Below are 72,089 nucleotides of genomic sequence, written 5' to 3'. Positions count from 1 at the left end.
ATCTCTCTCTCTCCTCCTCAACTACACCTCATCTGCATCAGCTGCTAAAGCTTTATACTACCATTCCAGAATTCAATCCTCTGTCTCTAACCCAAGGAAACTGTTCTCCACATTTTCCTCACTCCTCAACCCTCCTCCTCCTCTCCCTCCTCTCTGCCGATGACTTTGTCACCTACTTTGAAAAGAAGGTTGATGACATCAGTAGCTCCTTCCCTCTACCTCTCACCAACAATGCTACCTTTCCTCCCAAACCCACTGTGCAACACCCAGTCTCTGGTTTATCAGATTTCTTCCGCCCCTCTCCCCTGATGTTCTAAAAACTGGTCAAATCCAAGCGGGCAACCACCTGCCCCCTCGATCCTATCCCCTCCACCTTTCTCCAATCCATCTCCAAAGACCTCCTTCTGTTCCTTACCACCTTAATCAATTCCTCTCTATCCACAGGATCTGTCCCAGCTGCCTTCAAGACAGCCAGAGTCGAGCCTCTTCTCAAGAAACCAACTTTTGACCCGTCTGCTGTCCATAACTACAGACCGGTATCCCTTCTCTCCTTCTTATCTAAAACCCTTGAACGTGCTGTCTCTAACCAACTGTCTAACTACCTCCTTCAGAACAACTTCCTTGACCCTCACCAATCCGGCTTTAAAGCTGGGCATTCTACTGAAACTGCTCTCCTCGCCCTCCACTCCGCTCGAGCTTCATCCCTCTCCTCTGTTCTCATTCTTCTGGACCTGTCCGCTGCATTTGACACAGTAAACCACCCGATCCTTCTCTCCACCCTCTCAGAATTGAGCATCTCTGGCTCTGCACTCTCCTGGTTTGCATCTTACCTGGCCAGTCGCTCCTACCAGGTGACGTGGAGAGGACAGTGAGCCCTCACCACTGGGGTCCCCCACGGCTCTGTCCTCTGGCCTTTTACTGTTCTCTCTCTCTACCAAATCTCTCGGCTCTGTCATTTCTTCTCCTACCATTGATTACTTTATCTTATGATGACTGTTGGATAGATGATTCACTTACTTAAACAAATGTATTTGTTGTAAGTCGCTTTGGATTAAAGGCGTCTGCTAAATGCCATAAAAGAAATGTAAATGTAACATGAAAAATGGCATGCCTCTAAGTGTGACACATTGGATCATTCCTCTTTGAAAGTTATGTTTCTCAGACAAGTACTTAAAATTACAGTGTGCATATTTAAATGTAGCTGTAAGATTGAATGTCATGAGAGAAGCAGCACAACTCTTGGCCGGGCTCCTCGTCTCCGCCATCAGACCTCTGCAGCTCATCCAGAATGCTGCTGCCTGTTTGGTGAGGTAGACCACCATTGCGATGGCAGTATGAACCTTTTACACACTGGCCTACTGTGTGTGGTTCCTATCCATAAGCTTGGCGGAACTAAATAAGAGAGAAGTATTATTATGTTGGGGATGCCCCTCTATACCTTTATAGTAACTCTGTTATTACTCTAGTCTAGTGACAACATTGTTTTTGCTTTGTGATTGCATTGTCATGGAGATGTATGGTTTGTGTTATTTCAAAGTTAATGTGACGGTCGCAGCTACACTCCGCCCGGGTCTGTGTTTGTTGTTGTGTGTGTTCTATGTTTGTTTCCTTAATGTTGTGCAGCAGGCTCCATATGGTCCATGGTCCGAAGGCTCCGCCCACTTCCTGGTTGATCAATCCATTCCACCAATCAGCCCAAGCCACATGGACTATAAAAAGCCTACTGAGTCACTGTTCTGGAGCTGTGCTAGCTCACCACCTTGCGTGTATTTGTTCGATTTGCATCTTGTGTAGTGTACTTAGTGATTATCCATTTAGGGATATTGGTTGCTGTGTGTGTGATTCTGAGGAGGTTTAGATTGAGGAACAGGTAACAGTATTTCACTTTATTATTATTAGTCACTGATTCACATAACGTCACCTTGTCACGTAGTTTGTTAATGTTAGAAACACTAGGGCTAGGGGCGACTGTGGGTTTATGTACTTTTGTTTGAGATTGTTGTTTAGTTAGTGAGGTTTTGGTTTATTGGTATTTACTTTTATTTTAGCTCAGATAGGAGCAGGGACTCACTCTTTTTGGAGTCCAGTTTTCTTTTGTGATTATTGTTTATTTGTTTCTTTGATTTCCCCTGCGCCCATAGGGAATTTGCCTCCTTTTTGTTGTAGTTTGGGGATCTAAAGACATTTCAATTTCCCTGTTAATAAATAACTTTAATTTTACCCACACCATCGGGTTTATGTTGCTTCTCTTTTCCCTAACGAGCTAGGGTCGTAACAGTTAAATAATGACTCTTTCTGACTCTTTCTTATTCCACTTAGTGTAGTAACACCCACTCCTCAACACCAGGATATAGCTTCGGCCTATGTTTTAATGTTTTGCTTCTGTCAGTGGTTTTGGCATTGTATGTTGGTCTCTGCTCCTCGCATTGTCCACTTGGGCTGCACGATATGGAAGAAAGCGAATACTATCACAATATGATCTCACAATATATAGGAAAATTATCATACACCAAACACTTGGGTGAACACTGAGTACGATAACAAAAATGGGCTTCACTTGTAATTTTGCTCAATGCATGCATAGAATTGCTTCATTTGGTTTTCATTGAGTAGGTGTCAAAGGAAGGCCAATATTACAGCCTCTTGTCGATATGAATATTGTTCATATTGCGATATCGGTAGTTATGCAATATATTGTGCAGCCCTACCGTCTGCTGTTCTGTCCAACAGTGTTGCTCTGCTACTACAGAGCACTCCCTCAGCGCCTACGTACACTATGTACTCTGATCCCCCTAATCATGGCCCTGCTATCAGGGGACTCTGACAGGGGTGGTGATGGCCCTCGAATCACACGCTCTTTATTGGCACATTCTGATACACACCACCACAGAGAGTGATGTTTTCCTCTGCCCCCTCTGTCTCAAAATTGGGCTGCCGGCTAGAATAGGCATGGAGGAGATGGAAGAGCCAAGGCTGATCAGACTTTCATTCACCACTCTCTCCAAGATGGAGGGGCTTCACATCTGTGGAATTTGCTTGATTTGGTTTCTGTTGAGATTTCTCTGAATAGAGATGGTTTAGGACTAGGCTATTTTAATAGAATAGCACATTTAATTTAGCCTTGATACAAGTATTCTACTCCTAGGTGAATAGCCATCAGTTTTAGCACTGTGAGGTTTGGTTAGCCTAATGTACGCCATGCCCAGATAGCTTGATAAGGCACATTGCAGGTGATGGCCAGCTGAGCCAAATGTTCCATGCCTCTTTCATTATCAATTAGTGATGAAGCTTTTCAAATAATTTCTGCAAGACTACCCCGCCCAGAAGTCTTATGTGCAAAAGCTGGTAATTATTTATAGAATAATCAGCTATGAAATGAATTCTGTATAGAGGCTGCATCTGTTGTTACTTCAGGAGGACCATGCGTGTGTTAATGTGTGTTGCATGCATGTGCGAGTGTTGTCACGTGTCTGTTTTCTCTTCCAAGGTAGTCAATGCTGGACTCAGTCTCTCCAGAGACCTATGGTTAACCAGCATGCAAACCAGCCCAGGTTGCCTTAAAATAACACTCACCCATCTCACTGACCTTGTTTGAAATAATCAATAAGCATTTGTGTTTTAAACTGCTGGTCATTGTAAATAGAGACTAATGTTTTCTCGTGTGTAGCCTACAGCATGCAGCCCTAATAAGTTCATGTGACCACAGAAGCTGTAGGCATCCTGACCTCAGTGCTCTGATATGTATGTAGGCTAGATTCCTAGGCCATATGTATTTGAGTTCACACACTTGGGGCCAGTTTCACAGACAAGGCTTAAGCCTAGTCCTCGACTAAAAAGCATCCTCAGTGGCAATTTGCTATTGAAAGTGTGAATTAATCCAGGACTAGACTTAAGCCTTGTCTGTGAAACCGGCTCTTAGTGTCGTTTTGATTTCAGTGACCGTTGTGTTCCAGACAGTTTCCCGGTCATGTTTCATGTTAACCGTTTGCGCCAGTGGGGAATTATTGATCTAATTTTCCTTAGTAGTCAGGAGACTGAGTCAAAGTCAGCGCTAGAAAATAAATGCACTCTATATTCAAAGCTGCTTGAATTGATACCGGAGGTCGATAACATGAGTCAACTGAAGTCACCAGCACAAACGCACATTGTGATTGGGAATTGGCGGGCAGGAATGGCGTGATATTGAGTTGCCAGGTGAAATGATTCTAAATCCATTTGCCATGTATTCTTTGTGACACAGTTGGTTTGAGCTGATGAGTACTAACCTAACCAACTCCAGTTTGGTGTGTGGCTATGTTTTTTTTTTATTCTGCTCTTTGTTTCCATAGCATTTCACTTGACCAGTTACCATTGCTTTATTCTTGGGGCTCTGCAGGACTCAGAGATGCCTTGACTGAAATGCAATACCCCATGCTATTGTCAGGATTCAGATGTTGTTCATCAAAGGTCTCTCTTGACTCTTTTGTTTGGCAAGGTTCTGCTTGCCTGTTGATTTGAGGCTACCTCTCTATGCTTACAGGGATGTGTTTTGATAGGTCACTTTGATATGCAAATATTTAGCTAGTTACTGTCTTTCAGTTGATTCTCTGCTCATTATTAGCGTAGGTATTCAGACTTCAGAGTTGCATTTAAATCAAGTTATTGAATCAGTAGTTTACAGGCAGCAAGAACTTGCCCTTCAACATCTGGGTTATGGCTCTCCCACTCTCTCTCACTAACACTATTCTCTTTGGATATCTGTCATTATGACTCTGGCATGGTCCTCTGTTCAACTGTTTCATAATTATTATTATTATTATTTATTTTTTTGTAACTGAAAATGGTGCCATAACTCACAGTACAGCCTGTATTGAGGTCTGCCCTAAGTGTTCAATCAATCGATCATTGTCTGCATTAGTTAAAATAAGTTATGATGTAATTGATACAATGTTTATAATTATGAGGACACTTCATATTTTCAATTGACAATTGAACTTAAAGATGCACATGGGGAAAAAAAAAAAAGGTCCAGCGACTCTGATGTGTTCCTCAAAGTAAATTTGATCCATGATTCCTGAAACATGATCTAGAGTACAATAAGATATGGTCAGAAGTAACCAAATTGCCTTTCATGTATTTATGTAAGCTTAAAAGAACAGATGACTGCATGTGGATCTTATGCCATCAAAAATATGCAAGGGGCCTGGTCCCTAGTGACATATGGCACCTCAGATGTGCAGTTTGAGGGGATGTTTCGGTCTCGGTTTGGGAGACTGTCTACCCCGCTTATGCCAACATGCCAAGGAGAAGCACTCCAGGGCCACTGTTGACTCATCACTGAAGATTACGTCGTGAAAATATTCCCCAGTTTCAATCCATGTGCGTGCCTGCTCTACTCGAAGGGTCTTGTTCTTGTCACAAATCATAGGGTCCATTCTGCAAGAACATTTTCATTATTGTAAACAAGCTATAAACATGATTTTCATTATCGTTATAAGAGCATTCCCTGCAGTGAAATTTATAATCATAATTTGGACGGAGGGCCTGGGAGTTTGTACTGTACATTATGGTTTGTCATTTAAGAACAATTAATGGGAATTTTTCACCGGTGTGGTTCAGCGATTACCACAATAAAAGCAAATTCAAAGATTTGTAATTTACACAATTATAGTTAAATAAGACAAATTGCAACAATTCAGTAATATATGGATTAGGTGCATTATTCTTACTTCTTTCCAAATGTCCACCCCAGTTTCTGCAGATGTTTTCTGATCGCAGCAGAGATCTTTGTCATGGTTCTGTGATCTGTCTAATGAGGCTGGCGGGGGAGAAGGGGAATTGTACCTATATACAGTTGTGGTCAGAAGTTTACATACACTTGTAAAGAACATGTATGTCATGGCAGTCTTGAGTTTCCAATCATTTCTACAACTCTTATGTTTCTGTGATGGATTGATTGGAGCACATACTTCTTTGTTACAAAAAACATTCATGAAGTTTGGTTCTTTTATGAATTTATTATGGGTCTTCTGAAAATGTGACAAAATCTGCTGGGTCAAAAATATACATACAGCACCTTGAATTATCAATTTTGGTGATGTAGAAAGTTGTGTCCATCAAATTTGCTTTGTGGCATGGCCTCTTAACTTCTTATGAGTGATTATGATTGACTACAGCTGGTGACTTATTTCAGCCCATTTAAATAGGGCTCGTTTAATACACTCATTACACTCAGCCAAAAACGCGACAATGGGAAAGTCTAAGGAGCTCAGCACGGATCTGAAAAAGCGCATCATTGACTTGAACAAGTCAGGAAAGTCACTTGGAGCCATTTCAAAGCAGCTACAGGTCCCAAGATCAACTGTGCAAACAATTGTTTGTAAGTATAAAATGCATGGCACAGTTGTGTCACTGCCACGATCAGGAAGAAAACGCAAGCTGAGAGAAAATTGGTCAGGATGGTCAAGAGTCAACCAAGAACCACCAAAAAGCAGGTCTGCCATGAATTTGAAGCTGCTGGAACACAGGTGTCAGTGTCCACAGTCAAGCGTGTTTTACATCGCCATGGGCTGAGAGGCTGCCGTGCAAGAAGGAAGCCGTTGCTCCAGAAGCGGCACCTTAAGGCTCGACTGAAGTTTGCTGCTGATCACATGGACAAAGAAGGCCTTCTGGAGGAAAGTTCTGTGGTCAGATGAAACAAAAATTGAGCTATTTGGCCACAATGACCAGAAATATGTTTGGAGGAGAGAAGGTGAGGCCTTTCACCCCAAGAACACCATACCTACCGTCAAGCATGGTGGTGGTAGTATTATGCTCTGGGCCTGTTTTGCTGCCAGTGGAACTGGTGCTTTACAGAAAGTAAATGGAATAATGAAGAAGGAGGATTACCTCCAAATTCTTCAGGAAAATCTAAAATTTATCAGCCAGAAGGTTGGGTCTTGGACGTAGTTGGATGTTTCAACAGGACAATGACCCCAAACACACATCAAATGTGGTAACGGAATGGCTAAATCAGGCTAGAATTAAGGTCTTAGAATGGCCTTCACAAAGTCCTGACTTAAACCCCATCGAGAACATGTGGAGTGTGCTGAAGAAACAAGTCCGTGTCAGAAAGCCAACGAATTTAGTTGAACTGCACCGATTCTGTCAAGAGGAGTGGTCAAAGATTCAACCCATTCAGACCCATAATAAATTCATAAAAGAACCAAACTTCATGAATGTTTTTTGTGACAAAGAAGTATGTGCTGCAATCAATCCATCACAGAAAAATAAGAGTTGTAGAAATGATTGGAAACTCAAGACTGCCATGACATACATGTTCTTTACAAGTGTATGTAATCTTCTGACCACAACTGTATGTGAAGCCCACTGTCACAGGCTCATTGACGTTACCGTGTACAGTAGAACTAAGGACACATTTACAACAGTGTAAATATTTATGCGTTAAATGTATTTAATGTGGTAACCCTCTAGCCCCCATAGCAGTTGTCGACGCCCGTTCTACGTTTTACTAGAGTGCCCGTGGCTGGCCTTGATTTTCTAACCCTATTAAATTTATCAAGAACTGAAAATGAACGAGCTTATAATAGTACATCGTACACGCAAGGTTGTCACTGTAAAATCCCAAACTAGAAAATGTTCACGTTGTCATAAGACATTTTGTAGTTTTTCTCAGTTGTAACACTTGTCACGAAAATGTATGTGCTGAAGTGTCCTTGTTTATTCAGCTTGGATTAGGCAGCCCAACAGCGAGACTGATGGTGTCTCTTTCCCCATGGAAAGTGATGATGACGTTTGTGGTGGAAGTCTAGGATTTACCACTCTGTACTTCAGCTCTTCGGAGGTAAGAATCAAGAAACAAATCCTGAGTAGCCACAATATCTGAGTCCGGTATTTATTGCTTTCAAACAAGAGACAAGAGCGTAACAGCAGCCCAGCGTAGATCCGGGGTTCCGTTCAGCGCAAGTCTGCAGAGACAATGATCAGGTTGGTCTTTTATACAGTTTAAACATAATGCCAGGCGCCGCCAAGGCTATCGGCTGATGGGCTTGTGCTTATGTGAGAAAGGGCGGGAGAGAATGAACAATGGGGAGACTCTCTTACTGATCAATCAGCGCTTTCTTACTGATTAATCGGCGTTCAACATTTCACACCTATCGGGAAGGATGCGCCTGTCCCCCCATTATAGCTCTCTCTCACCACTCCGTCCGAAACCACCGCTGTTCACATGGTAAATTATACAGTGCTTCTCAGAACAATGGCTATAGAACTTTAGAGGTGTGGCAAGAGAAAATGTAATCACAGTAGTTACACAAGTTGTATCAGTCATATGAAAGTGTATAACCTGAAAATAGTTCTATCAATGTATTTTCCATAACACGTTGTGAGTGAAATAGTTTGTGGATAGGTAGCCTAAGCATCAGTCGTGATACGTTTGATCGTAGAGGGAAAGACCTCTTCAGGGTTGCTATCTCTAAGAGACCTGTCTCTTCAACACACCTAAAGAGGGATCGCTGTTTTGGGGGGCAGAGATCACCAAGCACCGTAGTGGTCAAATGAAAGCTCGAGTTGCAACTTACCTCAACTTGTGATTCGAAATGTTTTTGGGAAAACGACTTTCAACTTTCAACTGCTATCAATAGCAAAACCTGTCTTGTCGTCATAGCTGAAAAGGGAGTGCTGTTTTTTGGGAGTGGAGTGGAGAGCACTCGCAGTCAGGCTTGCATATGAGAGCCATAATCTTGTTGTGATTCTCTCTTCATATAGTTTGACTGAGAAGTTCACTCAAATTATATTTGTGATTTGAAATATGTTTTGCCTCGAACGCTCACTTTCGATTACTATTCAGAAAAACTACCTCGCTAAAAGAGTGAGTTCAACTTTTGTGCTGAGATCGTGTAGGTGTCATTCAACGACTCCCTTCTGTGTCTCTGATCATAACCATACTGTCATGATAAAAGATAGCTAGATAACTGGCTCTACTCATTTATGTCCGTAGCCTTCAATCTGTAAATATTATCAAATTTGAATAAAGAGTATGAAATAAGAAGTGTCATTGAATTAAAGCGAGTCAACATGAATATAAATATAATATAAATCATTCTGCCATGGACTTGGTGTCATATTAAAGAGGAGATTGTGATCTTTAAAACTAAACAAACTTATAATGGTAAATCTTTCCTTTGTTTTATAACCATACCCGTTTGTTTAGAATATGTGACAAAATGAGCATTTAACTTGGAATTCTCAGTAATCTACAGCAGCATTCTAGAATTCGATTGGGGGCTAGAGGGTTAATATTTGGAATGTCACACGCGGCCCTACCCACTGATTTACAAAGCCATTGCCCACCAATGTATTTGATAAGAATTTCCCGCCATCACTCTCCCATTAATTCCAAAACAACCCTCTCATACTTGGACTGCGTTCAAATAATAGTACAAAATAAAATAAAGTTTTAAAAGAACGAAAGGCTATATTGTAAAATAAGCACAACCTATTTTTAAGCCGATTGCCTATTACAGCCCACTGCCTATAGGAAAGACGGGATTGAGGGAACAGGAGGAAGCATCTACTGTACAGTACACTCACGTTTTGAATGTGAGAAATAAAAGCAGGTAATTCCGTCAGAGTGTTGTAGAACTAAGTTATTGCACGTTCTCTGATGCTTCAGTCATGGAACCGTGACAACAGTATTCAGACCCCTTAACTTTTTCCACATTTTGTTTTATTACAGCCTTATTCTAAAATGGAATAAATTCATTTTTTTCCTCATCAATCTACACACAATACCCCATAATGACAGTCAAAACAAGTTTTTAGAAATGTTTGCTTATTTATTAAAAATAATCTGATCACATTTACATAAGTATTCAGACCCTTTGCTATGACACTCGAAATTGAGCTCAGGTGCATCCAGTTTCCATTGATCATCCTTGAGATGTTTCTACGACTTGATTGGAGTCCACCTGTGGTAAATTCAATTGATTGGCCATGATTTGGAATGGCACACACCTGTCTATATAAGGTCCCACAGCTGACAGTGCATGTCAGAGCAAAAACCAGGCCATGAGGTCAAATGAATTGTCCGTAGACCTCCGAGACAGGAGGCACAGATCCGGGGAAGGGTACAAAAACATTTCTGCAGTATTGGAGGTCCCCAAGAACACAGTAGCCTCCATCATTCTTAAATGGAAGAAGTCTAGACTAAGACTCTTCCTAGAGGTGCCCGCCCAACCAAACTGAGCAATAGGGGGAGAAGGGCCATCGTCAGGGAAGTGACCAAGAACCCAATGGTCACTCTGACAGAGCTCCAGAGTTCCTCTGTGGAGATGGGAGAACCTTCCAGATCTAGAGTACAATAAGATGTGATCACCTTCCATCTCTGCAGAATTCCAGCATCATGCTGTGGGGATGTTTTTCAGCGGCAGGACTGGGAGACTCGTCAGGATCGAGGGAAAGATGAACGGAGCAAAGTACAGAGAGATCCTTGATGAAGTCCTGAGCGCTTCTCAGACTGGGGCCAAGGTTCACCTTGCAAAAGGACAACGACCCTAAGCACACAGCCAAGACAACGCAGGAGTGGCTTCGGGACAAGTCTCTGAATGTCCTTGAGTGGCCCAGCCAGAGCCCGGACTTGAACCCGATCGAACATCTCTGGAGAGACCTGAAAATAGCTGTGCACCAACGCTCCCCATCCGACCTGACAGAGCTTGAGAGGATCTGCAGAGAAGAATGGGAGAAACTCCCCAAATACAAGTGTATCAAGCTTGTAGCGTCATACCCAAGAAGACTTGAGGCTGCCAAAGATGCTTCAACACAGTACTGAGTAAAGGGTCTGAATACTTATCGAAATGTGATTTGAGTTTTTTTATTTTTAATAAATTAGCAAACATTTCTAAACCTGTTTTGGCTTTGTCATTATGGGGTATTGTGTGTAGATTGATGAGGAGGAACAAATGAATGGAATCCATTTTAGAATAAGGCTGTAACATAACAACAAAATGTGGAAAAAGTGAAGGGGTCTGAATACTTTCGGAATGCACTGTGTATGAGTCTTATGCGTTTACATATTACTCAAAAAGGCATTGCTTGCTCAACGATCCCTCCTGGTGGTTGCTTTGCAGAGGTGAATTTATTGAAATAAAACATGTCAAATAGTCGATTCCCTACTGCCGTCGCGGTATGCCAACAACATTGTCACACAAGTGGCAACCTTTTAAACTCTGGGCTACTGTAGGGGCAACTTGACTCTGTGCCCCGGTGGTGTGTGACAGGACACCATCTCCGTAGGCTTTCTCTCCTCGTCTCCTGCCCCTTGTGCACTGATGTGAGCGAACTAGACAGGTGGGAGGTCTGTCTCCTCCAGACATATTTTTTCCTCACCTGTCTTGTCCAGTCAGACCAGTGGAGATGGGAGATCAGGAGAGCAGGAGAGAAGAGGAAGCCCGGGGCCATTGAGCAGCAGGCAGAGCTGGCATGGAAGTGATGTCACTGTTCAAAGGTCAGGTGGTGCCTAGTTTATTCCTCATCTGTCCTGTCTAATCAGACCAGTGGAGGAGTTAGTGCCCTGCGTAAGTAATGGGACACCTGAAGTATTTTTTCTTCTTTCGGTTCTATATTGCAGAAGTTTGGATGGTATTTGTTTCACCATTCAGAAATTACAACCCTTTTTACCCTATTTTAGGGTACCCAAAAGGAATGGGACAATTGGCTTGACGTGCTTCTGGTAATTCAGGTATGTTTCGTCCAGGGCATAAAATTTACTTTTTTGTCGACTAGCCAAGGTGTCTGGTGGATGAGAAAATTCACCAACCACTCAGATTTTTTTAGAAGCCAATTTTTATTTTTTTTAAATTTTTAAACCAATTTACTCCCTGCGCAGAACGAACCTCCTGTAGGCTTTAAGTTTCATGCCTATCCGTGTCAAAATACCACTAAATATTTCCCCTGCATGTTTTCTGTCTCACACGGTCGTGTGTAAGTTCCTATCTCATGCTGTCGCGTGTAGTTGACTTTTACTGTTGTGTTTTTTTTAGGTTTTAACCAGAGACAAAGCTCTTAGACTCGGATTTGCATTTCCTATGCAAATCAGAGACCATATAAAACCAAATATTAATTACATGAACTATTATCCTTGCATTAAGATGGCCTCAATTCAACTTATTGAGTGATTTGTTGATGACATTTTAGCTAATTGTAAGAGTGTCATAGCAAAGGGTCTGAATACTTATGTACATGAGGTATTTCTGTATTTCAATTGTCGTAGAATTTAAATAATAGTATTTTGAAATAAAATACTGTTAACTGGAGCTGTTGATTCGTTCAAATTTGCAAAATTGACCCTGAGTTTTCGTCTGTCACCTGTCTTTATAGACTTTACCCAGGTCAACATTCAACAAACTTCTAGTTCCTGTCTACATACACCAATAACATTCAAGAATTACATTTCGTCATCAAGGTGGGCTACTCCCACCTGCCCAGGCGCCAGTTTGTCTACCGAAATCTTGATTGGCCCAGGGTGTTTTCAAAAGCCTTTTGTCCTGGCCGTTTACAACTTTGTTTATCCTGTCTTCTGATCACTCTATCCTGTTTCTGCAGCTTTGATCCTTTGTTTTCTTCCCCTCTAGTCAACCCCATAATCTGACCTTACCCCCTTTTATTGCCTTCCCCAAATGTCCTAGGACCATCTGTTGTCCTGTGATCTCTTCGCTAGGTGTGGGCTTGCTAACCCCTATATTGTCTTTAAATTTACCATACAATTTTAATAAATTTACTGACATTTCTAAAAACGTGTTTTCGCTTCGTCATTCTGGGATATTGTGTGTGGATTGATGGCAAATTCTTTTAATTTAATCCATTTTAAATTGAGTCTATAACACAACTAAATGTGGAAAAAGTGAAGGGGTCTGAATACTTTCCGAAGGCACTGTTTGAGTGATTGCAAAAGGGAAGTTTGGAGAAAAAATGTCTGCCCTAGATTTACAGCATATCACCTCATCTGTGAAACATGGTGCAAGGGGTGTTAGGTTTGGGCATGTATAGCTATGTATAACATCTTGTCTGCTCGAGTGCAAGCAAATGCCTCCAAATTCATTGGATGGTGCTGTGGGGGGACATGCAGCGTTCGGCCTGTAGAGGGAGCTACAGGACCGTGGCCAGGGTGACGTCAGCGAAGCTCCGTTGCACACCTGTTGCAAATGAAGCCTCGTTGACTAGATGGTTTAAGATGTGTGTGCCTCGGCGTTCGAGGAGAAGGAGGGCGACTGGAAAGTCGCCGAGTGTTTATAGTTTATGTTAACTATTACTGACTTGATGAATAAACGGGACCTTTCCCTCACCGACACGCTGCGTCTGCCTCTCTGTGTACACGGACGTTGTTACAGGTGCTTTATCATACAGTAAGACAATGACCCCAAACATACTGCCATAGCAACTAGGGAGTTTTTCAGAGCCAAAAAGTGGAGAGGTCTTGACTGGCCAAGACAATCTTCAGATTTAAATCCAATTGAACATGCATTTCATTTCCTGATGAGATTTCAGGCAAAACTCAAAACAAAGAACAGTACAGGCCTGGCAGAGCATCACCAGAGAAGATACCCAGCGTCTGGTGGAGTCAATGGGTCATAGACTTCAGGCAGTTATTGCATGTTTTTTTCCAAAGCGACTTACAATAAGTACATTTGTCTAAGTAAGTGAATCAACTATACAGTAGTGATCGTAAGTAAAACCTTTGATAAGAACAAGTAACATCGGCAGTCACAGTGGTAGAGAAAGGAAGAAACTTTATTTATTTATTTATTTTATAACGGTAATGTCGGGTGTTAGGGGGTAGAGAGGTCTGAGGAGGAAGAACCCAGGTGTACCCTAAAGAGATGGGTCTTAAATCTACGGCGGAAGATCGGTCGTGACTCTGCTGTCCTGACGGTGAAGAGAAGCTCATTCCACCACTGGGGTGCCAAGACGGAGAAGGGCCGTCGATTGCAGATGGGGAGGTGCGGTTCCCTTTACCGCTCTGTAGGCGTGCACCAGGGTCTTGAATCTGATGCGAGCTACTACTGGGAGCCAGTGAAGGGAGCGGGGTGATGTGGGAGAATTAGGGGAGATTGAACACCAGGCGGGCTGCAGCGTTCTGGATGAGCCGCAGGTCTGATGGCAGAGGCAGGGAGCCTGGCCGGAAGTGATGATAAATACTTAACATGAGTGCCTAATTTGGATTTTTGATAAATCTGTCCCATTACCTTTGGGAACCCTGAAAAAGGGGTACTATGCATAAAAAGTGGTGTAATTTCAGAATGGTGAAAACAATATGTACACAAAACCACCAAATAAAAGCTGAGAATCTTCAACTTTAACCTCATAGTAATTGTTTGATTTCAAATCCAAACTTTTGGAGTGTAGAGCCGAAAGAAGCTGACTGTGAGAGCTTAACATCCCCCTTCATCAGGTGTTTCATCTGTTTTCACTCCGTGCTTGATGTCACGTTTCTGCCATAGAGATGATGGTCGGCTCCACTGTGCTCCTGCTCCCGTCTTTGTCGGTGTCCATTTCTCAATAAAAGACCTGCCATGATCCCTCGCTCTTTCTCTGTGCGTTTGATCTCTTTCTCATGAGCTGGCTTAGACACTGATGGCCTTTTACGCTGTCAAATTAATTCTCATCTCTCTCTCACCCCTCCCCCTCCCTCCCTGCCTTTTCTTGTTTTTGTACATCATGTCATGCATGCCTAATACTGATCTCTCTCTCTCTCTCTCAATATGCAGTGTAGACCTGGCTGGTGACTGTCTGCAGGCTGTCCACACGTCTCGTACCTTGAGTCAATTTAACCTTTGCCCCCCCCCCCCTGCCACACCACCCTGTCACCATGGTGCTGTCACAACGGCAACGAGATGAACTGTGAGTGACTTCATACTGCTACACCTACAAAGTACCGTTGCTATGACAATACAACAGCTCCACCAGTGGAGACGCAAGTTTTTGATACCATTCCACTCCATGCGTTACAACAAGCCCGTCCTCTGATTTCTACTTCTACCAGCCTGAGCTATACAGATATACTCCACACTAAGTTCATCATTGCACAACACAGCTTTACCAAACAACCTAAAGAACCTGCATGCAGCTGCGTACTTCATGTGTGTTCTCCTTGTCATTTAACCATTGTTTTCCCAGGAAGTACAGTTTAACCACAGCAACAGATTGTACTCCATATGCCTGACTTAGTTCCTATCTGATGGTTACCCTTCGGTTGTGGTAGATGCTAAGTGGGATCCTTGGGATGACCCGACCCTAACCCTTACTTAACCTAAACCGTTCAATATATTAGGACAGTGCTATATTTCCCCCCCTTACCGTCCTGCAACTGCTGGCTGGGCAGAACAGAATTTAACCATATTTTCCCATATGCATTTGAACAACAGAATTGCCGTGAAATCTAAGTTTACGGCGTAATAAGAGAATTTAACACGGTAGGAAAGCCGTGCTGATCCTTTGTGAGGGGGGAATCCCCTCAGTCATACAGCGCTAGTCCAAGTTAAGTCACAGATGCTCAAGTTGGGGGTCAAGTGTCTTTTTGTTTTCTTTCTCAAGTCGCAAAATGTGTGACTTGAGTCCACATCTCTTTCTAAGCCTAGAAGCCTTAAGCCTAACTTCAACCGTGTTCAATCTCAACTTCAATGGGGTGAGAGTCAGGCCGTCCCAAGCATCCCACTATCGCATTTACGGTTGCGATTGTGCTTGTACCAGGTGGTCTCATTGAGGTTAGGAGACCTCTTTCACAAGGAAGTGTCTGCTGCATCCACAGCTCCCCCACTACACTCTCACGTCACCCTAACCCTCCCAACCTGTAATCAAATAAGAACTGCACATTAGCTGAGCTGCTGTTTCAGACGTGTACGCACAGCGACATGCGTACTGTAACTACCACCGACAGGACCACAGGCTGGGGAATGTCTTTATTGTTCCCGCCCAGCACCATGAGCTCAATACATGCAGCTGTGTACATACATGCGCTTCCTCTTAGTGAACACCCACATAGTGTTCCTTAGCCCCCCTGCAACCTTGCTTGCAACCCATGCTTTGTTAACCTTGATCCGGAGACACACAAAGCAACAGTACTTGCTACCATTGTTCTCCCTAGATACGGGACTGAAAAAGTTAATTCCCGAGCAAAGATGTACATTGATCTCTGAAACCAGCCAAATAGAGGGCGGGGGATGGGAAGGAGGAACATTTTTGGCATTTTTTTCCTCAAGGCCCTTCCTGAAGAATCAATGAGCGTGTTCGGATACCAGAGGCTCAGACACTTCCCCTGTGGTCCCCAGTCCAAATGTCGACCCTCTACTTCTTCCAGCCCCCCCCAAAAATGAATCGATCACCAATCGGAGTTTGTCCTGTAATGATCACCTAAAGATGATAAAGACACAGCCCAAAGCCACAGATCAAAGCCCCCTGACTCTCTCGTTTTGGCTTAGATACGACCAGAAGGACACACCCTTCTGGAACTTAAATTATAGCAGATAGCATTGCTTGCATCATTTGTCCCTTTTTAACCTGCCCCAACCCTCCCCTAATTGGAGGACATGAAAAGAATATTATTATTAATGATATTGTTATTATTATTATTTTTGCCCAGCCCACCCCTCTTTGGAGGACCCAAGTACTTTGTTTGTTTTATGTATTTGAACAGTTATTACAAATATTTCATCTACTAGGTACTTTTATTTGTCTATATACAGTGGCTTCGGAAAGTATTCGCCCTTCACTTTTTCCACATTTTGTTGTTATAGACTCAATTTGAAATTGATTAAATTAATATTTTTTGCCGTCAATTCACAGACAATACCCTATAATGACGAAGCAAAAACACGTTTTCAGGAATTTCTGCAAATGTATTAAAATACAGAAATACCTCATTTACAGTTCAGACCCTCAAATGCAAAGATGTCGTCAACAAATCTCTCTAAGTTGTTCAGAGTCCATCTTAATGCAGGGATAATAGTGGATAATTTTGGAATTAATATCTTTGTTTTTATAAGGTCTCTGATTTGCATAGGAATCAATTACACACTGTGTGGATCAGGTTGTCATTACAAACTGAGCAAATGGAGAGGAACAAAACTGCTCAGGAATGCGACCCTGAGGCCTGGGGAGACTTCGAAAAATCTACAAAGTTGAATGGTGGAGAGGAAAAAGGCACAGTCGATGGGACAACATCATCTCAGTAACTCTACAAAACTGGTCTAAACCAAGTGGCCAAAAAGAATCCCTTAATGGAAAATAATCAATTTCACATCTATAATTGTGTTTGCAACAATGAATTCAAGTGATCCACTTTCCTTGCTGTATTTGGTTTTACTACAAAGTATTAAGTTTAGTCCAAATCCAGCAATACAGTTTCCGCACCATCCCTTGTGTGAAGAATAGTGGTAGCTGCATCATGTTATTGGTATGTTTGTCACTGGCAGGGACTGGGGAGTTTGTCAGGATCAAGAGAAAATTATGACATTTGCTGAGTTGGTCGTGACATCCTAATCTACACAGTGTGTAATTGGTTCCTATGCAAACCAGAGACTATAATAATTAAAGATATTCATTCCGAAATCACATGAACTATTATCCTTGCACTCAGATGGACTCAATTCAACTTGTTGAAGACATTTTTGCATTTGAGCAACTTTTAAGAGTGTCATGGCAAAGGGTCTGAGTACTTATGTAAATTAAGTATTTCTGTATTTCAATTTCAATACATTAGCAAAAATCTCAAATTGTTTTCGCTTTGTCATTATGGGGTATTGTGTGTTGATTGATGGCAAAAAAGAATAGATTTAATCCATTTTAAATTTAGTCTATAACACAACAAAATGTGGAAAAAGTGAAGGGGTCTGAATACTTTCCGAAGCCACTGTGTATTTTTTTTATTCGATGGTAATTACGTCCATTATGTTTATATTTGGTATTATTCCTGGTGTAGATGCTAAGATATTTTTAATTTTTTTATTGGTATAGTTCTTGACATTTCTTTTTAATTCCACCCCTCAGCTGCTCCCAGCCCATCCCACCTCTCGTTATACAACCCCCTCATGGTTTTCTGATGCAATATATTTTTCAGTTGTGCTGTGATGTCTCATGTAATTCCTGAAACATTGCACAGATTTTAAGATAAAAATGAATATTTTTGCTAAGAGTATAATTACATTGATTAGTGATTGTCCGTCACATACTAAGTCAACCAATATTGCTTTTTGTAAGATTATTTTTAGATCAATTGTTTTTTGCTGGTCGTTCATGAACACCTGGGGGCAATACCAAAACTATTACTTTGGTTTCTTCACAACAACATCTCCTTGCAATCATTTTATACAGTAATTTAGTAATAATAATAAACTTCATTTATATAGCACATTTTTAGAACAATTTTAGAAAGTGCTTTACAAATAGATAAACATATATGCAAAGAAAAAGAAAAACAGTTGAAAAAAAGTTGAAACAGTAAAACACAGACACATAAAAAAGAATAAGAGCAGCATACAAAATAAAAGCAGTAAAACTCAACACATTCTATCTGTAACAGTGAGAGGGACTTTTTACTGAGGGAAGAATAGAGGGAGTTGCAATAATCTAAGCGAGATGAATGCATGGATTACTTTTGTATTTTGGAAATGTTTCTCAACTGATAAAAAAACATGACTGTACAACTGTTTTGATTTGTTTCTCGAAATTGAGGTCAGTATGAAGCTGAAGATTTCACCTTGGCGGACAGACAGCCAAGACTGTCCTCTGTTGCTACCATGGAGCTAGGAGGGCCAAATATGACTACCTCAGATTTACTGTCATTCAATTGTAAAATGTTCTGGGACATCCAACATCTAATATCTTCCAAGCAATCATTAAGAGAAGCTAAACTTCATGGGGTTTAATGAGAAGATATAACTGGGTTTCGGCCACAACAGTGAAAGGAAATATTGTGTTTATGGACAGTCTGACTTAGTGGAAGCATGTACAGTGGGGGAAATAATTATTTGATCCCCTGCTGATTTTGTTAGTTTGCCAGATTACAAAGAAATGAGTGGTCTATAATTTTTATGGTACTTTTATTTTAACAAATAGAGACAGAATATCAACAAAGAAGTCCAGAAAAAACACATTATATAAAGTTATAAATTCATTTGCATTTGATCGAAGGAAATAAGTATTTGATCCCCAAGCAAAACATGACTTAGTACTTGGTGGAGAAACCCTTGCTGGCAAGCACAGAAGTCAGACGTTTCTTATAGTTGGTCACCAGGTCTGCACACATCTCAGGAGGGATTTTGGTCCACTCCTCTTTACAGATCCTCTCCAAATCCTGAAGGTTTCAAGGCTTTTGCTTGGCAACTCGAAGCTTCAGCTCCCTCCACAAATTTTCTATAGGATTAAGGTCTGGAGACTAGTGTTACGACCCTAGCTCGTTAGGGAAAAGAGAAGCAACATAAACCCGATGGTGTGGGTAATTAGTAAAGTTATTTATTAACAGGGAAATTGTACTGTCTTTTAGATCCCCCAAAACTACAACAAAAGGAGGCAAATTCCCTATGGGCGCAGGGGAAATCAAAGAAACAAATAAACAATAATCACAAAAGAAAACTGGACTCCAAAAAGAGTGAGTCCTTGCTCCTATCTGAGCTTAAAATAAAAGTAAACACCAATAAACCAAAACCTCACTAACTAAACAACAATCTCAAACAAAAGTACATAAACCCACAGTCGCCCCTAGCCCTAGTGTTTCTAACATGAATAAACTACGTGACAAGGTGAAGTTGTGTAAATCAGTGACTAATAATAATAAAGTGAAAATACTGTTACCTGTTCCTCAAGCTAAACCTCCTCAAAATCACACTCACAGCAACCAGTATCCCTAAATGGATAATCACTATTACTCTAAACAAGATCGAACAATACACACAAGGGTGGTGAGCTAGCACAGCTCCAGAACAGTGACTCAGTAGGCTTTTATAGTCCATGTGGCTTGGGCTGATTGGTGGAATGGATTGATCATCCAGGAAGTGGGCGGAGCCTTTGGACCATATGGAGCCTGCTGCACAACATTCAGGAAACAAACACAGAACACACACAACAACAAACACAGACCCGGGCGGAGTGTAGCTGCGACCGTCACACCCCCCCCCCTTAAGACACAAATCCAAAAAATGTTTGATAGATTTATTAAAATTTCTCACCATCCAAATCTCTGAAATCTATTCCTCGAGCACTCTAGACAGGGCATCAGCTACTATGTTATCTGTGCCCTTTTTGTGCCGGATTTCTAAATGGTAGTCCTGCACTATCAAAGCCCATCTCATGAGTCTCTGATTGTGGTTATACATGCGATTGAGAAACACAAGAGGGTTGTGATCCGTGAACACCACTACCGGCAAAGGACTGGACCCAACGTACACCTCGAAATGCTGGAGTGCCAACAGCAGAGCAAGAGTTTCTTTTTCAATAGTTGAATATCTACATTGATACCTATTGAACTTTCTTGAAAAATAACACACAGGGTGATCAACTCCAACCAGGTCCTCCTGCAACAACACAGCCCCAGCTCCAACACCACTGGCATCAACCTCTAACTTGAACGGCCTGGAGAGGTCTGGCGCCGCGAGCACAGGGGAGTGGCTTAACAAAGACTTCACATTGTCAAAAGCACTTTGACATTCAGGAGTCCACACAAACCCTACCTTCGGACTTAGTATTGTGGTCAACGGATGAACTATGGTGGAAAAGTTTCGACAGAAACTCCTATAATATCCTGCCATGCCTAAAAATCTGCGAAGAGCTCTCCTAGTGGTGGGAGCTGGATACTCTGATATAGCAGAGACTTTTTCCTCCACAGGCCGCACCTGACCTTGACCTACCTGTCTGCCTAAATAAGTGACACTGGCTTTTCCAAACTCACACTTTGCTAGATTCACTGTGAGGGATGCGTCAGCAAGCCGAGTGAACACTTGCTCCAAAACTTTTATGTGCTCCTCCCAAGTAGACGTTGTGACGACCGCCGGGGTGTGCGGGCGCGTCACGGACCCAAACACAGTGTAATCAGAGAGGTCCACACCAGAATTACAGTCAACAATATTTATTCGATTAGCGGGGAGAGGGAAATGATAGAGAGAGGGTGGGGGTGAGAAGGCGTCGTGTCGTTCAAGGGCCTCGCAGGAGATCCGTCCTTCGGGAAGATAGCAGGGGGTTCGGTACACGGTGGGTGGTCCTCTTACGTTCCAGGTCGGGGCGGCAGCGGGGTAGTCAGACAGGCGAAGGTTGGCAACGTAGCGGGCTCTCAGTCGTTCTCGGGGTCGGGCTTCAAAGGGGGCTCTCCTATGGTCAGGGATCAAACACAGGACAACGGTGACTTGGCTTACTCTTTCTCTCATCAACTGCTCCGTGGTTCGCCGTAGCAACTCCTCTCCACTGGGTGCTCCGTTGGCTCCTTTTGTACGGTCTCTGCTGCTCCTGCTGATGCCCTTCAGCTGTGCCTTGATTATCAGGAACTCCATGTATGGGCATACGGTGATTATCTCCACGGGTTGCAGCTGTGGCCCCTTGGGGCGCAGGAACTCCATACATGGTCCTGCCACAGACAACACGGGGCAAGAGAGGGACAGCAGAAACAGAGCGAGGCGAGATATATACTCCATTTACCACCGTCCCACACTCGCGCATGGGCTTAGGCACGGGGCGGGTGCCACAACGTGTACACAATCAGATCGTCAAGGTAAGCATTACAGTTAGGCACTCCTGCCAAAACTGTATTCACCAACCTCTGAAAGGTAGCGGGAGCGTTGCACATCCCAAAAGCCATGACCGTGTACTGTAAAAAATAATCAGGGGTTACAAATGCGGAAATTTGAGAAGCGCGTTCAGTTAAGGGTACTTGCCAGTAACCTTTGAGCAGGTCTAATTTGCTAACAAATTTGGCCGTGCCCAAGTTGTCAACGCAATCTTCCATCCGCGGGAGTGGGTAAGAATCAGGAACCGTAACGGCATTTACTTTGCGAAAATCCGTTATAAAACGAGGAGAACCATCAGGTTTAGTCTCTAACAGACACGGAGAACTCCAGGAGCTAGAGCTATGTATGGCTAAGCCATGTTGCAACAGGTACTCTGCTTCCTTTTTCATCAATGCCCGTTTAACCGGGTTAACACGATAAGGATGCTGTTTAATGGGTTTCACATCCTTAACATCAATATCATGTTGAACAACGGTGGTTTGAGTGGGAACATCTCCAACTATACAACGGAAACGCCTTATCAATTCCATCACCTCTACTTGCTGCTCAGTTGACAAGTGAATTAATTGTTGTGGCAACACCTTCAACATCTCAGAATTCACCAACCGACTACTCTGATTTGATGAGTGACGTGCCATAAGGTCCTCTTCAGACACATGCGAACTCTCTGCTACGAGTAACGCACAATTCACCGGGACAATAGGTTTTGGGACAACTTGACCTGTCTCCTTACCTGCTCCTAACTCCTCTCTGGAGTAATAACGTTTCAACATATTTATATGACAGACGCGAGTACCTCGCCGTCTCTTAGGTGTGCTAATCACATAATCTGTGTCACTAAGACACTCACGAATGTCGTAAGGACCAGAGAATTTCGCTGACAGGGCAGAACCAGAGATAGGTAGTAAAGCCAGAACTTTATCACCGATCTGAAAACGTCTGGGAACAGCAGAGCGATCGTAATGACGCTTCATCACAGTTTGTGACCTGGCTAGAGCCTCTTTGGCATTGGCATGATGCAAACGCTCACGAAACTGACTAACATGATCTAACACATTCCGTTCAGCAGCGGAGTCGGCCGACAAAAATCGCTCTTGCAGTGACTTAAGCGGACCGCGAGGTGTGTGGCCAAAGACAAGCTCCGCAGGACTGAATCCTAGGGATTCTTGGACAGCTTCACGGGCTGCAAATAACATGAATGGCACACCCTCATCCCAACTCTTTCCATCTTCCAAACAGTACTTTCGGAGCATAGCTTTTAACGTCTGATGCCACCGTTCTAAGGCACCCTGACTTTCAGGATGGTAGGCACTGGAAACGATGTGATGTACATCTAAAATTTTCAGTACCTGCTTGAACAGTTTGGACTGGAAATTTGTGCCTTGGTCAGATTGGATCACACGGGGTAGGCCAAATGTAGAAAAGAATTTGGTTAAGGCCTTCACCACTGAACTAGCGGTTATGTTGCGCACTGGGACAGCTTCTGGGAAACGAGTGGCTGCGCACATAACGGTGATCAAGTATTGATTTCCACTTTTGGTTCTGGGCAAAGGACCAACACAATCAACTATTACCCTTTCAAACGGCTCTCCTATGGCAGGTATGGGATGCAACGGGACGGGGGGAATAGGTTGATTCGGCTTCCCTGCCAGCTGGCATATGTGGCAACAGCGACAGTATCTCGCTACATCAGATTTTAACCCTGGCCAAAAGAAATGCCTTAGGATCATCTGATTTTGGTAATACCCAAATGTCCTGACCACTGACTTTCATGAGCTACCGATAAAACATGTTGCCGGTACTCAGCGGGAACAACTACTTGAAAGACAGAATTCCATTCACCACCATCAACTACGGAAGGAGACCATTGACGAACCAAATCACCCTTATCAAGTAAATAGACAACCTTTTTCTCTTTTTCACTGTTGACACTCACCACTTCTGAGAAATATTTCGATAACGTAGGGTCAGCCCCCTGCGCAGCGCGCAGACGCTCACGGGTCACTGGAAGGGACGGGTTGAGATTAGCAGAGCGCACTGACTCTGTAACGTTCTCCCCAGGAGAAACTGAAACACCCTCCATCTCACCCTCTCCTGAAAATGCTCGCATTAACACACTGTCAGCAAGATAAACATCACTATGCTCAACCTGCTTTCTACGCGATTGTGCGCGAGTAACTGCACACAAAGGAAACAGCTCTGAGTGAGGCGGTTCCACCTCACATAATTCGCTAAATTGCGGCGAGTCTAGTACTTCTAGAGTAGGAGTTACCTTACCCCCAGCTATATCATTTCCCATCAAAAGTGTGATACCACTAATAGGCAGCGCTGGACACACAGCGACAGGAAAGAAACCTGTAACTAGCTCTGATTTTATATGTACTCTATGTACGGGCCGAGGGATATAACCCATCTCAATCCCACGCAACATTGCGCCATAGCCACACGCAGACTGTTCTGTAAACGGCAAGGCACTGGACAGAATTACAGAGTGCGAACCACCGGTGTCTCTTAAAATACGCACCGGGCGCTGATCGTGAGCTTCGCCTGTCAGTGAAACTAATCCCTCAAATATAAATGGTTTAAAACATTTATCCACGTCGGTAGCAGTAGACTCCGTGTTAAAACATGACTCTACCTTGACCAATCCAACGCCCTTTGGATGTGATACCCTCTGAGAAGATTGCTGCTCTTTGTTTTTAAGAAGTATGCAATTTGAAATCACATGTCCAGATTTATGACAATAAAAACACTCCCTATCTTCTTTCTTTGGATTGTGTGTCTTAAAGGAAGAAGTGTGCACAGCCAGAGCAGGACGAGACTTTTCAGCAGAGACTGACGGGAAAACAGTCTTATGAGTCAGTATATACTCGTCGGCCAGCACGGAAGCAGAAGAAAGTGAATTTACTTTTTGTTCGTTCAAATAAACAACAATACGGTCTGGCAAGCACTGTTTAAATTCTTCTAAAAGAATTAACTCCCTCAGTGCAATATAATCAGTAGCCTTGCACGCACTGCTCCACTTGTCAAAAAGAGTTCCCTTTTCCCTAGCGAACTCAGCGAAGGTCTGTGTCGGGGCTTTTCTAAGATTTCTAAATTTCAGTCTATAAGCTTCCGGCACTAATTCATAGGCACGCAAAATAGCGGCTTTTACTTGCTCATAATCTAAACTATGCTCAATGGGAAGCGCAGTTACTGCCTCCTGAGCTTTACCAGAGAGTTTGCATTGCAGTAACAGGGCCCAAACTTCAACTGGCCAATTCAATGCGGAAGCGATGCGTTCAAACGCACTAAAATAGGAATCCACTTCGGTCTCTTTAAATTGTGGAACTAATACAATATGTTTGCTGACATAGAAAGATTGGTGGGGTGAAGTGGTGGAGTAGGTCGACATGTGTGCAGCCTGGCTCTCCCTCTGGGACTCAAGCTCCAACTGCCGTATTCTCACAGCTTTTTCTACTTCAATTTTTGTCAATTCCAGCTCGTGCCGTCTGGCCTCGGCTCTTTCCTGGGCCTCTAAGGTTCTCGTCTCTGCCCTTTCCTGGGCCTCCATCTGGAGACAAGCAAGATGCATCTTCTGCCTCTCCATGTCTCCGAGGGACCCAGTACTGGCAATTGGTGAAGGATCAAATTGAGGCAAGGTGATATCCCCTTCTTTGCGTAACGGGGTTTTAAACAGCTCACCTTCCACTGTAAAAGGATCAGTTTTGGGCTTGGTCTGACCTGCCGCCGCACCAGCCTCCAACTCAGGCACCTCTCCCTGAGCCAGCACAAGACCCTTTTCCACCAATTCCTCCATGATTAGCGCTTTTAACTCCTTTTTAACTATTCGTTTGGGAAATTGGAGACCAAAGTGGGTTGCTATTTGGACTAACTCGTCTTTTCTACAATCATCGATTTGCTCGATGGTAGGCTTGGTCATGAACTGTTCTATTTCAAATGAGGCCATCTCTAAAAGACAACTCAACTCCTAGCCACTAACAACTTTGTTGGGTCCAGGAAAATCTTTTAACAGATTTAAGATGGATATGATCCCGGACGAGCCCCCACTTATGTTACGACCCTAGCTCGTTAGGGAAAAGAGAAGCAACATAAACCCGATGGTGTGGGTAATTATTAAAGTTATTTATTAACAGGGAAATTGTACTGTCTTTTAGATCCCCCAAAACTACAACAAAAGGAGGCAAATTCCCTATGGGCGCAGGGGAAATCAAAGAAACAAATAAACAATAATCACAAAAGAAAACTGGACTCCAAAAAGAGTGAGTCCTTGCTCCTATCTGAGCTTAAAATAAAAGTAAACACCAATAAACCAAAACCTCACTAACTAAACAACAATCTCAAACAAAAGTACATAAACCCACAGTCGCCCCTAGCCCTAGTGTTTCTAACATGAATAAACTACGTGACAAGGTGAAGTTGTGTAAATCAGTGACTAATAATAATAAAGTGAAAATACTGTTACCTGTTCCTCAAGCTAAACCTCCTCAAAATCACACTCACAGCAACCAGTATCCCTAAATGGATAATCACTATTACTCTAAACAAGATCGAACAATACACACAAGGGTGGTGAGCTAGCACAGCTCCAGAACAGTGACTCAGTAGGCTTTTATAGTCCATGTGGCTTGGGCTGATTGGTGGAATGGATTGATCATCCAGGAAGTGGGCGGAGCCTTCGGACCATGGACCATATGGAGCCTGCTGCACAACATTCAGGAAACAAACACAGAACACACACAACAACAAACACAGACCCGGGCGGAGTGTAGCTGCGACCGTCACACTAGCTAGGCCACTCCATGACCTTAGTGTGCTTCTTCTTGAGCCACTCCTTTGTTGCCTTGGCTGTATGTTTTGGGTCATTGTCATGCTGGAAGACCCATCCTCAGTGCTCTGGCTGAGGGAAGGAGGTTCTCGTCCAAGATCTTATGGTACATGGCCCCGTCCATTGGCCCCTCAATGCAGTGAAGTCGTCCTGTACCCTTAGCAGAGAAACAACCCCAAAGCATAATGTTTCCACCTCCGTGTTTGACGGTGGGGATGGTGTTCTTGGGATTGTAGCATTCAGCATTTCTCTCCCTCCAAACACGAAGAGTCGAATTTATGCCAAAGAGTTCAATTTTGGTCTCATCTGACCACATCACCTTCTCCCAAGCCTTCTCTGAATCATTTAGGTGTTCATTGGCAAACTTCAGATGGGCCTGTACATGTGCCTTCTTGAGCAGGGGGACCTTGCGGGCACTGCAGGATTTGTGTGTTAACAATGGTTTTCTTGGTGACTGTGGTCCCAGCTGCCTTGAGATCATTACCAAGCTCCTCCTGTGTAGTTCTGGGCTGATCCCTCACCCTTCTCATGATCATCCTTACCCCACGAGGCAAGATCTTGCATGGAGCTCCAGGCCGAGGGCGATTGATGGTTATTTTGTATTTCTTCCATTTTCTAATAATTGCACCAACAGTTGTCTCCTTTTCACCAAGCTTCTTACTGATGGTCTTGGAGCCCATTCCAGCCTTGTGCAGGTCTACAACTCTTACCCTGATGTCCTTTGAATATTCTTTGGTCTTGCCCATGGTGGTGGAGAGGTTGGAATGGAAGAGATTGATTCTATTGACAGGTGTCTTTTATACCCATAACAAGCAGAGATTAGGAGTACTTTTCCTAAAGTGACAGGACTAATCTGTGTGCCTCATGGGCATATAACTGGTCTGTATGAGCCAGAATTCTTGCTGGTTTGTAGGGGATCAAATACTTATTTCCTTCGATCAAATGCAAATTAATTTATAACTTTATATAATGTGTTTTTTCTGGACTTCTTTGTTGATATTCTGTCTCTATTTGTTAAAATAAAAGTACCATAAAAATTATAGAACGCTCATTTCTTTGTAATCGGGCAAACTAACAAAATCAGCAGGGGATCAAATAATTATTTCCCCCACTGTATAATGAGAATAAAATTGTGTCTAAAATGGAGCCTTGTGACACACCACAAGTTCACTTGGGCTGAAGAAGAGGCACACTTTCCTAGATCAACAGAGAACTGTTTGCCTGAGAGGTAGGACTAGAACCATTTTAAGGCGGTGTCTGTAATCCCTCCACAATATCTAAAGCGGTTTATTAAAATGGTACGATCGATTGTATCGAAGGCCGCGCTAAGATGAAGGCAAATTAAAATGGAACACTGACCTGAATCAGCTGCTTGTTTGTGACTAAGTAGAGCAGTTTCAGTGCTATGACAGGCAAAAACCAGATTGGAACTTTTCAAATAAAACATTTCTTTCCAGATAGCTTGTCAGTTCATTATAGACAACCTTCTCTAAAACTTTGGATAAAAAGGCGAGTTTAGAAATGGGTCTAAAATTGCTTAAAACCGATGGGTCCAGACTTGGCTTTTTAAGAAGTGTTTGGACAAGAGCATCCTTAAAGTAAGGTGGTACTGAGCCAGTGGTCAGGGAGCTATTAATAATAGCCAAAATGCTGGGGCAGACTGTTTCCATTACTTCCTTTAGTAGTCTAGTAGGGACAATATCTAGGGGACAAGAAGAGGATGATACAAATTGGAGGCAAACCTGGATTCATTTGTTCCTGTATCAGATGAAACCCTTTCAAGATTGTAAGTAACAGTCAGGTAATGTATGGGAGAGGTGAACTGGTGAACAAACTATGAAAACAATCTAACAGATCAACAGTCTGATGGGAGGGAACGGGAGCTGTTGAAGTAGCAATACTGTTCGAAAAGGCCTCTGAAAATGCACTGGCTGTAGCAGAGTTAAGGAAGCGAGAGCGAACAGGAATATTCTGGACACATGAATATCGTTTGTCTCTATCATCATTAATAGTAAGATGGGAGGACATCACTAGGTCAAGAGTGTGACCTTTCAGGTGTTGGGATCTCTTACAGACTGAACAAGATAAAATGATTCAATGAGGTTAATGAAAGCAGAGGCAAGTGCATTTGAGGGCCAACAAACATGGACATTAAAATCCCCTAATATACTTTGGGCATGATGAGAATCAACAGCTCAGAACTCCCTATTCACTTTTGGAGGTCTGTACACTACACTAAGACACAAAGCAACTGGACTCAGTGTTTTTTTAGCTGTATTTTTTGCGCATTTTGACATGAATACACCAGTCTGGTTTTGTTTATACAATCCAGCGCCAAGCTGTTCAAAAATTACTGTTCTTGATTCATTACAGCTAAAACAATGGGCATGATTTCTTTGCTGTCCAGCCACACACACACAAATGGATCTTGTTCCTCTCCCCTCTGTCCCAAATTTTGTGTTCTAACTGTCAGATACTGGCAAATAGCTCTTCAGGGCATGTTTGTTAAAGCTTCTATAATTTGCCTGTGCTTTGTGAAGGCCAGTCTAATCGTGCATGAGGAGGGTTTGTTTGTCTGAGTGATGCAAGACATACCATAGAGGAACAGTTCCCAAACTTGGGATCAGGACCCTGATTTCAAATTTAAAAAAATAAATCTTAGATGTACCAGAAACATCTGTCAAGCCAATTTTCCAAGCCTGGTTCCCTGAAATAGGGGGGACTATGTATACAAATGGTTGTTATTTCTAAATGATGAAACCAATATGAAAAAAAAAACACAGCTGAATTAAACAGGAGAATCTCAAGCTAAAAGAAGACAAAATGCTTCCTCTTTGTGGTGATGACACGTGGAGCTTTTGTCTGCCACAGAGAAACATTGTGTGCAGCAATCTGATAAGACACTTCTCACTTATTAGAAGACTATGCCTATACACATACACACTCTCTCTCTCTCTCCATCTCTTTCTGATAGCTTCGGTGGCACGGTTGAACAAGGCTGTAGTTGTGTTTCTGCATGAAACGAGAAATCAGCAAATCAACTGGTTGAGAGTAGTGTGTGGGTGAAGGAGGTTTTTACCCCCTTTTTTTCGCCAACGGCAAAAGTCACCACATCTAATGTTCCCCCGTTTATTCCCAACGAGGACATTGAGCGTGAGTCGGTGCGATTTGGAATGTTGGCAGCTCAATCAAGATGGTAACTTTTACTTGGTTGTAAAAAGGAATCACTCAAACATGACATTTTCGGTGGCAGGTCTTTATATTTTTTAGACCCGCCGGATCAAACCCTGGATGTGAATTTTCAATGTAACTGAGGGAAAATCGTACATGGTGTACGTGAGCACTGGTAGTTTGCGTTGTTTTGAATCTGGGGATTTTGGACATAAGCGGCATGCGTGTCCACATAAAAACTGGGCTGAGGAGTGCACTGGCTCCAGCTCGGTCGGAGCAGGAGAAGGAGATTGATTGGTAGGTGACCAGACCCAACCGGAGGACGCTACGCCCAGTACTAGTGGCCCCGGCAACCCAGAGGGGGTTCAGCAACAGGTAAGCGCTGTTTCAGTTGGTTTGGGGGTAGAATGGTTGTGAGGAAGTGAGTAGGGTGTGGGGAGAGGATTCGGGTAGGGGGAGAGGAGAGTACGGTGTCTGTGTCGGGAGAGGATTCGCTGCCAGCAAGCAGTGTACAGACAGAGGCCCCTGTAAGTGAGAATCTTCCAGTAGTGGAGCGCGTGGAGCCTGCTGTAGTTCCCGACAAGGTGGGGGAGGAGGCCACACCGGGGCCGAGCTATGAGAGCGTTGTAGTTGAGCCGGAGGAGGTAGCGGCAGAAGGCGGTGTAAGGAAAAATCATTCAAGTCTGATCTTAATAAAATAAGTTATCTTTATTTAAGGTAAACAATTGATACAGTATCATTGTTGTCTCCAGCCCATCTGCTCAGTATTGACACCTAAGCCAGCAGTCTCATTCATAACATTGAGACATTCGTCTCCACCTATAGAAACGGGATGTATATCCTATAGACCCTGGAATGGTATGCATGTATTCTAAGGACCAAGGTGACAGGCCAAGTGGTCTGGACCGATAATTATAATCCGAAAGGTAATTGTGACTGCTCTCTTTCGTAGGGGGTGAGTGCCAAGGTGGCAATCAGGATGTCTTCTCCTTGGTGCCAAGGTGGAAAGTGTATTTATGGTGCAGACGGATCTGTTACAGTGGTGAGGAGGTGGAGATGGGAAGCTATCAGATGTATCTGGTGTGTTTGGCATTGATAGTCAGATTAGTTATACTCGCTGCAGGACATAAATGAGTTTTTAGATGAAACGTTTGGTAAGAGTGTGAAAGTTCAGGACTTTTTTCCAGATGTGAATACGTTTGTGGAGTCCATGCAGACAATCCAGAGAATTCACAGTTATGAGGAGGTTAGTGAAAGAAAGCGCTTCAGGCTGAAGAAGGTTTTAACGGCTATTCGGCAGACTATTGTGACTGGGAAACATACTGGGAAAAGGACTAGGAAGAACAGAGCTGCCCATAGTAAAAAGTAAAAATGAATAAGTCACATGGGATGTTTTTCTCTACGGTTTCTGCCCTTTTTGTGTTTTCTCTTCCTCTTTTTATTTATTTTTAAAACATTTTTTTTAAATATAAATCTCTTTCTTATGGAGTGTCTGAGTGTGGGGTCTTTAAACATTAATCGTGGGAGAGAGAGAGGACTAAGAGGGCAGTGGCATATGAGGCCATCGGACAGAAGAAAATGAGTCTAGGGTTTTTGCAGGAAACCCTCAGTGACTGATAATGAGACGGTCTGTGGTATGGAATGGAAGGGGGAGTACTCTCTTAGCCATGGGAAGAGGCGACTGTTACTGGTACAGGCTGAAATACAGGGGTTCAAGATTTTGTTTATTAATGCGTATTGTGGTGGAAGTCTAGGATTTACCACTCTGTACTTTAGCTCTTCGGAGGTAAGAATCAAGAAACAAATCCTGAGTAGCCACAATATCTGAGTCCGGTATTTATTGCTTGCAAACAAGAGACAAGAGCGTAACAGCAACCCAGCGTAGATCCGGGGTTCCGTTCAGTGCAAGTCTAAAGAGACAATGATCAGGTTTGTCTTTTATACAGTTTGAACATAATGGGAGTCGCCGCCAAATCTATCGGCTGATGGGCTTGTGCTTACGTGAGAAAGGGCGGGAGAGAATGAACAATGGGGAGACTCTCTCACTGATCAGTCAGCGCTTTCTTACTGATTAATCGGCGTTCAACATTTCACACCTATCGGGAAGGATGCGCCTGTCCCCCCATTATTGCTCTCTCTCACCACTCCGTCCGAAACTACCGCTGTTCACATGGTAATTATACAATGCTTCTTAGAACAATGGCTATAGAACTTTAGAGGTGTGGCAAGAGAAAATGTAATCACAGTAGTTACACAAGTTGTATCAGTCATATGAAAGTGTATAACCTGAAAATAGTTATATGAATGTATTTTCCATAACAGTATGCTCCTAATAGGGGGGCTGACAGGGCGGCCCTGTTTGAGAAGCTGGGGCAGGCTCTACAGCAGAATGATAGGAATATGTGGATGGTGATGAGAGGAGATTGGAACTGTACCACTGATTTTTACAAAGGATAGGAATGGGGAGGAACCTCATCCTTGGTCTGGGGAGGCTTTAGCACAGGTAATGAGGAAATATTAGTTGTTTGATTTGTAGAGAGGTTCATCAGTCAGCCAGACAATACACTTGGGTTAAAGTGTCAGATGGTCGGGTGCAGCGAGGTTAGACAAGGTGTATGTCATTATGGCAAGCTCCAATAGGGTTGTGGATTCCTATATCTTTCCAAATGTTTTTTTCAGATCACCATATTGTTGCTTAATGTCAAGTTACTGCAGGATGTTTCTTTTTGTGACCGGTTTTGTTGGTTTTGGGGAAAATGGAAAGAAAATAAGGATCGGTTTACAAATCTGAAGCATTGGTGGGAGGTGTGGGGAAGACTAAACTTCTGGGTTTTTGCCAGCAGTACTCAGCACATACAACAGCCATGGTTAGGAGTACCATATGCCAACTGGAGCGAGATCAGCGACATTGAATGTGGCCTGATTAACCACAATGACTCCAGGCTACAGGGCCTGCTGAGGGCTAAAAGGGCGGAGCTTGGCACTTTTCTGCTGGACCAGGTTAAAGGTGCACTCATTAGAGCATGCATCTCTATGCAAAAAGATATGGATGCTCCAACTGTATTTTTTGTTTTTTTCCGAAGACTGCACAGTGGAAGCAGATGTTTCACCTTCGCCTGCCAACAGGAGCAATAACGATAGAGAAATTAAATTAGGAGGCTTACTATGGAGTTTTATTCAGATTTACAGTGCCTTTGGAAAGCATTCAGACCCCTTCACTTTTTCCACATTTTGTTGTGTTATAGACTCTAAATTAAAAGAATTTGCCATCAATCCACACAATACCCCAGAATGACACAGCGAAAACACATTTTTAGAAATTTCAGTAAATTTATTAAAATTGAAATACAGAAATACCTCATGTACAGAAGTATTCAGGCCCTTTGCTATGACACTAGCTAAAATGCAAAACTGTCATCAACAAATCTCTCTAAGTTGAATTGAGTCCATCTTAATGCAAGGATAATAGTTAATGTAATTTTGGAATTAATATGTTTTGTTTTTATAGGGTCTCTGATTTGCATAGGAATCAATTACACACTGTGTGGATCAGGTTGTCATTGCAAACTGAGCAAATGAAGAGGAACAAAACTGCTCAGGAATGCGACCCTGGGGAGACATACAAAAATGGTGGAGAGGAAAAAGCACAGTCGATGGGACAATCAGTCACTCTACAAAATAGTCTATAACCAAGTGGCCAAAAAGAATCCCTTTATGGAAAAGAATCTCGTATCCATAATTGTGTTTGCAAAAATGAATTAAAGTGATAAAGCAAAGAAAGTGGCTGGAAAAGTGTTTTATTTGGTTTTAGTACAAAGCATTACCGTAATTTCCGGACTATAAGCCGCTACTTTTTTCCCACGCTTTGAACCTCGCGGCTTAAACAATGACGCGGCTAATTTATGGATTTTTCCCGCTTTCACAAGCTTCATGCCGCCAAAAAACTGAGCAAAAAACACATTGTGTGACGGTGCTCAGTTTTTTGGCGGCATGAAGCTTTCATTAGACCAATGAAATTGCCGAACGGGTTAAGGTGAAACAATGTAACTGTTTAGATTAAATCGAGCGCGCTCAAACTTCCCATCATTCTGATTACGGTAGTCATTTTGAAAGCCAAAACAATCGCCACCGCAATGAAGTTTGAGGATTTTAGAGGTGGACCATCGTGGTGTCTCAGATTTATGATACGTAAAGGCCTGTCCATCAGGGTACGGATGAGTCTGTGTCAGCAGCTCCCTCCCGACTACGAGGAAAAAGTTTCAAACTTCCGCAAATTCACTGATGCAAAGATAGCGGAGCATTCCATCGGCCCGCACGACATCATAAATATGGATGAGGTCGGTAGGCTTGGTAGGCTACTGTTTACCGCTAATTTTTTATTTTTGTTACAAGCCGTGTTTCGTTAAAGCCTGTGTAAAGTTCATTTGTTTCAATGTACCGGTAGGCACCTGCGGCTTATAGACATGTGCGGCTTATTTATGTTCAAAATAATTATTTTTTAAAAATTCAGTGGGTGCAGCTTATATTCAGGTGCGCTTAATAGTCCGGAAATTACGGTAAGTTTGGTGCAAATCCAGCACATGTAATGCAGTTTCCGCACCATCTCTTGTGTGAAGAATAGTGGTAGCTGCATCAAGTTATGGGTATGTTTGTCACTGGCAGGGACTGGGGAGTTTGTCAGGATCAAGACAAAATTAATCTACACAGTGTGTAATTGATTCCTATGCAAATCAGAGTCCTGATAAAAACCAATATATTAATTCCAAAATTACATGAACTATTATCCTTGCATTAAGATGGACTCAATTCCCCTTATTGAGTGATTTGTTGATGACATTTTAGCTATTTTTAACAGTGTCATAGCAAATGGTCTGAATACTTCTGTACATGAGTTATTACTGTATTTCAATTTTAATAAATTTACTGACATTTCTAAAAACGTGTTTTCGCTTTGTCATTGTGCGGTATTGTATGTGGATTGATGGCAAATTCTTTTCATTTAACCCACTTTAATTTGAGTCTATAACACAACAAAATGTGGAAAAAGTGAAGGGGTCTGAATACCACTGTATAGGCACTGTATATGGGGATAGTGGTAGTGACCAGCAGAGCATGCAGGAGATTCTAAGAGACCTGCCTAAACTCAGGCCTAAGCAGAGTGGGGGCCTGGATGCGGACCTCAATTTGCAGGACTTAACATCTGCTGTCCAGCAGCTCTCTTCAGGCCGTGCACCTGGGATCGATGGCCTTCCGGCATAGTTTTATAACTAAGTTTTATGCTGATGTTTATATTTTATCTATTAGAAGAAGAAGAAGACTCTTTGTTTGGCCATGCAATCAATTCTCAACAATTGTAGGAATTTGACACGTGCACACACCCCCCCCCCCCCCCCCCCCCCAGACAACACACACACGATAAACCTCTCATAGAGAAGCGCACCACTGATCTACAGTGAGGGATTATTCACGGGGCCATCTCTACTAACCAACATGTGGCGCACCTTAACCCAATGGTGGGGAGGGAATGTCCGTTTTTGTCACCAGGAGGAGACCTTGGAGCATCTGGTGTTTAGCTGTGCTATGCTAGAGGAGTTGTTTGGCGTGCTGAGGGGGTGGTGTGCTGGGCTTGGGAGTGCCTTCTCGAGGAACCTGTTTGTTGCAGGGCCAGGTACTTGGTTCAGAGTAGGAGGAGGGTTTGCCTGCTTAATTATGTTATAGGCCAGGCTAAGCTAGCCATTTGGAAGAGCCGGAAGAACATGATGGCAGCAAGGCGATGGGTTGAGTTGTGGGTATTACAAGCTGATAAACAATCTGCCTGAGTTTGATGCTGTCTGGGGGACTGGAGGCGTGCTGTTTTGCATTGACGGGGAGGGGGGGGGGGGGCTAGTGCTGAATTTTGTTTTCTAGTATGTCGAGTAGGTCGACTCATTGTTTTAAATATCATGTAATTGTGGTAATGCAGTTTCTGTATTGACTGGTGTCAGTAAAGGCTTTTTAGAAGAACAAAAACACACAAGAAGGTTGGGACCCTCTGACGGCTAGCCCCCCTTGAACTTTGACCCCCCTTATCAATCCTTTTATGATGAGCCATTATGCTCAAATTCCTATTTCCATCATTCCCACTATAAATTAATTTAGACATCAACGGATTCGACTGAATGACTCCGGTCTACCTGTCTGTCTGCAAGTGTTTCTCGACTGTACTTCTCATTTTCTCCATCAGCTCATAAGGAGTCATTCCTTCCATTATTTGCCCACAGCAACAAAAGCAAATTTTTGTTGTGCGTGTGTTTTCTCTCAAATTATACATGTAATTCACGTGTTAAATAAAGTCCTTTGTTTGACATTTCTCAGACATTTTTTGTCTTTTTGATTTTCCTTCAACAGCAGAATCCCTGACTCAAACCTTTCACTTTGTACTTAAGATGCTATCTTGTCTATCAAGAGAACTAATTGCCATATCTTTTGTCTGTTTCAGAAATCGAGCGATAGGCAATTACCTTCGTTCCAATGGCTATGAAGAAGCATATTCCGTTTTCAAGAAGGAGGCGGAATTGGATATAGTGAGTTGTCTGGTGAACTCCCCACCACACACACAAATCAATCAGCCCAATTTACCCAGACAATATGTCTTGATTTTCAATTCCTATTCCTTTTAATTGGTGCACATACAAGTCACATGCTAATTGAGGGGGGTCTGCCATTATGTCCTTATGCTTAATGCAACATTTACCATTTTGCTTAGTCAGTAGAGAGCTTTTATGAAGTAAATTCTCTCTGTCTTTCTGTTTCTCACTCTCGCACACAAAGACACAACACCCCACTGATGGACTGGCAGGTGTGTGTACTCTAACTGATTGGGTGTGTTAACCCATCGGCAGAGGGTCTGGACAGATGGTAGATCAGACCACAACAGCCGATCTCCAAACAGCATTCCTCATTCTCTCTCTCTCCTCTTACGGACGCAGTGCCATGACCCCTTTCATCCGCCTCCCCTCCTTTTTATCGCTCTCAGCATGTAGAGAGGCAGCAGCTCTTGGACACCTGATTTTCCAACTGAGCGGTTTCTGCCAAGGAGTAGCCTGCTCCCCACACCTCAACATTGTCTCTTGTTTTCATAAGAGGAGAGAAAAGAGGTGTGAAATCAGACCACTAAGCTAATTTTCTCCCCCACTGAAATGAAGGCGGGCTGTCAATCTCAATACTTTATGATGATAATACCATTGCGGTGTACCAATGCATAATTCACCCTGCGCAAGCGTGTGCGTGAAGGAGAGCCCCCGCTCTCCTCTGGTGTTTTGAATGGGGCTGATTAGCGTGGTAGACAGTTAAAGGCAGGTGTGGGGCTCATCTGCAGGTGCCTGTCTTTGTCATTTTACCTCAGACAGGTGGGAGTGGGCTCCATATGCCTCATGTCTCTCTACCACATTCCTACCTGTCTGCCCAGATGGCCACTGTTTCAGGTTTATTCATTAATCTTTGTTTACCATATACAGTGCCTATAGAAAGTCATCATACCCCTTTGAAATAGTTACTATATTTGTCATACAGCCTGAAATCAAAACCCATTAAAAAAAAAAAACGTTTTCCAGCTTTATGTACAAATTTAGCCATACAACATCAAACTAATGAAAAAAAAAGGCGACAGTTCTGAAAATTTATAAAAAATAAAAAACAATAATAACAGGGTTGGAAAAGTCATCAGTCCCCTGATTTAATACTTTGTAGAGCCACCTTTTGCTGCAATTACAGCCATCAATCTGTTTGGATATGTCTCTACTAGCTTTGCACACCTAGATTGGAGAATATTTGCCCATTCTTCCTTGCAAAATTGTTCGAGTTCAGTCAAATTCTGTGGTGAGCGGCGATGGACTGCTCTCTTCAAGTCCATCCACAGACTTTCTTTCCGATTTAAGTCAGGGCTCTGACTTGGCCACTCAAGGACATTCACCTTTCTATCCTTAAGGCACTGCGTTGTTCTTTTGGTGGTATGTTTAGGATCGTTGTCGTGTTGGAAGGTGAATGACCTGCCCATCTTCAGCTGTCTAGCAGAGGGACGCAGGTTGTCCTCAAGCATTTGGGTGTACTTGGCAGCATCCATTTTCCCTTCAATCCTGACCAATTGCCCAGTCCCCGCTGAAGAGAAACATCCCCACAACATAATGTTGCCACCACCATGCTTCACAGTAGGTATATGATGTGTTTTGGGTGGTGTGCTGTGTTTGGTTTTCGCCAAACATAGCGCTTGGAGTTCAGTCCAAAAAGTTCAATCTTAGTCTCGTCTGACCATAAAACCTTTTTCCACATGGCAACAGAATCTTCCAGGTGTGTTTTTGCATACCACAAACGAGACTGAGTGTGGCACTTTTTCAGAAAAGGCTTCTTTCTTGCTACCTTGCCATACAGGCCAGCTTTGTGTAAAGCTTGTGAGATTGTTGTCACATGCACAGACAGACCAGTCCCAGCCATAAAGACTTGTAAGTCCTTCAAAGTTGCCTTTGGCCTCTTGGGAGCTTCTCTGATCAATGTCCTCCTGGCTCGGTCATCCAGTTTGGACGGACGGCCTGATCGAGCCATACGCCTTCCACTTCTTAATGATGCTCTGAACGGTACTCAGAGGGATAGCTAAAGCCTTCAAAACCTTTTTGTAGCCTTCACTTAGCTTGTGCCTTCCTACAACTTTATCCTGGAGGCCTTTTGAAACTACTTTTCCAACCATGGTGAATTCTTTGCAGAACCATGCACTTCTAGTAGTGGAATCCTCAAGAAACAGCTGGTTTTATTCTGAAGTCATCAAAACCACTACAATTGATGTCAGATGGGGGGTAATTAGCCTGGTGTTTGATCTGGAAGTTGATTGGTTGCACCTGAGCAAGTTTATAATGGTATACTACAAGGGGCTGATCACTTAATCAAACCAGGTATTTCACTAATTAATTTGTAATAATTGTCCAGAATTTTTTATTTTTTTATTTTCACTTTGATGATGAGGGTTATCATGTGTACATACAGCTCAAAAAAGTTAGATTTGATTTATTTTAATTTCCAGGGTGTAATGTGACAAAAGGTAAAGATTTCACAGGGTATGATGACTTTCTATAGGCACTGTATACACTCACCAAACACTTTATTAGGAACACTATACTAATACTGGGTAGGGCCCTCGTTTGCTCTCAAAACAGCCTCAATTATTCGTGGCATTGATTCCACAAGATGTTGGAAACATTCCTTTGAGATTCTCTTCCATGATGACATGATTGCATCACGCAATTCCTGCAGATTTTTCAGGTGCACTTTCAAGCTGTGAATCTCCCGTTCTACCACATCCCAAAGGTGTTCTATTGGATTCAGATCCGGTGACTGGGAAGGCCACTGAAGAACACTGAACTCATTGTCATGTTCATGAAACCAGTTTTAGATGACTTTTGCTTTGTGACATGGTGCATCATGCTGGAAGTAGCCATTAGAAGATGGGTAAATTGTGGCCATGAAGGGTTGCACATGGTCAGCAACAATACTCAAATAGGCTGTGGCATTCAAGCGATGATTGATTGGTATTTACGGGCCCAAAGTGTGCCAAGAAAACATTCCCCACACCATTACACCACCTCCACCATGAGAAGGTGTACAGGTGTTCCTAATAAAGTGTTTGGTGAGTGTATATCTACAAACCTCTGGATTTGTAAATCCAGTACTTTTAACTGCTTTCAAATAACCCCAGCCTGTACATAGGTCACCAGAAGCCTTTTGTAGAATGGACGCCACACCCTCTGACTCCGTTCTTCAGTTCAGTTAACTTTGCTCAGCCAGCCCAGCAATACTGTTTGTGCCACTGTAAACCTTCCTTGTCTGCCGGAGATTAGTCTGTGTGAGGGAGATTAGGACGAGATGTGTGTGGGTTACAGCTAACCTCCCATCTGACCCATGCCATGCCGTCCATTGTTTGGCTGAAGAGGTTGTGACGGCCGCCGGGGTGTGCGGGCGCGTCACGGACCCAAACACAGTGTAAGCAGAGAGGTCCACACCAGAATTATAATCAAAAATATTTATTCGGTTAGCGGGGAGAGGGAAATGATAGAGAGAGGGTGGGGGTGAGAAGGCGTCGTGTCGTGAAGATAGCAGGGGGGTTCGGTACACGGTGGGTGGTCCTCTTACGTTCCAGGTCGGGGCGGCAGCGGGGTAGTCAGACAGGCGAAGGTTGGCAACGTAGCGGGCTCTCGGACGTTCTCGGGGTCGGGCTTCAAAGGGGGCTCTCCTATGGTCAGGGATCATACACTGGACAATGGTGACTTGGCTTATTCTCTCTCTCATCAACTGCTCCTTGGTTCGCCGTAGCAACTCTCCTCCACTGGGTGCTCCGTTGGCTCCTTTTGTACGGTCTCTGCTGCTCCTGCTGATGCCCTTCAGCTGTGCCTTGACGAGCAGGAACTCCATGTATGGGCATACGGTGATTATCTCCACGGGTTGCAGCTGTGGCCCCTTGGGGCGCAGGAACTCCATACATGGTCCTGCCAAAGACAACACGGGGCAAGAGAGGGACAGCAGAAACAAAGCGAGGCGAGATATACACTCCATTTACCACCTTCCCACACTCGCGCATGGGCTTAGGCACGGGGCGGGCGCCACAAGGTGTAAATCTCATTGCCGATTACTGTACCTAAAGACTCTGCATGCAACCCCAGCTGGCTCCCAGGCCTCCCCTAGGCCTCGCTGATTTCAACTAAGATGACTGCTTTTATTGTTTTTTGTCAGGTTTTTACAGATTGCCTGTTTTTCTTTTTTTTTTGCCACCAGAATGAAGAATTGGATAAGAAGTATGCTGGCCTTTTGGAAAAGAAATGGACCTCAGTCATCAGATTACAGAATAAGGTTTATAGCTCGTTGTTTGTTTTGTGAGATGCTACTAGGGGTCTCTCGTCAGTCCTGCTAGTCTTGTGCATGGCTCATGACTCTTGAAGCTTTTCATCAGTCACCAATCATACACTTAATGTACATTCAATGTGACAGTACAAAAATCTCAATGTTTGGAAATAGGACAGTGCAAAAAGCATTTGCAATGCTCACTATGTTGGTTAATTGTCAAAGCTAAACAATTAGTTTTGTCTTCTGTAGGTGATGGAGCTGGAGTCAAAGCTAAACGAGGCGAAAGAGGAGATCACTCTGGGTGGACCCATCGCGCAGAAGCGCGACCCCAAAGAGTGGATCCCGCGCCCGCCGGAGAGATACGCGCTGAGCGGCCACCGCAGCCCTGTCACTCGTGTCATCTTCCATCCTGTCTTCAGCGTCATGGTGTCCGCCTCTGAAGACGCCACTATAAAGGTGAATAGAACACTCTACGAGAGTGTGTACATACGTCACAAACCCCCTGACTGAAACGTAACTGGAAACACCTTGTCACGTCTGGTGTCATGACTCTAAGAAAACTGCTCGTTCTTCTTCGATATGTTCTCACTGATAGAATGCAATGATAGCCAGACAAAAGAGAGTTGGACCAGTAGCTAACCAACAGTATAAATAAATGGCCAACTGCTCCGACTCCTTCTTTACTAGGCACCGTAACACTGTCATCAACTTGATGAGCTGTCTTGCTTTGTTTATATTCTTTGGTTTGTAACATGTACACTAACACGTTGTATATTACCTTTAACTATTTTCTTCTTTGTTTGGGTTGTAGTGACCTTTTTTTCTATTTCCCTTTAGAAAGAGGATGAGAATGGAAAAAAAAAACAAGTGAAGAGAAACTATGTAAAAAGATGCAGTGTTTTTAGCCCTGCGCTCCCAAGGCAATGAGCTCCTTCTTTTTTTATTCATGCAGCACGTCAGCCTGTCTCTCGCTCGCTCTCTTTCCCCCTCTCTCTCTCTCATGCTTTTGCTCCTTCTCTCTCTCCCTTGCTCTTGCTCCCTGTCTCTCGTCTTGCTTGCTCTCTCTCTCCCCCGAATGCCAGCTCTCTCTCTCCCTTCCCTTATTCCCTGCTCTGCCTTTTGCAAACGTGGCAGATCTGTGCAGAACCACTTTTTTAAAATATATAAAACCTTACCTTGAGCTCTCCACCTTGGCAGGATGCAAATCAGCAGGTTTTTTGAGTAGTGATTCACCGCCCTCTGGCTCTGCATGGTGGTAAAAGACACTGTCCCTTAGCCCAATAGGTCATTTTAAACAAGGCAAAACAGCTTGAGATCCAATGTTGGCTAGTGTCACTAAGCCAGACCTTTTTTTAAATTATTTTATTTTTATAGATTATAGAAAATAAATAGATGGTTAGAAAATAGATTGAATGCTCACCTGCGAAATGCTGGCTCCCATGTTTTCATTTTGTGCAATGCGTGCACATCGGTTTCTAAACAGTAGCATGGGTGGATGAGTTGGAGCCGACAGCAAAAACGTTTAGAGGTATGTAGACTTTGACGGCACTTTTTACGACCTGCTCCCCCAGAATCTGGTTTGGTCTGCCCAAAACCCATCACCCCCCCATTCCAAGTACAAATCCCATTGTAAAAATCACACAATAGCCCAGCCCAAGATGTTCAACATCTCCTCTGTCACAAATGTGATTTCCAACAGCAGAGTTTCTCTCTCTCTCTCTTCCCCCCCCCCCCCCCATCCCACAGGTGTGGGACTATGAGACGGGGGACTTTGAGTGTACACTGAAGGGCCACACGGACTCTGTGCAGGACATCTCCTTTGACCAGATGGGCAAGCTGCTGGCCTCGTGCTCTGCAGACATGACCATCAAGCTGTGGGACTTCCAGGGCTTCGAGTGCATCAGGACATGCATGGTGAGTCCCTGGACCGGGGTGGAGAGAATGAGTGTGTGTTTTAGGCAGAGTTTCGATTGGGGGGGATCACTGAGATGTGTTTTGCCACAAATTGCTACTCATTATCCCGTTTTATATTGTACTAATCCCCCCACACACATGTAAATTCAAACATTTTCAGTATGTGCGCAACAGATTTCCAATCCTATTATTCTGGGTGTAATTTACACTGGGTGTAGTTTACACTCTGTCCTCAAGCCAACAGGCTGTGTTCACACTGTGAAAAAAGAAGGGGAGGGCTGGGACTTTTTATTCATTCAGCGTTCATTCTCTCTCTCTCATGCTTTTGCTTTTGCTCTCTCTCTCTTCGTCCTCCTCTCATGCCCCCTCTCCCTTCTGCTTAGCCCTCTTTTGTACTACCCTTCCCTCTCTCCTTCCTCTCCCTTTCACTTCCATCCTTTTTCCTCCTCCTCTTCCCATCTCTCTCTCATCCTACCCACCCCCCCCAACATTTAAGCTTTCCTTCCAGAGCCAATTACCGTTTCCTCATCTGTTTAGCAGATTACATATGGCTACCCTCTCTGTAATTAGCTGCCTCTTCTTCTTCTTAGAACAAAGCCGCCCATGGCAAATTGGCTGTCTCACATCATTTAATTGGCTAATTTGCCCAAAACCCTCTTCTCATAGCACGTTTAGTTCTGAGGAGTCTTTATCAAGAGTTATCATTTTATTTTGTTCTCCAGGACACGACCATAATGTTTCATCCATAGCCATCATGCCCAATGGAGATAACATAGTATCTGCTTCAAGGGACAAAACCATTAAGATGTGGGAGGTGGCAACAGGGTAAGTCCACTCCCACAGTACACCTTTTATACTTTCAAGCTGATCATGTATTGTTCAGCTATGTTACGTAGCTAGCTACACCAGTGGAGGCTTGTGGAGGCAGAAATCGTAAGACGGGCTCATTGATACCATTCCTTATTCTGTTCCAGCCATTACAATTAGCCCGTCCTCAGATTTCTGCCTCCACTGACTCCAATGTAGCATTACTGTAGATCTCTACTCTGTGTGCGCATGTTAGTTACCTCTACCCTACTCTGACTGAACAATGCATTGTTTATTGTACATTTCATAGTCATCGTAACCAACCCTGAGACACATGCATATACAGTTAGGTCCAGAAATATTTGGACAGTGACACAATTTTCATAATTTTGGCTCTGTACGCCACCACAATGGATTTGAAATGAAACAATCGAGATGCAACTGAAGGGCAGACTTTCAGCTTTAAATCAAGGTGTTGAACAAAAATATTGTATGAAACGTTTATGAATTGCAACCATTTTTATACACAGCCCCCCATTTTCAGGGGCTCAAATGTAATTGGACAAATTAACATAATCATAAATAAAATGTTCATTTTTAATACTTTGTTGAGAATCCTTTGCAAGCAATGACTGCCTGAAGTTTGGAACCCATGGACATCACAAAATGCTGGGTTTCCTCCTTTGTGATGCTTTGCCAGGCCTTTACTGCAGCTGTCTTCAGTTGTTGTTTGTTCGTCTGTCTTTCTGCCTTTAGTTTTGTCTTCAGTAAGTGAAATGCATGCTCGATCGGGTTGAGAACAGATGATTGACTCGGCCATTGCAGAATATTCCACTTGTTTCCCTTAAAAAAACTCCTGGGTTGCTTTCGCAGTATGTTTTGGGTCATTGTCCATCTGTACTCTGAAGCGCCGTCCAATCAACTTCGCTGAATTTGGCTGAATCTGAGCAGACAGTATATCCTTAAACACTACAGAATTAATCCGGCTGCTTCTGTCACATCATCAATAAACACTAGTGACCCAGTGCCATTGGAAGCCTTGCCCATGCCATCACACTGCCTCCACCGTGTTTTATAGATGATGTGGTATGCTTCAGAACATGAGCAGGTCCAAGCCTTCTCCATACTTTTTTCTTCCCTTCATTCTGGTACAGGTTGATCTTAGTTTCATCTGTCCAAAGAATGCTGTTCCAGAACAGGGCTGGCTTTTTTAGATGTTTTTTGGCAAAGTCTAATCTGGCCTTTCTATTCTTGAGGCTTATGAATGGTTTGCACCTTGTGGTGAACCCTCTGTATTTGCTCTTGTGAAGTCTTCTCTTTATGGTAGACTTGGATAATGATATGCCTACCTCCTGGAGAGTGTTCTTCACTTGGCTGGATGTTGTGAAGGGGTTTTTCTTTACCACGTGAAGGATCCTGCCATCATCCACCACTGTTGTCTTCCGTGGACGTCCAGGCCTTTTTGTGTTGCCGGGCTCACCAGTGCGTTCTTTTTTTCTCAGAATGTACCAAACTGTTGATTTGGCCACTCCTGATGTTGCCGCTATGTCTCTGATGGATTTTTTTGTTTTTGCAGCCTAAGGATGGCCTGTTTCACTTGCATTGAGAGCTCCTTTGACCGCATGTTGTGCATTCACAGCAACAGTTTCCAAATGCAAATGCCACACTTGGAATCAGCTCAGACCTTTTACCTGCTTAATTGATAAAGGAATAGCCCACATCTATCCATGAAACAGCTTTTGAGTCAATTGTCCAATTACCTTTGGTCCCTTGAAAAGGGGCTACATATAAAAGAGCTTTAAGCCTATATTCATTATATAACTGTAACTTGAATATGTTTTGGTAAACAGCTAAAATAACAAAAATGGTGTCAGTCCAAATATATATGGACCTAACTGTATGTGCATAACCCTGCCTATATGTGGCATATACAGTGCCCTCCATAAGTATTGGAAGGAGGAAGCATGTTGTCTTATTTTAGCTCTATACTCCAACAGTTTGAATTTGAAATCAAACATTTGCTATGAGGTTAAAGTAGAGATTCTCAGCTTTAATTAAATCTTTTCTTTTTTCAGATTGGTTTCCTTTTAGAAATTACAACCCTTTTATACATAGTCCCCCTATTTCAGTGAACCAGTAGAATTGGAAAATTGGCTTGACAGGTGTTTCTGGTTAGTCAGGTGTGTTCCGTCACATCATTTGTGAGCATAAGAGAGCTAGCAATGTCTACTATTGATTCTAGCCTTCATGTTTTCCTTTGGAGTCTGCTATTGGTGTCTGTCAACATGAAGACCAAAGAGTTACTGCAAGTCAAGGAAGCTATTTTTGGACTGAGAAATCAGAAAGAAACTATCATGAACATATCCAAAACCTTAGGCTTGCCAACAACAGCAGTTTGAAACATTATCCAAAAGAAGAAAAAACAATGGTGAGCTCAGCAATTGCAAACAGGCTGGATGACTGAAGAATTTTCACCATAAATGACAAAAACCCCAAAACGACTTTCCCACAGATTAGGAACACTCTCCAGGAGGTAGGCGTGAATGTATCAGAGACTACCATCCACAGAATACTTCACCAGCAGAATTACAGAGGCTACAAAGGTGTAAACCACTCGTTAACAACAGAAACTGGATGGTTTGTTTAAGAGTTCTGGAAAAAAGTCTTGTGGACAGATAAGATGAATATTAACATGTGCCAGAGTGATGGCAAGTGTGGAGAGAAGAACTGCCCAAAATCCCCAGCATACCACCTCATCTGTGAAATATGGTGGAGGGGGTGTTATGGCTTGGGCGTGTATGGCTACCACTGGAACTGGCTCAGTGTATTCATTGATGATGTAACTGCTGATGGCAGCAGCAGAATGAATTATTCAGCATTTCAGCATTTCATTTGCTGAAGAGGGAACTTAAGGCAAAAAGACCTCAAAACAAACAACAACTGAAGATGACTGCAGTAAAGGTTTGACAGAGCATCACCAGAGAAGATACCCAGCGTCTGGTGGGGTCAAAGGGTCGCAGACTTCAGGTAGTTTTGTTGACCAAATACTGAACAGTACTTTATTTGGACATTATATGATCTTTTCCAATACATTTGGAGCCCTGAAATACGGGGAGTATGTTTAAAAAAATGTTGTACTTTCTAAATGGTGAAACCAATCTGGAAGAAAAAAAACATTAAATAAATTATAAGTTATTAAATAAACATTAAATCTGTACTTTGACCCCATAGTAATTGTTTGATTTCAAATCCAAACTTAACAGTATAGAGCTAAAAGGAGACAAAATGCATCCTCTTTAAAATACTTATGGAGGGTATGCACACACGCACGCACATCTCAATGACTGGTGGGGAGCATCACAGTGTCGACCCTGTCCTAACTGAACTCTGGCTCCATCCTCCCGCCTTCACCAGCTACTGCGTGAAGACTTTCAACGGTCACAGGGAGTGGGTGCGCATGGTGCGGCCCAACCAGGACGGCACCCTGATCGCCAGCTGCTCCAACGACCAGACAGTGCGCGTGTGGGTGGTGGCCTCCAAAGAGTGCAAGGCGGAGCTGCGGGAGCACGAGCACGTAGTGAAGTGCATCTCCTGGGTCCCTGAGAACGCCCACCCCACCATCCTGGAGGCCACAGGCTCAGAGGTAATCCACACACAATACCCCAGAATGACAAAGCGAAAACATGTTTTTTGAAATTTCAGTCAATTTAATAAAATTGAAATACCTCATGTACATAAGTATTCAGACCCTTTGCTATGTCACTCTTAAAATGAGCTAAAATGCATGTCATGTTCGTGTCGTGTACATAATCACATACTGTAGTGACCTACAAGGGAGGAGAGAGAGAGACATTCACCGGGGCATCTGTGCCTTTAAGAGAGTGGGCGGGAGTTATATGTAAAGGGGTTCCGGGTAACGTGTTGCCCCCGCTCAGTGTTGTTGTCAGTTGTATTTTTATGTGGAGAGTAAACAGACTTGACTTGCCTTCGCCTCCTTGTCTCATTGTTTACCGCACCTCCACAATACTGTACATACAGTGCCTATAGAAAGTCATCATACCGTGTGAAATCTTTACCTTTTGTCACATTACACCCTGGAAATTAAAATAAATCAAATCTAACTTTGTTGAGCTATATGTACACATGATAACCCTCATCATCAAAGTGAAAATAAAACATTTTAAAATTCTGGACAATTATTAGAAATTAATTAGTGAAATACCTGGTTTGGTTAAGTGATCAGCCCCTGTTAGGGTGGGTGGTAGTGTGGTGGACCCAAGTGCGGAGAGATACTCAGACAGCAGCGTAAAGTCTTTCTTAAAGGCGGAGAATTTAATATAGCAAACGAAGGGAATGGGGAACAAACAAACACTGGGACCAAACAGTAAAACAAGGGTGGAGAAAACAAGCTCCGTTAAATAAAGTACACACTTAACAAATGGAATAATAACTCGAACGGGAATCACTGGACATAGTGATATAAACAGACAGACAGGTTACTCACAACTGACGGGGAGAATCTCGGATGAAGACATGGGGAACACACAGGCTATAAATACAAACAGGGGACAGAACACACAGGTGAAATGATATAAAGTGGATTGGGAGGCACTGACCCGTATAGCCAGAGGGGGGCGCCAGAGTCACCAGAACGCAACCTCAGGCGTGACAGCCCCTTAGAGTATACCATTATAAACTTGCTCAGGTGCAACCAATCAACTTCCAGATCAAACACCAGGCTAATTGCCCCCCACCTGACATCAATTGTAGTGGTTTTGATTACTTCAGAATAAAACCAGCTGTTTCTTGAGGATTCCACTACTAGAAGTGCATGGTTCTGCAAAGAATTCACCATGGTTGGAAAAGTACTTTCAAAAGGCCTCCGGGATAAAGTTGTAGGAAGGCACAAGCTAGGTGAAGGCTACAAAAAGATTTTGAAGGCTTGAGCTATCCCTCTGAGTACCGTTCAGAGCATCATTAAGAAGTGGAAGGCGTATGGCACCACCAACACCGTGCCTAGATCAGGCCGTCCGTCCAAACTGGATGACCGAGCCAGGAGGACATTGATCAGAGAAGCTACTGTTATGGAAAATACATTCATAGAACTATTTTCAGGTTATACACTTTCATATGACTGATAAACTTGTGTAACTACTGTGATTACATTTTCTCTTGCCACACCTCTAAGGTTCTATAGCCATTGTTCTGAGAAGCACTGTATGATTTACCATATGAACAGCGGTGATCTCTGAGGGAGTGGTCAGAGAGAGCAATAATGGGGGGACAGGCGCATCCTGCCGATAGGTGTGAAATGTTAAACAGCGATTAAGCAGTAAGAAAGCGCTGATTGATCAGTAAGAGAGTCTCACCATTGTTCATTCTCTCCCGCCCTTTCTCACGTAAGCACAAGCCCATCAGCCGATAGCCTTGGCGGCGCCTGTATTATGTTTAAACTGTATAAAAGACGAACCTGATCATTGTCTCTTTAGACTTGTGCTGAATGAACCCCCGGTTCTACGCTGGGCTACTGTTACGCTCTTGTCTGCAAGCAATAAATACCGGACTCATATATTGTGGCTACTCAGGACTTGTTTCTTGATTCTTACCTCCGAAGAGCTAAAGTACAGAGTGGTAAATCCTAGACTTCCACCACACTACCAAGAGGCCAAAGGCAACTTTGAAGGACTTACAAGTCTTTATGGCTGGGACTGGTCTGTCTGTGCATGTGACAACAATCTCACAAGCTTTACACAAAGCTGGCCTGTATGGCAGGGTAGCAAGAAAGAAGCCTTTTCTGAAAAAGTGCCACACTCAGTCTCGTTTGTGCTATGCAAAAACACACCTGGAAGATTTTGTTGCCATGTGGAAAAAGATTTTATGGTCAGACGAGACTAAGATTGAACTTTTTGGACTGAACTCCAACCGCTATGTTTGGTGAAAACCAAACACAGCACACCACCCAAAACACACCATATACCTACTGTGAAGCATCATGGTGGCAACATTATGTTGTGGGGATGTTTCTCTTCAGCGGGGACTGGGCAATTGGTCAGGATTGAAGGGAAAATGCATGCTGCCAAGTACACCCAAATTCTTGAGGACAACCTGCGTCCCTCTGCTAGACAGCTGAAGATGGGCAGGTCATTCACCTTCCAACACGACAACGATCCTAAACATACCGCCAAAAGAACAACGCAGTGGCTTTAGGATAGAAAGGTGAATGTCCTTGAGTGGCCAAGTCAGAGCCCTGACTTAAATCCGATAGAAAATCTGTGGATGGACTTGAAGAGAGCAGTCCATCGCCGCTCACCACAGAATTTGACTGAACTCGAACAATTTTGCAAGGAAGAATGGGCAAATATTCTCCAATCTAGGTGTGCAAAGCTAGTAGAGACATATCCAAACAGATTGATGGCTGTAATTGCAGCAAAAGGTGGCTCTACAAAGTATTAAATCAGGGGACTGATGACTTTTCCAACCCTGTTATTCTTGTTTTTAATTTTTTAATACATTTTCAGAACTGTCGCCTTTTTTTTCATTAGTTTGATGTTGTATGGCTACATTTGTACATGAAGCTGGAAAACGTTTAATGGGTTTTGATTTCAGGCTGTATGACAAATATAGTAACTATTTCAAAGGGGTATGATGACTTTCTATAGGCACTGTATATGGTAAACAAAGATTAATGAATAAACCTGAAACAGTGGCCATCTGGGCAGACAGGTAGGAATGTGGTAGAGAGACATGAGGCATATGGAGCCCACTCCCACCTGTCTGAGGTAAAATGACAAAGACAGGCACCTGCAGATGAGCCCCACACCTGCCTTTAACTGTCTACCACGCTAATCAGCCCCATTCAAAACACCAGAGGAGAGCGGGGGCTCTCCTTCACGCACACGCTTGCGCAGGGTGAATTATGCATTGGTACACCGCAATGGTATTATCATCATAAAGTATTGAGATTGACAGCCCGCCTTCATTTCAGTGGGGGAGAAAATTAGCTTAGTGGTCTGATTTCACACCTCTTTTCTCTCCTCTTATGAAAACAAGAGACAATGTTGAGGTGTGGGGAGCAGGCTACTCTGCAGGCTACTCCTTGGCAGAAACCGCTCAGTTGGAAAATCAGGTGTCCAAGAGCTGCTGCCTCTCTACATGCTGAGAGCGATAAAAAGGAGGGGAGGCGGATGAAAGGGGTCATGGCACTGCGTCCGTAAGAGGAGAGAGAGAGAATGAGGAATGCTGTTTGGAGATCGGCTGTTGTGGTCTGATCTACCATCTGTCCAGACCCTCTGCCGATGGGTTAACACGATGGTTTTTTTCCATTAGTTTGATGTTGTATGGCTAAATTTGTACATAAAGCTGGATAAAAGCTTTTTATTTCAGGCTGTACGACAAATATAGTAACTATTTCAAAGGGGTATGGTGACTTTCTATAGGCACTGTACATGTGCACACACAAACCCCCACATGCACACCCACATACATACACACTCACTGAGCACTTTATTAGAAACACCTGTACACATTCTCATGGTGGAGGTAGTGTAATGGTGTGGGGAATGTTTTCTTGGCACACTTTGGGCCTGTTAATACCAATCAATCATCGCTTGAATGCCACAGCCTATTTGAGTATTGTTGCTTACCATGTGCATCCCTTCATGGCCACAATTTACCCATCTTCTTATGGCTACTTCCACCATGATAATACACCATGTCACAAACCAAAGGTCGTCTCAAACTGGTTTCATGAACATGACAATGAGTTCAGCGTTCTTCAGTGGCCTTCCCAGTCACCAGATCTGAATCCAAAAGAACACCTTTGGGATGTGGTAGAACGGGAGATTCACAGCTTGAAAGTGCACCTGATCTGCAGGAATTGCGTGATGCAATCATGTCATCATGGACTAGAATCTCAAATTAATTTTTCCAACATCTTGTTGAATCAATGCCACGAAGAATTGAGGCTGTTTTGAGAGCAAAGGGAGGCCCTACCCCAGTATTTCGTGAAGTGTTCCAAATAAAGTGCTCGGTAAGTGTATGTGGCAGTGTGTCCGTGAAATAGCATATTAATTAACTAGTAGAATATAATGTTTCTCAGTTGATTCTGCGCGTTTTAGCTCCATAGACATATACAGCGGGTGAAATAAGTATCGAACACGTCACCATTTTTCTCAGTACATATATTTCCAAAGGTGCTATTGACATGACATTTTCACCAGATGTTGGTAATGTCGTTGTGGGGGGACATGCAGCGTTCGGCCTGTAGAGGGAGCTACAGGACCGTGGCCAGGGTTCGGAGCCGAGGCTGATTGCGCACCTGTTGCGAATGAAGCCTCGCTAACGAAAGGGTTTAAGATGTGTGTGCCTCTGCTTTCAGGGGAGAGTGTCTGAAGGGCTGGAAAGCGGGGACTGGAAAGTCCCAACGAACATTTAAACGAACATTCTGAATAAACGGGAGATTTTCCCTATCACCGACACCGACTCCGCCTCTGTGTTTAGGACCTGTTTACATTGGTGCCCAACGTAGGGCACAGAGGAAATGGAGACACTAAGTGCGGCCATTGCCGGGATGACGAGAATCCTCGAACAGCAGGCCCACCTGCAGCAGGAGCACCAGGCGGTGGAGGAGATGGCGACGGCGAGGGCTGAGGACCGTACCCTCCTCCGGGAGCTCGTCGGGGCCATCAAGGCGGGGCCGGCGCCGGGTCGGCACAAGGTCCACCTCCAGAAAATGGGGGACCCGGAGGCGTTCCTCGCGGTGTTCGAAGGGACGGCGAGGATCTCGGGGTGGCCGGACGGCGAGTGGTCGTACCATCTGCTGCCCCTCCTGTCAGGGGAGGCGCAGCTCGCTGCCCACAGCCTACCAGCGGCCGCCCAACGGGACTACCTGGCCCGGGCAATTCGAGACCGCCTGGGCCTCACACCGGAGGAACACCGTCGCCGGTTCCGGGCCCTGCCGATGGAGGAGGGGAGCCGGCCCTTTACCTACGGGACAGCGCGTGGCGGTGGCTGGACCCGAGAAACAGCTCGGCGGAGGAGGTCGGGGACCGGGTGGTGTTAGGACAATTCCTCACGGGGCTCCCGGACCGAAGCGCCGCCTGGGTCCAGTACCACCGACCCCAGGATCTCGCGGCCGCCGTAGGCTTGGCAGAGGACCACCTCTCCCTCCCACCGCGGGAGCGACGACGACCAACCCCGCCCGGGAGGAGCCAAGGGACCGGAAGGAGAGAGGCCGGCGCCCGCCCAGAGGACGAGATGGCAGGGGCGCGCACAGCCCTGGCCCCGCAGGCAGCACCCCGAGCGACAGGGGGGGGTGTGTTGGCGATGCGGACGGCCGGGCCATGTTCAGGCCGAGTGCCCGGTGATGGAGGTGGGGCAGGTCGTCCGCATCGGCGACATACCGGGCCCTCCCCCCGGACCAGGAGCGGCGTATCGTGTTCCGGTAAGGATACAGCATGATACGCACCAGGCGTTCTTGGATTCGGGCTGCATGCAGTCCATGATCCAGGAGCGCCTGGTTCAACCGGGGGCATTGTTAAAGGCGTCGAGGGTGTTGGTGAAGTGTGTGCATGGGGACATCCACGAATACCCTGTGGTCGCTATCGAAATTCATTATGAGGGAAAAAAACATAGTGTACAGGCGGCGGTTAGCCCGCGCCTCACGCATCCCCTGATTCTAGGTGTAGATTGGGAGGGGTTTCCTCAAGCGGTAAAGCGGGCTACCGGGGTGCATGCACGACAGAGAGGGAGGTGTGAGGCGTGTAATGTGCTCTGTGCTGAGGTGGCGCCTCGCGACACTGCCGAGGAGCCGGAGCTGGCGGGGGGGTCTCAACCCAAGATTTCCCCGCCGAACTATCCGCTGCTAGGCGACTTCCCCCTCGAGCAGTCTCGTGACGAGACCCTACGATCAGCCTATGACCAAGTGATAGCAATTGATGGTACTTTGGTAAGGCCAGACACAGTGCGCGCCCACCCCTATTTTGCGATTATCAGCGACAGGTTATACAGAGTAAGTCGTGACTCACATAGTCAGGAGGAAGTAACCCAGTTGTTGGTTCCCCGTAGCCGCCGGGAAATGGTCTTCCAGACGGCTCATTTCAACCCCATGGCAGGCCATTTAGGTTATGATAAGACACTAAACCGTATAATGGCTCGATTGTATTGGCCGGGAATTCGGGCAGAGGTGCGTAGGTGGTGCGCTTCTTGTCGCGAATGTCAGTTGGTAAATCCCCCAGCCATTCCACGGGCCCCCTTGAGGACCTTACCATTGGTCGAGAACCCATTCGACCGCATTGCTATGGATATTATCGGGCCATTTGATCGGTGTACACAGGGATATCAATTTGTGTTGGTCTTGATAGATTACGCAACCCGATACCCCGAGGCAATACCGCTGCGCAATATTTCTGCCAGGAGTGTAGCGCAGGCATTGTTTCAAGTAATCTCCCGCGTGGGAATCCCTAAAGAGATTCTCACCGACCAGGGCACTAATTTTATGTCACGCACCCTCAAAGAACTGTACGGCATGTTGAACATCAAGGCGGTTCGAACCAGTGTTTACCACCCGGCCACTGATGGCCTTTGTGAGAGGTTCAATCGGACCTTGAAGTCAATGATCCGGAAGTTTGTCCACGAGGATAGTTGGAATTGGCATAAATGGCTAGATCCCCTGCTGTTTGCGGTACGGGAAGTCCCCCAAGCTTCCACCGGGTTTTCCCCGTTTGAATTACTCTACAGGCGTAAGCCCCGGGGTGTCCTAGACCTTCTCAAAGAAAATTGGGAGGAAGGGTCTAGTGACAGTAAAAGTGAGATTCAATATGTCCTGGACTTGCGCATAAAGCTCCACGCCCTAGGGGTTATCTCACGTGAGCATTTGCTGCAAGCCCAGGAGCGTCAAAAGCGCCTATACGACAGGGGAACTAACCTGCGAGAATTTACACCGGGAGACAAGGTGCTCGTACTGTTACCCACCTCCAGCACGAAATTACTCGCGAAGTGGCAAGGGCCGTTTGTGGTCACACGTCGCATGGGGGACGTGGATTATGAGGTAGTACGCTCGGACCGGGGGGATAGCTTGCAGGTGTATCACGTAAATCTCCTAAAAAAATGGAACGACGTGGTCACTGTTGCTCTGGCTACAATAATTCCAGAGAGAGATGAGTTCGGTCCGGATGTCCCAAAATCAAAAGTTAGCACTCCGGTCGGTATTGATAACCATCTCTCTGCTAGCCAGGCCACGGACGTTGCAGATTTGCAAGCTACGTTCGCCGATGTGTTCTCTCCCCTGCCCGGTCGGACTACGCTTATAGACCACCATATAGAAACGCAGCCGGGTTCAACGGTGCGCACGCGTCCCTATAGGTTGCCGGTACACAAACGAGACATTGTGTGCAGGGAATTGGAAGCCATGCTGGAGCTGGGTGTGGTCGAGGAGACCCGCAGTGACTGGTGGAGCCCCATCGTGCTTGTCAACAAGCCGGATGGGGCTATACGGTTCTGTGTGGATTGTAGACGGGTTAATGCGGTCTCCAAGTTCGATGCCTACCCGATGCCCCGGGTTGACGAGCTCTTGGACCGGCTTGGCACGGCCAAATATTTCACAACATTGGATTGCACGAAGGGATACTGGCAGATTCCACTCTAGCCGGTATCCCGGGAGAAAACTGCATTCTCCACTCCGCTCGGGCTATTCCAGTTCACGGTGCCACTTTTCAGCGCCTCATGGACCGCATTCTGCGGCCGCATTCTGACTATGCTGCGGCCTACCTGGATGACTGTCATTCACAGTGACACCTGGGCGCAGCATGTGCAGAGTGTGGCTGCTGTTCTGCGGTCCCTGAGGCAGGCGGGGCTGACGGCCAACCCGAACAAGTGCGTGATCGGGCGGAGGGAGATCCGGTATCTGAGGTACCACTTGGGTCGGGGGGAGGTGCGGCCGCAGATTGATAAGACTGCGGCCCAAGATGAAGAAGGAGGTGAGGGCCTTCCTGGGGCTGGCTGGCTATTACCGGCAGTTCGTGCCGGGATTTTCAGAGCTGGCCAGTCCCTTGACGGACCTCACCCGGAAGGGTGCCCCGAATCTGGTCCAATGGTCGGGCCAGTGTCAGGGGTCGTTCGAGGCCCTTAAGGGAGCTCTTTGTGGAGAAACGGTCCTGTATGCGCCTGATTTTAACCTCCCTTTCTCCCTACAGACGGACGCGTCGGATAGAGGCCTGGGAGCAGTGCTGACCCAGCAGGTGGAGGGGGCTGACTGGCCGGTGCTGTACCTGAGCCGCAAACTATCGGAGAGGGAGGGCCGGTACAGCACGGTGGAGAAGGAGTGCCTGGCCATCAAGTGGGCGGTTGGCGCCCTCCGCTACTACCTGCTGGGTCGCGCTTTCACCCTCTACTCCGACCATGCTCCCCTCCAGTGGCTCCACCGCATGAAGGATGTGAACGCGAGGATCACCCGGTGGTATCTCGCGTTGCAGCCCTTCAACTTTTCGGTCGTGCACAGACCGGGGGCGCAGATGGTCGTGGCAGACTTCCTCTCCCGTGCAGGGGGGGGGGGGGAGTAGGTTGTCGGCCGTCGTGTCCCCGGCCTGTGTCGGGCGGTGGGGGTATGTGGGGGGACATGCAGCGTTCGGCCTGTAGAGGGAGCTACAGGACCGTGGCCAGGGTTCAGAGGCGAGGCTGATTGCGCACCTGTTGCGAATGAACCTCGCTAACGAAAGGGTTTAAGATGTGTGTGCCTCTGCTTTCAGGGGAGAGAACGGCGACTGGAAAGTCACCGAGTGTTTGAAGGGCTGGAAAGCGGGGACTGGAAAGTCCCAACGAACATTTAAACGAACATTCTGAATAAACGGGAGATTTTCCCTGTCACCGACACCGACTCCGCCTCTGTGTTTAGGACCTGTTTACAGTCGTAGAATTTAAATCATAGTATTTTTAAATAAAATACCGTTAACCAGAGCTGTTGATTCATTCAGAGACTTTATTCACAGAGAACGAAACCGGTTCAGATCCCCTTTCCACTTTCGTTACTTGTCTTTTTATAGACATCACATAGGTCAACGCCCTCCATTCAACAAACTTCTAGTTCCTGTCTACATACACCAATAACATTCAAGAACTACATTTCGTCATCCAGGGGGCTACTCCCCCCTGACCTGGCGTCGGTCAGTCTGATGAAAGATCAATTGGCCCAGGCTGTTTACGCAAGCCATCTGTCCTGGCTGTTTACAACTGTGTTAATTACTCATCTATCCTGTCCTTTGATCACTCTATCCTGTTTCCTGCAGCTGCTAATCCATTGTATTCATTGTATTCACACCCTCTAGTGGACTTCTCACTTTAACCTCACCCCTCTTTTATTGCACGCTTCAAATATTCCAAGACTATCTGTTGTCTTTTGATCTCTTCACTGGGTGTGGGATTGCTAACCTTGCAATTGTCTTTAAATTTACCATAGTAACAACCCAAGTAATCCATACATACAAAGAAAAAAAAAAATACGTTCAGAAATTAAGTTATGTGTAATAATGTGAAATGACACAGGGAAAAAGTATTTAACAAATGAAGAAAGGGAGGTGCAAAAAGGCATGGAAAGCCAAGACAACAATTGAAATCTATCAATAATTAAAAAGCAATCCAGCCCCTTGTCAGTGCAAATTAATATCAGCTGGTTCAGTCCCAACTGATGGCCTTCAAAAAGGTGTCATTGCCAAGGTGTCACACAAGACACATCTCATGATGGGTAAAAGCAAAGAGCTGTCTCAAGACCTTCGCAACCTAATTGTTGCAAGACATAACGATGGCATTGGTTACAGGCTCATTTCTAAGCTTCTGAATGTTCCACTGAGCACTGTTGGGGCCATAATACGGAAGTGGAAAGACAATCATTTCACCATAAATTTGCCTCGATCAGGTGCTCCTCGCAAGATTTCTGACAGAGGAGTGAAAAGAATAATCAGAAGAGTTGTCCAAGGACCACTTGTGGAGAGCTTCAAAAAGACCTGGAATTAGCAGGTACTGTTGTCTCAAAGAAAACAGTAAGTAATGCACTCCACCGCCATGGCCTGTATGCACGCTCACCACGCAAGACTCCATTGCTGAAAAAAAAGCATGTTGAAGCTTGTTTAAAGTTTGCTGCACAACATTTGGAAAAGCCAGTGAAATACTGGGAGAATATAGTGTGGTCAGATGAGAGCAAAATTGAACTGTTTGGATGCCATAATACACACCATGTTTGGAGGAGAAATGGCACTGCACATCACCCTAAAAACACCATACCAACAGTGAAGTTTGGAGGTGGGAACATCATGGTGTGGGGCTGCTTTTCAGCAAATGGTACTGGCAAACTTCACATAATTGAAGGAAGGATGATGGGCAAATTTACCGAGACATTCTTGACCAAAATCTGCTGCCATCTACCAGGATGATGAAGATGAAACGAGGGTGGACATTTCAGCCAGACAATGATCCCAAACACACAGCCAAGGAAACTCTCAATTGGTTTCAAAGAAAGAAAATAAAGCTGCTAGAATGGCCAGCCAATCACCTGACTTAAATCCCATTTAAAATCTATGGAAAGAACTGAAGATCAAGATTCATAGAAGAGGCCCACGGAACCTTCAAGATTTGAAGACTGTTTGTGTGGAAGAATGGGCCAAAATCACACCAGAGCAATGCATGCGACTAGTTTCTCCATACAGGAGGCGTCTTGAAGCTGTCATTACCAACAAAGGCTTTTGTACAAAGTATTAAATAAATATCAGTAAGCGTGTTCAATACTTTTTCCCTGTGTCATTTCACATTATTACACATAACTTAATTTCTGAACTTATTTGTTTTGGTTTCTTTGTATGTATGGATTACTTGGGTTGTTACCAACATCTGGTGAAAATGTCATGTCAATAGTACCTTTGGAAATATATTTACTGAGAAAAATGGTGATGGTGTTCAGTACTTATTTCACCCGCTGTATATGTTCATATGCGCAGAGAAGCGGGGGGAAATGTTTCGCGCAGTCTGACATGAATAAGTGTGAGTCGGCTTTAATAATGCAACCAATTTTCATGCGAGACGGGAGTAAGGATTTTGGGTTTCAGTGGGATAATGATTTATGCATTTATTTTGTATTGCACTTTTTGGTGGATCGTTTGAAGGGGGGAGAGTGTGCTGGATAAATTGTCACGCCTTTGTTTGTTAATCGGAAACTATCAAGAAAAAGATTACCCTCCCACATCAACCATACAGTGTATCACTATAAACGTTCAACTCCTGGCTGGCTTGGGAACATCTTGCTCCAGTCACTCTGGAATTTAGGTTTTAGTCTGTGAATAGAAACACGCCAAAAGTGAGATTTGTTGACACAGGTCTGTTTGCTACAGTTAGAGAACAACTACCAGTCGGCTAAATCTTGATTTTCGTTAAAACATGGAACAAATAAAATAATGTTATGTAATCTTGCTCTCTTGCTTGATCGTAACTGTGTGAGCAAGTCCTCTCTCCCATTGTAACTATACCTCAACTGCTCTGCTTAGATTGTTGGGGGGCATTGTCCCCGGGCTGCGGTGGGGGGACATGCAGCGTTCGGCCTGTAGGGGGAGCTACAGGACCGTGGCCAGGGTTACGTAAGCGAGGCTTTGTTGCGCACCTGTTGCGAATGAAGCCTCATTAACAAAAGAGTTTAAGATGTGTGTGCCTCTGCTTTCAAGGGAGAGGCTGGAAAGCAAGGACTGAAAAGTCCTAAGAAAGACTTTATAAAATAAACGGGATAATTCCCATACAAGCAACCTCGACTCCGCCTCTGTGTCACGGACATCGTTACAGCGCAACATTCTCTTTTCAAACATCCTTTGCAGCTCTTATCACCACCTTAAAGTTAAGCTACTGTATACAAGCTATACCAAACTTTTTAGCCTACCGAGGCTATAATACTGTACAAAACGCAGCACGTTTGAAACAACTCATACAGCAAGCTGCAGTACTTGCAATGTAAACATATCCATCATGCTCAACGATGCTTCCAAAAGAAAACTCACAGGGGACGTCGCTGGACTCCCGCGACATCGTCACACCAGTGGGGACTTTCTAAACTCCTACCTACTGTACATACATACACACACCCACAGACATGCACCATCAATACACCCCTCCAAAGTAGCTAACCCCTGGCTTTAAATGCCTTGCGTTTGTATCAGTGCCTTCATACAGCAGTTAAGCTTCTATGTACACATCAAAGTCAAAGTGACTTTATTGTCAATTCTTCACATGTCAAGACATACAAAGGAATCGAGAGGACGTTCCTCACTCTCCCACGGTGAGACAGATAAAGTGCCCAGGCACAACAGATAACACATACTAAAAGTAAAACATTCAATAAAAATAATTTAAACAGTGCAAAAAGAGCAGTCAGTAAAGACAGTAAGTAGCAGCCAAATACTGTGTATTCTGTATAAAAAAATAATAATAATAATAGTGCAATAGTGCATTGTAGCAATAGAATAGTGGATTGTCCAGAGTCCGTAGTGTTTTTGGGGGGGGGGGGGGGGGGGCTGAAGGGTTGGGGTGGTTGGGAGGGGGGGTGGTGGTTTCAGCTTCTTGACAGCTTGGAGGATGTGGCTGGGGGAAGTGAGGGGAGAGAATTTAGCTTCCTGACAACTTGGGGTATGAAGCTTTTCGTGAGTCTGGTGGTGTGGGCACGGAGGCTCCTATACCTTCTTCCAGAAGGCAGGAGGCTGAACAGACTGTGTGCGGGGTGGCTTGCGTCGCTCACAATCGAGGTAGCTTTGCGGGTGAGGCGGGTGGAGTAAGTCTCTTGCAGGGAAGGGAGTGGGGCACCAATGATCTTAGCAGCTGTGTTCACAATGCGTTGCAGTGCTTTCCTACTGTGTTCGGTGCAGCTACCGCCCCACACAGTGATGCAGCTGGACAGGATGCTTTCAATGGTGCCTCGGTAGAATGTTGTCAGGATAGGTGTGGGAGCTTTCGCTCGCTTCAGCTTGCGGAGGAAGTAGAGGCGCCGCTGGGCTGTCTTCGCCAGTGATGCGGTGTTGGTGGTCCAGGAGAGGTCCTCACTGATGTGCACCCCCAGGAATTTGGTGCTGCTCACTCTCTCCACAGCAGCACCATCGATGGTCAGTGGTGGGTGTTCGGTGTGCCCTCTCCGGAAGTCGACCACAATCTCCTTCGTTTTGCTGACATTCAGCAGGAGGTTGTTGTCTCTGCACCACGTGGTCAGAAGGTTGACCTCCTTTCTATAGTGGGTCTCGTCGTTCTTGGAGATGAGACCCACCAGAGTTGTGTCATCCGCAAACTTCACCATGTGATTGGTGCTGTGGGTTGATGTGCAGTCGTGAGTCAGCAGGGTGAAGAGCAGGGGACTGAGCACACAGCCTTGGGGGGCCCCTGTGCTGAGTGTGATGCTGCTCGAGGTGTTGTTGCCGACTCGTACTGCTTGTGGTCTCTCGCTGAGGAAGTCCAGCAGCCAGTTGCAGAGGGAGGTGTTGAGCCCCAGCTGGTCCAGTTTACAGATCAGTTGTTGCGGGATTATGGTGTTAAATGCTGAGCTAAAGTCTATGAAAAGCATTCTCACATATGAGTCTGCTTTTTCCAGGTGGGTGAGGGCTGGGTGGAGAGCAGAGCAGATTGCGTCCTCTGTGGAACGTTTTGCTCGGTATGCAAACTGAAAGGGGTCCAGGGTGGGGGGGAGGATGGACTTAATGTGAGACATGACTAGCCGTTCAAAGCACTTCATGATGATGGGGGTCAGTGCTACAGGGCGATAGTCATTGAAGCAGGATGAAGCGGATTTCTTTGGCACAGGTATGATGATGGAGGTCTTGAAATGTGATGGGACAGCAGCTTGACGCAAAGAAGTGTTAAAGATGTCCGTGAAGACATCCTTAAGCTCCTCTGCGCAGTCCCTCAGCACACGGCCTGGGATGTTGTCTGGGCCTGTTGCTTTGCGGGGGTTGATGGTAGAGAGTGTCCTCTTCACACTGGCAGCAGACAGGCACAGGACCTGATCGTGGGGGGGGGGTGGGGTTTTCTGTGGGCTTGTAGTGTTTGTTGCTTCAAACCGTGCAAAGAAGCTGTTGAGGTTGTTGAGCAGAGAGATGTTGTTGTCGCAGGTCTGTGGCGCGGGCTTGTAGTCCGTTATGGTCTGAATGCCCTGCCACAGGCTCCGCGTGTCTCTGCTGTCCTTGAAGTGGCAGGTAATCTTATTTGTGTAGTCCAGTTTTGCTTTCTTGATGCCACGGGACAGGCTGGCTCTCGCTGTTCTCAGGCCATTTTCATCCCCGGCTCTGAAGGCTTTGTCTCTGGCCCTCAGCAGCCGATGGACTGCCCCTGTCAGCCATGGCTTCTGGTTAGCCCGAGTGATGATGGTCTTTTTGTGGGTCACATCATCAGAGCACTTACGGATGTAGGAGAGGACAGTGTCTGTGAGCTCCTCATTGTCCGTATGGTTGTTCTGTGTGGCTGCTTGCTTGAACATGTCCCAGTCTGTTGTTGCAAGACAGTCCTTGAGAGCAGACCTGGACCCCTCCGGCCACACAGTTATCTCTTTCCGGACCGGTTTTCCGACTTTCACTCTGGGCCTATATGCTGGCATTAGCATTACAGTGATGTGATCAGAGAGTCCGCTGTGGGGGAGGGGGGAGGCCTTGTATGCTCCTTTGTGAGAAGTGTAGACCAAGTCCAAGGTGTTTTCCCCTCTTGTTGGGAAATTGACATGCTGATGGAGTTTTGGTAGGACAGTCTTAAGGTTGTTTTGCAATGTGCACACCCATTTAAATGGTACTCACCTAGGTAGAGAAAGTTTACGCACGCATCTGTGGACCGTGTACATATCAGATGATTTACTCAGGGGGGGGGGGCAGCCACCTCTTAATGCCGGGGCCAGACGTGTCTGAATCGGACCATGAAATGAAGTGTACACAGGAACAGCACTGTGATGGCCCAGTGTTGGCCCCGAGTCATTGTGTCCCCGTCTGTCATGCTTCATTGCCCAGGGCAAGGAGGGATTTTGATTTGGTGCAGATGGATGCTTGAACTTTATGATGCACAGAGCATTTTTGTAACTGAACATGTATGAATGCATTATTATATAATAGTTGTAGTAGTAGTATTAGTATTAATGGTGATTGGAGTTCTTTCTCCGTATTCTCTTTCTCTAGCACCATGACTGCTTATAGAAAGTCTTACTTGCGACGATTGTGATGTACTGTATAGTTGTTTCACTTACTTTAACTAAATATACTTATTCAAAGTTGCTCTGCACCTGTAAATAACTAAATTGTGAATTTCCTTCCCTAGGCGAAGAAGAGTGGCAAGTCTGGCCCCTTCCTGCTGTCCGGCTCCAGAGACAAGACCATCAAGATGTGGGACGTCAGCATCGGCCTGTGCCTAATGACACTGGTGAGGCAGTGGCTCATTTGAAGCCATTGTTTAATGTTCTTTTAATCAGTCACTTAATTAATTAATTCAGTTGTATGCATTTACATCCATGGGCATTTTTTGTCTTTCAGGACGACTGTGTTTCCAAAACCACTCTTGAGTTAGTTTGCATGAGTCGTATTGGAATGGACTTGAACTGTTGTTTTATTATTGTCTCACTGTTAGTACTATTGATTATATATTGTGTATTGTTATTGTGCATATGATCAATAAACTTTTGATTTGATTTATTATGAGTCTTAACACACAACCCTCTCATCCCAGGTCGGCCATGATAACTGGGTGCGAGGGATGCTCGTCCACCCCGGAGGCAAGTTAATTTTGAGCTGCGCTGATGACAAGACCTTAAGGATCTGGGACTACAAGAACAAGCGCTGTATGAAGACCCTGGGTGCCCATGAACACTTTGTTACCTCTCTGGGTAAGAAGCCATTCAACAACAGCAACACCTCAACAGTGTATATAGTTTTTGAAAAACTCTTGAAATGCATCTGTCCTTCCTTCCTACCTTGATGAAATCACTCCACCAGCATGACTTCATTGGTGTTGGCAATGCAGCAGAAAGCTTTCAATTGCAATCCAATAATGTTATATCAGTGATCACTTCAAGTAAGGGCAGAGAGGGAAGGATTCAAACTGGAGTCGCAGTCACAGCTTATGCTGGCGAAGCAGTGTGGGTGCGTGTGGGTGTGTCTTTGTGTAGGCTAGTGGTTTACTGCAGTAAGGAAGGAAGCGCCGTCTATGCCCCTCAGGTGTATCATGCTCGAGGCTATTATGGGAGGCGTAGGGGTTATACAAAGCTGTTTTCTGGAGTGGTGAATGGGGGTTTGAAAAAGAAGGTAGTGGGTTTAGATAAAAGGGGTTTGGGAGCTTCTGGCTGGCAGCTGGGGTCTAAGTGGTTGACAAATGCTCCAGGATTTTCCCACTTTTTCCCCAAATCTGAGGCGCTTGAGCAGATCAAGGCAGAGGAACTCTCTGGAGGTGCCTCTCCAGCTCTGCAGCTAGCTTCCCTGGCAGTGTTTGAAGACGCACGCAGGCAATTGACTTTTTATTTAACCAGGAAAAGCCCATTGAGGCACAAAGTCTCTCTTGCAAGGGAGACCTGGCTAAGAAAGCAGCAGTCAATACAACATTTCAAAATTTAAAACATACAATACAATCAGCACAACAACATGATCCGGCCTACAGAAAACATTTACATTCCTCCTGAACAGTTTTGCACTAGAGTTTTAAACTCATTTAGGGGCACTAATACATCTAGGTGAAGCATACCTTGCAGACTATTCCATGCCCCTGGTGCACAATATGAAAAGGCATACTTGCCTAACTCTGGAATGGCCCTGGGGACTTTAAGTAGCAACCACCTAGTAGAATGTGTCTGGTAACTGCTTGTGGTGAAGGAAAGCAGGCTACAGAGGTATAGGGGGAGTTTATCCAGAAGGGCTTTGTAAATGAACACATACCAATATAGCTGTCTGTGCATGTAAAGCAAGGTCCAGCCCACCATATAATACAAGGTGCACAGAAGAGGCTGCATGCATGTACAATAAGTCACCATAATCAATTACAGAAAGAAAAGTGGCCAAGCCACAAGCTTCTTTCTAGCCTCAAACGGAAAGTAAGCCTTGTTACGAAAATAAAAACCCAATTTCAGTTTAAGCTTCCTCACAAGATTATCCATGTGACTTTTGTAGGACAGCTTATCGTCCAACCATACAGTGCATTCGGAAAGTATTCAGACCCTTTTTCCACATTTTGTTATGTTACAGCCTTATTCTAAAATGGATTAAATTATTTTTTTTCCCTCATCAATCTACACACAATACCCCATAATGACAAAGCCAAAACTGGTTTTTAGAAATGTTTGCTAATTTATTAAAAATAAAAAACTGATATCACATTTACATAAGTATTCAGACCCTTTACTCAGTACTTTGTTGAAGCACCTTTGGCAGCGATTACAGCCTCAAGTCTTCTTGGGTATGACGCTACAAGCTTGGCACACCTGTATTTGGGCAGTTTGTCCCATTCTTCTCTGCAGATCCTCTCAAGCTCTGTCAGGTTGGATGGGGAGCTTCGGTGCACAGCCATTTTCAGGTCTCTCCAGAGATGTTCGATCGGGTTCAAGTCCGGGCTCTGGCTGGGCCACTCGAGGACATTCAGAGTCTTGTCCCGAAGCCACTCCTGCGTTGTCTTGGCTGTGTGCTTAGGGTCGTTGTCCTTTTGCAAGGTGAACCTTGGCCCCAGTCTGAGGTCCTGAGCGCTCTGGAGCAGGTTTTCATCAAGGATCTCTCTGTACTTTGCTCCGTTCATCTTTCCCTCGATCCTGACTAGTCTCCCTGTCCCTGCCGCTGAAAAACATCCCCACAGCATGATGCTGCCACCACCATGCTTCACCGTAGGTGAACGTAGTTCTTGGTCACCTCCCTGACGATGGCCCTTCTCCCCCTATTGCTCAGTTTGGTCGGGCGCCCAGCTCTAGGAAGAGTCTTGGTGGTTCCAAACTGTGGTATTATGGTATAATAGAGTAAGCAGTGCCTTTATTTTGAAGTAATGGGGAGTGACGTCACGCACGTCGGTACGGGAGATGGAGCGGGAGTTCTGTTCATGCATGCTAGCGGACTGCTGCTGTACTGAGTTGCTGAATAAATACACTCCGAATACGTCGTTGTGCGAACCTCTTATTAAGAGTAACTTGACATGGTGTCAGAACTGGGCGACTTGTAAGCGGAGAAAGAAAAAAAAAAGAAGAGGAAAGTTTATCGTTTTGGCAGAGGAATGGGAGATGAGCCGGCAGATATGGCGCCACCAACACCAACTGCTACGTTCACGATACAACCTCCAGAGCCATTCGATTTTACCAAGCCTCAAGAATGGGAGCGTTGGATTAGGAGATTCGACCGCTTTCGGCTTGCAAGCAATTTGAACGCAATGTCGGAAGAAAACCAGGTAAACACGCTAGTGTATTGCATGGGCGATGAAGCCGAAGATGTGCTAAAGGGGCTAACGCTGACTGCAGAAGAGAGGAAGAAATACACGGATGTTAAGGCGGGCTTGGATGCATTTTTTGTGCCTAAAAAGAACGTTATCTACGAAAGAGCCAAGTTCAATCAGCGTGTGCAACTGCCGGGAGAAACGGTGGATTCCTTCATCACTGCTCTATATGGATTAGCTGAACATTGCAACTACGGACAGTTACAGAAAGAGCTGATACGTGACAGGTTAGTGGTCGGGCTGAGTAATGTCTCATTGTCAGAAAAGCTACAGCTAGACAGAGACTTAACCCTTGAAACTGCTATAACAAAGACAAGGCAGTCTGAAGAAGTTAGACGACAGCAGTCTGACTTAAGAGGAGAAACTGGCGGTGCTAGCAAGTGCTCCAATGTTGACGCTGTGCATGCTAAAAGCTACAGAAAACCCAAATTTCCCTCAAAGCCTCAGCCACAAGCACAAACACCAAGCAAATACAAACCTAATGCATGGCCACAGCAAGGTTCAAAGGCCTGCTATAGATGTGGAAAAATGCCCTCACATGGGAAATTAGAATGCCCTGCTACAGATGCTGTGTGTCACAACTGTGGCAAAAAGGGACATTATGGCAAAGTGTGCAGAAGCAGTGCAAATTCTCTGAATGCTGTCACTACAGAGGAAGAAGAGAGTTATTTCCTGGGAGCCATGGATGCTGGAAAAGACCCGTGGACAGTGCAGCTACAAGTAAGACAAAAAAAAGTGTGCTTTAAAATAGACACTGGTGCTGATGTCACCGCCCTGCCAGCCGAGGTGTACCATGACATTACGGGGGGGCATGATGTGAAGCGCCTGGCAGTGTCGACACGCCCATTGTTTGGGCCAGGTGGCAATGTACTCTCCGTCCTAGGTGTAGCCAGAGAAACGCTGCGCAGAGGCAAAAGGACAGCCACAGAGGACATTTATGTCGTAAAAGACCTGCACACTGCACTGCTGGGAAGGCCTGCCATAGAACAGCTTCAGCCTGTGCGCAGGGTTGACAGCATCACCATGGAATCTGTGAAACAACAGTATCCGAAGCTGTGTAGCGGCTTGGGTCTTGTTCGGAGGCCATACTCGATTAAATTAAAGCCAGAGGCTGTGCCCTTCTCTCTCCACGCACCACGCAGAGTCCCTCTGCCACTGATGGGAAAAGTGAAGGAGGAGATGGGCGTAATCACCAAGATTGAGGAGCCGACTGATTGGTGCGCCGGGATGGTGGTGGTGCCGAAAAAAGCAGGTACTGTTCGCATTTGTGTGGATTTCACAAGGATGAATAAATCAGTATGCAGAGAAAAGTTTATCCTGCCTTCTGTCAAGCACACTCTGGGCATGCTAGCTGGTGCAACAGTATTCAGCAAATTAGATGCCAATATGGGCTTTTGGCAAGTACCATTGACAAAAGAGTCTGCCAAATACACCACCTTCATCACGCCTTTTGGGCGCTACTATTTTAACCGGCTACCTTTCGGCATAGCTTCCGCCCCCGAGCACTTTCAAAGAATGATGGTGACAGAAGTGACCGGTGGCCTGGAGGGGGTACTCTGTCACATGGATGACATCCTGGTCTGGGGACAGACGCAGGACGAGCATGATATGCGGCTACATGCGGTGCTAGAGAAGGCACATAAGGCCGGCATTACGCTCAACATGGACAAATGTGAGCTCACACGCCACACAGTCAGATTCCTGGGTCATGTGATTTCAGCAGATGGAGTGAAGTCAGATCCAGAGAAGACAAGAGCTGTGCAAGAGATGGATGCACCCAAAAATGTCAGTGGAGTCAGGAGTTTTCTCGGCATGGTCAATCAGCTGGGCCGCTTCTTGCCTAACCTGGCTGAAAAAGACAAAGTGCTAAGAGACCTGCTCTCCAAGAAGAACCACTGGTACTGGGGGACAGAGCAGCAGGCCGCCTTTGATCAGTTAAAAACAGAGCTGTCATCCACACCAGTGCTCGCACTATACAACCCAAACAGTGCACTTAAAATCTCTGCTGATGCCTCTTCCTTTGGCCTGGGGGCAGTCCTGCTGCAGAAGAGCGATGCCAGGTGGTCACCTGTGGCTTATGCGTCCAGGTCAATGACGCCAACTGAGCAGCGCTACGCTCAAGTAGAGAAGGAGGCATTGGCTGCAACGTGGGCTTGTGAAAGGTTCAGCTGTTTCATCCTGGGAAGACCATTCGAGCTGGAAACGGACCATAAGCCGTTGGTGAGTCTGCTGGGAGGGAAAGCTTTGGATGACCTCCCACCAAGAATTCAAAGATTTAGGATGCGACTCATGAGGTACAACTATACAGTCAATCATGTCCCTGGCAAAAGCCTGTGGACAGCCGACACCTTATCTCGTGCTCCTCTGAGAGCCGCAAGAGCACACACAGATACAAGCCTACTGGAGGACACCAACATCTATGTAGACTCTGTCATCAGCAACATTCCTGTCAGTGGAGATTATCTGAGCAGCCTACGTGAGCACCTGAAGGCAGACAGCACATGCTCTGCACTGATGGAGTACTGCACAGACGGCTGGCCTGAGAAAAGCCAACTGCATGGAGTGCTGTAACATTACTGGGCTGATAGAGCAGTGCTGACTGTGCACGATGGACTGCTGCTGCGGGGCACGAGGCTCGTCATCCCATCAGCATTACAAGGTAATGTGCTGCAGAGACTACATGAGGGACACCTGGGGGTGACAAAGTGCAGGGGCCGGGCCAAACAGACAGTATGGTGGCCAGGACTCAGCAGCCAGCTGAATGACATGGTGCTGAAATGTAGAACCTGCATTCAAGAGAGAAGGAACGTCAAAGAGCCGCTGATACCAACGGAGATGCCAGACAGACCTTGGCAAACCTTGGGAGCTGACCTGTTCACGCTGAAAGGCAAGACCTATCTACTAGTAGTAGATTATTTCTCAAGGTATGTGGAAATTGCATTGTTGTCACCCACAAGGTCCACAGATGTGGTGTTGCACCTGAAATCCATGTTTGCTCGTCATGGAATTTGTGATTTTTTTAAAAGTGACAATGGACCCCAGTTCTCAGGTAGCCACTTTAAAGCCTTTGCAGCAGAGTATGGCTTTGTGCACATCACGAGCAGCCCCAAGTTTCCGCAGAGCAATGGGGAGGCGGAACGCGCCGTACAAACCGTGAAAAACCTGCTAACAAAGGCATCAGACCCATATCTTGCATTGCTGGCTTACAGAGCAACCCCTCTACAGAACGGCTATAGCCCGGCCGAGCTGTTGATGGGTCGCCGCCTCCGCACTACAGTTCCTGCCCTTCCAACCCTGCTGAATCCAGTTTTGCCTGACTACAACGCACTGGAGGCCAAAGAAAGGGAGAAGAGGAGGAACGACGCAAAATCCTTCGACAAGAGGCACAGTACAAGAAACCTGGAGCCACTCGTACCTGGGGAGGATGTGTGGATCACCGATGCACGAGTCCAGGGCACAGTGCTATCTACACACAACACCCCTCGCTCTTATATCGTCCAGGGGCCTCAGGGCACACTGAGGAGGAACCGGCATCACTTGGTGCCACTGCAGACCAACAGTGGGGTAGTCGACGCTGATGAGCCACCGGTGGGAGAAGATTCACCTACACCAGAGCCAGCTCTACCAGTGACAACATCATCCGGCAGAGAGGGCCCCACCACAGAGACTGTGTGGACCAGGTCTGGGAGAGAGGTTAGACAGCCGCAGAGACTTGATATGTGAAGTATTGATTTGCTTTCTAAAAAAAAGAGAGAGTAAATGTGATTGTGAAATTGTTCTGCTTTACTGTTTACATTTATCTGAAACCTGAGAGTTTAAGTTTTGAAGAACACAGCCTGCTAAAGTAATAGTTCACAGTATGGTAATGTGTAAGTTATTTATTTCAATTTGGCATGCTTGACACAGGGACAGATCAGGGACAGGTCTTCCAGCAAAAGGGCAGAATAAACCCCTTAAGACCTGCAGAGACAAAGGTAGTCCACCCTTTGTTCTCAAAGAAAGGGAGATGTGGTATTATGGTATAATAGAGTAAGCAGTGCCTTTATTTTGAAGTAATGGGGAGTGACGTCACGCACGTCGGTACGGGAGATGGAGCGGGAGTTCTGTTCATGCACGCTAGCGGACTGCTGCTGTACTGAGTTGCTGAATAAATACACTCCGAATACGTCGTTGTGCGAACCTCTTATTAAGAGTAACTTGACACAAACTTCTTCCATTTAAGAATGATGGAGGCTACTGTGTTCTTGGGGACCTTCAATACTGCAGAAATGTTTTTGTACCCTTCCCCAGATCTGTGCCTCGACACAATCCTGTCTCAGAGGTCTACGGACAATTCCTTCGACCTCATGACCTGGTTTTTGCTCTGACATGCACTGTCAACTGTGGGACCTTTTATAGACAGGTGTGTGCCGTTCCAAATCATGTCCAATCAATTGAATTTAACACAGGTGGACTCCAATCAAGTCGTAGAAACATCTTAAGGATGATCAGTGAGCTCAATTTCGAGTGTCATAGACACAGGTCTGAATACTTATGTAAATGTTTTTCAGTTTTTTATTTTTAATACCATTTCTAAACCTGTTTTGGCTTTGTCATTATTTGGTATTGTGTGTAGATTGATGAGAATTCATTTTTTTTTTAATCCATTTTAGAATAAGGCTGTAACATTTGCTGGTTGCATCCCCTTTCCCAGGTCATTGATAAAAATGGAGAACAAAACATGGAACCCTGGGGTACATCTCTAGGAAGCTAGACTTGTGATTCTCAACAGACACACATTGTGCTCTGTCTACAAAATGGCTTCTCAACCAATTGACAGCCCCTTCACTGAGACCGATGCTACTAAGTGTGTCTAGCAACAGCTTGTGAATCAAACTCCTTTGATAAAATAAAATAAAACATGCATTGCTGCATTATTTATTAATTTATCAAGTGCATTTATTATGTCATTTGCCACTGCCATAGCTGCAGTTATGGTGCTGTGCCCTGACCTAAAGCCTGAGTGAACCTCACTCAGGATGTTATCAAGTAGGAATTTCTTGAGCTGGGAGTTCACTAGGGATTCAAAGATATTGGCCAGGATGGGGAGCTTGGACATAGGGCAATTTAGTTATTTACATTTGAAGGGTCTCCGCCCTTTAGTAGGGGAAGGACATGTGTTCTGATTTCCAAATTGTGGGTGTAGAATTGGTCAATAGACTTCAGTTAAAAATGTGAACCACAGGCTCAGCAATAATACCAGCTGCTGTGTTTTAAAAGGTAAGGATCCAAGTTGTCTGGGCCTGCAGACTTTTTAGGGTCTATGTCTTTTAGAGCTTTATAGACATCAGCATGAGCAAGAAACAGGCTCAATGTTAAAAGGGTTCACCTGAGGGCCTGTAACAGAAATTATGGCAGCAGAGCTTACATTGGAGGCATGTGCCCCAACATTATCAAAAACAGAGCCAGCAGATATGAACTGCTTGTTAAAGACCCCCACAATATCAGCTTTATACTTCACTTCATTAGAATCCATCACTATATGGTCAGGAAGGCCAGAGGATACATTAGAACCTGATACTGATTTAATTAATTTCCAGAACTTGGTAAGGTTGTTAAGGTTATCTGTAATTGTTTTCAGATAGAAGTCTGATTTAGACTTCCTGATTAGCCCAAGAAACATTTTTCTGTCTAATTAATTCTGCCACGTTATCTGCAAACCAGGAAGTGTTGATATTGAGGAAGACAAAGGCACTTTTTGTGAAGAGTTGGTCAATAGAAAAATGCTTTTTTTATTCCCCCTCGAGTTGTGATGCATGTACCAAGAGGCTTTGGCTCTATTTTGTAAAATGCCCAAACTAAAATGTTTGATTATAGCTTGGGTTTCAATAAGTTGAAGATGAATGGCCTTAATCGCTATGTTGAGGTTCATGAATTATTCTGTCATCTCCTCTGGAGGTGAACCTGGTGTCCTCTCTCTCTGTGTAAACCCTTCCTTTGTACTGATGAAATCCTTTCTCTCCACCCCCCCCCTCAGATTTCCACAAGGCTGCGCCGTATGCCGTCACTGGGAGCGTAGATCAAACAGTTAAAGTGTGGGAGTGTCGCTGATCGGACCTAGAAGATCGGACCATCCCAATTTACCCCCTGGATCCCCAACTCCTCATCGTCCTACTCCCACCTCGCCCCCCCTCCTCATTACACAGCAAACCACCAACACCGCACCCCCATCTCCGTCTCCTCTGGCTGCACTCATAACCATGGTTATTACGCCATCATCATGCTCTCTGGTCCTATAACTCCTGTCCTTTTATGTAAATTATTCTGGATGTAGATTGAGCTATTAA

At 44.9% G+C, this 72,089-nt stretch overlaps 1 protein-coding gene across 1 annotated transcript; it reads left to right on the top strand.

Annotated features, from left to right (window-relative positions):
- Positions 1–14,842: 14,842 nt before the first annotated feature.
- On the top strand, positions 14,843–71,853 carry LOC310823815 (lissencephaly-1 homolog A-like; the record flags this gene model as incomplete). The annotated part of the gene is given in 11 exon segments (XM_083696683.1): positions 14,843–14,874; positions 36,221–36,305; positions 40,537–40,611; positions 40,855–41,061; positions 42,352–42,508; positions 42,511–42,519; positions 43,242–43,344; positions 46,741–46,969; positions 62,629–62,730; positions 63,034–63,190; positions 71,780–71,853. Coding segments are annotated over 11 exon segments (1,230 nt in total).
- Between the last annotated feature and the right edge of the window lie 236 nt (positions 71,854–72,089).

Source organism: Argentina silus, assembly GCF_951799395.1.
Source record: "Argentina silus genome assembly, chromosome: Y".
Lineage (NCBI taxonomy): Eukaryota > Metazoa > Chordata > Actinopteri > Argentiniformes > Argentinidae > Argentina > Argentina silus.
This window is presented reverse-complemented; position numbering and strand designations above follow the sequence as displayed.